At 40.4% G+C, this 72,089-nt stretch overlaps 1 protein-coding gene across 1 annotated transcript; it reads left to right on the top strand.

The window, feature by feature from the left end:
* Positions 1 to 45,090: 45,090 nt before the first annotated feature.
* On the top strand, positions 45,091 to 49,015 carry LOC103697428 (isoflavone reductase homolog). The gene is made up of 4 exons (XM_008779277.4): positions 45,091 to 45,451; positions 47,204 to 47,444; positions 48,055 to 48,258; positions 48,829 to 49,015. The coding sequence occupies exons 1-4, from the start codon at positions 45,122 to 45,124 to the stop codon at positions 48,990 to 48,992; spliced, it is 939 nt and encodes a 312-aa protein (XP_008777499.1). The 5' UTR covers positions 45,091 to 45,121; the 3' UTR covers positions 48,993 to 49,015.
* The last annotated feature ends 23,074 nt before the right edge of the window (positions 49,016 to 72,089 follow it).

The raw sequence follows: 72,089 nt of genomic DNA, 5'->3' as shown, positions 1-72,089 counted from the left end.
TGTACAACTCTTGTACAATGCTTCTCAAGCATGTTGCAGTGTAACTTGGTCTCTAAGCCATGAAGACCTCACCTAACAGTTATTGGTCCCATTTCTTAGTTAAGTCAGACCCACCATATAACCGTAGAAATAAAGTCGTCATTGGGTCCTCACCTAACAGTTATTGGTGCCCAACCCCATCTTTACCCTACAACATCTCATGTCTATAGAGAGGTCCAGCCCCCCGATGCAACTTGACCACTGTGTCCAGCCGAGACAAATCAACATCAGAAAGGCCTTAGCAGCTCTACTACAGTGGAAGACCTATTGACTTAATATTGGTTAATCAGGTCTTAGTGTTTGCAACTTGAGCCCTTCATAAGAGGTAATCGAACAATTGGCCAGGTAAGCAGGTGGGAGGCTCCCTTACTCAGAGAGTAAGGTCCTAATTAAGTAACCACCTTTCATGCTTTCCTAGACACCAATTAGATCAATTAATCTAATATGACTTGCTCATGTTGGTTCACTCTCGACTTGATTGAGGAGGTTTTGATTTAGGTCTCAATTGGGTTTGCTACATCACATGTAAACCTATCTACCCGACTCGCATTCACATCTCATGCAAACGGTACATCACAGGCAGTTATAATCGCAGCATCAAATAAAGTTAAACTTTAAATAGGTGATGATCATGGATTCTAATTAGGTCGTATTACAAGCACATGCACATCAATCGATCAAGTGGTCTTCAACTCTTGAATTGGTTCCAAGCCTCCTTGATTCGATCCTTGATCAACCCTTGATCCCATCGCCATCAACCGCTTGGATCACCTTTCATCTCATGCCTTTGCTTCAACTTGATCGTTGATGTACATCACATCACAGAAATACAACCAGATGTAAAATAAAAATAAAAATAAATTACATCTCCTTTTAGGAGGCACGCAGGCCTCTCAAAACATCAAATAAGATGCATGCAAGCATCTGAAAAATTACATGACATCGCAGATCACATCGCAGGTCATTACATTTGATACCAAAAGGGTTTGAATCCTATGATCATCACCGTATGCAACAATTATAATTTTCAGATCTGAAAACTAACTGATTGTATCATGACATAGGTCGCTGATCATGCTAATCATGATTCTAAACTTTGTAATCCCATTAACAATGCAATTAGAATCATCTTTTTATCACATAAAAATCAACATGCAAAAAATCAGCACCCCTGAAAAATCTGCATGCAGAATTTTTCAGCATGCATGATCATTCAATTTTCAGATCTAATAAGCCTTTAGATAATTAATTCTTACCTTAATCTACGAAGCCTAGGCTCTGATACCACTGTTGGGAACCCGCCCATGCCGCTGATATTTCAAAAATTAAATCAGATGGCAGCGGAATCGGCATGCACGGGTTCGACGTTCAGCGCATGAACGTTGTTTCGAGACCTTTCGTAATTAGGTAGGAATTAAAACTTTTAAAACTATTAGGAAGATCAAATCTTCACCTTGCGCGGGTAGATGATCACCGCAAATCTGAATTCGTGGTTTTGGAAGAGGGTTCGCTTGAAGCCGTTCAAACGTCCGGCCTCTACGGGTATCCACACGAAGCAGGATACGATCCAAGCTCTCTATCTCACCGGGGTGCTAGCTCCCTTGCAGAGATAGCTTTGATGGCTGATGTCCTCTCTTTCAATCAACTCTTGATTGCACTTGAGAGGAGGAAGAAGAAGGATGAAGAAGAGGAAGAAGATCAAATCCCTTCGCAGCCTTCTTCTCTTCACACGCGCTGAAGCCAAGGAAGAAGACCAAGAGGAGGGAGACGCCTCCTCTTCTTTTCCCTTTGCTGATGGCGGCTGAACCAAGGAGAGATGGAGAGGGGGTGGCCACGTGATGAAGAGGAGAAAGGTTCATCTAGGGCGCCGGCCCTAGTCCTCCTTTAATAAGGATGAAGGGCTCCTACAAGTTAGGAGCCCTTGACTACTTTCCAAGAGGGGGCGCCGGCCCCCTTCTCTCTTCATGTCGCACCAACTAAGTGAAGAGGGGCTGATGCCCCTCTTACTTGGTTAACCCAATCCTCTTCCAAAGAGGATTAGGTGCCTCTCTCATGGTTTAATCCTAATCTAATTAGGATTAGCCAAATTTGGGTTCAATCTACGCTAGTCCTAATCCAATTAGGACTTGAATGAATCATGACTTAATTGAACTCTTCAATCCTAATCCAATTAGGAGTCATGTTGATTCATTAGATTAATAATTAATTTAGACTTAAGGAATCCTAATCCAATTAGGATTTGTTTAATTTTAGTCCTAATCCAATTAGGACTTTATTTGAATTCGAAGTCCTAATCCAATTAGAATTTCTAGGAATCCTACTCCAAGTAGGAATCCAATTTTAATTCAAAGTTCCTAATCTCATTAGGATTGTAGGAATCCTATTCCAAGTAGGAATCCCAGTCCTACTCCAACTAGGATTCCCAGTCCTAATCTAATTAGGACTCTAGAAATCCTACCCGAAGTAGGATTTGTGTTTAAGTCCAATTAATTAATTTCCTTTGTTCCTTCTTCAACTTCTTATCAATCAAATTGATTTCTTGTGATTCCTAATCACAATTTCAACCATCGGATCGGTCAATACTTCTAGTGTGTGTGACCCCATAGGTTCTATTCTGACTGGTAGTGAGATATATTGTGATCTCTATCACTATATCATTGAAAACTCCTTTCAATGGGTTGGAACGATTCCAACTCTACTCATTAGGGTTTATCGATCATCGAGATAATCCCTGTGAGTCCCACCATCCACCAGTGACACCTAGCAGCATGTAGTGGCTACCCAGCAGAATGGAATGATGAACCTCTAGGTGCAGTTAACGTGTGATACAGTCCCACTATCGTGGATCCCTACAGGACGGAGGTCATGGACAACTCGTCAAACCCCATCGTCTGTCATATGTCAAGATTTATTTGACTCGAGTTCGATAATGGAAAACTCCTTTTCCACTTACTGCCCTGGCCAAGGTCTTAGAACTCAGTCTAACAAATCACATAGGATCACTCCTCTTCTATCAAGGTCGATAGATTCCTTATAGGTGCATACCCTACTCCTACAGTGAACCTACTGCAGCCAATCTACACTGCATGGACCCATATGGCTAGAGACCATGTATGTGTGCAGTCAAACTACAATAACCTCACTGTGAGTAGCCGAAGCACCGCAGGTCAAAGGACCAGTCACACTACTGCAACATCAAGCAAGTCACTGACGAGTGGATAGACATCCAAGTGACTTCTTGTCTTGGTCACGCTCAGTACCCTTGTTCTCTAACAAGCACCTGCACTATCACTTCAGTGTCCCTACACTGTGGACTCAAGTCTCGTCCATCCAGAAGGAAAGTGATCTGTGCACTGATCGGGTCAATCACCGTCCTCGTGATGATCCATTGATCAGGAGCATTTAGAAATTAATCACCAATGATACATGGCTCAAATTCTCAACTCTTGAGAATATGTATCATTATCTTATTAATTTCTTGGACGATTCATAGACACATAAACAATATGAATGAAAAGATGCCTTTTATTTATTTAATAATAAATAGTCAAGTACAAAATTATGTCCCTAGAATCAACAATGTGTCAGCCAAATTGGCTTCTAGGGCATACATCTAACAGTCCCTGCAGTCCCAGCAGCCATATGAGCACCAGCAGCACGAGTCAGGATCTCAGCGCGAGCCTCCTGCTGATTGTCCGGAGGATGAGCTCCGGATCCAGGATAATTCGATTTAAAGTTCATATTTTATGTTCATATTTGTCTTCAACTTTTTAAGACATTTTATTTAATTTGAATAGATGGACAAGGGACAGTGAGGATAAGACGGGGACCCACTCAAGCAAAGGATGTGTGGAAGCTTCCTCCGGGTGAGAAGATCATCATCCGATGTAACGAATTGGGGCAGCCCATTAATAGAGCTGGAAGTCTTCTATCAAGCTTTTTAGGATCGGTTGCATGCAAGGGTCAGCTGTGTCCGCTCAACTATACGAAGTGGAATGACATGCTTCCTTCGTATAAGGTTGAGCTTCTTAGACTCATACAGGTAATGAATTGAATTTGTTCTTTTTAATTTGACACCTCCTGCATGTTAATTTGCTTACTATCATGATTTTACTTTTGAGGTTTAATATTATTATAACATTCTGTATCTTGTTGTAGGGTAAGTTTGTACTCCCTCCAGAGAGCCATGATTGGGTGCTAAAGTCCCTCAACCGCAAATGGAAAGAATATAAAGCAAAATTGAAGACGGACTTCAAGCGTGAGGGTATGACAGAGGAGGAGGTTGCTCGTGTGACTCCTCCTGATGTATACCCTCAGCAGTGGAGGGAGCTTGTTCACTACTGGTTTTCTGAAAAAGGACAGGTCACGTATATTGTTTCAATATCTTATATTATCTTTATTATTAATATAGATTGCAAATATATACATTGAATAATATTATACTGTGTGCTTTTATTTTGGCAGACATATTCTAATATTGGTAGAGACAAAAAAAAGCGCCGGGAGTTCTTTCTTCTTTTGTAGTGTTTTGTGAGCTTCGTTGACCTAAATCAGGTTGGTGACCATCTCTGAATGGTGAGATTCATTCCTGTCATTTACTCATGCAGCAGGACCATGAGTGCTTCTACATCCTCTATAATTTCCTTTCTGGCCTCTACCTCGACCCTCTACTATGACCTTTTGAAGCACCAGTGTCTCCATCACTCTTCTCAGCTTTGATGGAAGCTTGGCTTCGGACAGCTTGCTCGATCGCTCTCCGCATCTTTTTCGTTCAGCCGTTGCTCATGAGTTTCTAGTGGGCCTACTAACTCATCCACTGTCATTGTGGTTCAAATCTTGCAGTTAGTGTTGGGAACCCGCCCATGCCGCTGATATTTCAAAAATTTTTCAGATGGCAGCGGAATCGGCATGCACGAGTTCGACGTTCATCTCATGAACGTTGTTTCGAGACCTTTCGTAATTAGGTAAGAATTAAATCCTTTTAAAACTAATAGAAAGATCAAATCTTCACCTTGCGCGGGTAGATGATCACCGCGAATCTGAATTCGTGGCTTTTAGGAAGAGGGTTCGCTTGAAGCCGTTCAAACGTCCGGCCTCTACGGGTATCCACACGAAGCAGAGGACCGATCAAAGCTTTCTCGTCTCCCCGGGGTGCTAGCTCCCTTGCAGAGACTTCCTTTGATGGCTGATCTCCTCTCTTTCTTTAACTCTTGAAAGTGCTTGAGAGGAGGAAGAAGAAGAAGGGACTCAAGGAAGAAGAACACAGCTTCTGCAGCCTTCTTTCTTTTCCCTGCGTTGGAAGAAGGATTGGAGGAAGAGGATGACGCCAACGCTTGGACTTTGCTCTCCCTTTGCTTGCGGCTGAACCAAGAGAGGAGGGGGCTGGTGGCGGCAGCAAGAGGAGGAAGAGAGCTCTTGGCTAGGGCGCCGGCCTCATGCCTCCTTATAAAGCCATCTAGGGCTCCTACAATCTAGGAGCCCTAGACATATTGCCTAAGAGGGAAGGGGGGCGCCGGCCCTTCTCTTCATGCCGCACACAAGGAGAGGAGGAGGGGCGTGAACCCTCCTTCTTGTGATGCCCTAATCCTCTTCCAAAGAGGATTGGGTGCCTCTCTTATGGTTTAATCCCAATCCAATTAGGATTAGCCAAATTGGGTTCAATCTATGCTAGTCCTAATCCAATTAGGATTTGAATGAACCATGACTCAATTGAACTCTTCAATCCTAATCCAATTAGGAGTCATGTTGATTCATTAGATTAATAATTAATTTAGACTTAAGGAATCCTAATCTAATTAGGATGTATTTAATTTTAGTCCTAATCCAATTAGGACTCTATTTGAATCCGAAGTCCTAATCCAATTAGGATTCCTAGGAATCCTACTCCAAGTAGGAATCCGATTTAGATTCAAAATTCCTAATCTCATTAGGATTGAGGAATCCTATTCCAAGTAGGAATCCCAGTCCTAATCCAATTAGAATTCTAGGTATCCTACCCGAAGTAGGATTCTTGTTTCAAGTCCAATTAATTAATTCCTTTTTCCTTCTTCAACCTTTTATCAATCAAATTGATTTCTGGTGATTCCTAATCACGATTTCAACCATCGGATCGGTCAATACTTCTAGTGTGTGTGACCCCATAGGTTCTATTCTGACTGGTAGTGAGATATATTGTGATCTCTATCACTATATCATTGAAAACTCCTTTCAATGGGTTGAAATGATTCCAACTCAACTCATTAGGGTTTATCGATCATCAAGATAATCCCTATGAGTCCCACCATCCACCAGTGACACCTAGCAGCATGTAGTGGCTACCCAGCAGAATGGAATGATGAACCTCTAGGTGCAGTTAACATGTGATACAGTCCTACTATCGTGGATCCCTACAGGACGGAGGTCATGGACAACTCGTCAAACCCCATCGTCTGTCATATGTCAAGATTTATTCGACTCGAGTTCGATAGTGAGAAACTCTTTCTCCACTGTGTATACTGCCCCGGCCGAGGTCTTACGAACTCAGTCTTATAAATCACATAGGATCTCTCCTTATCTATCAAGGTCGATAGATTCCATATAGGTGCATACCCTACTCCTACAGTGAACTTACTGCAGCCAATCTACACTGCATGGACCCATATGGCTAGGGACCATGTATGTGTGCAGTCAAACTACAATAACCCCACTGTGAGCAGCCGAAGCACCGCAGGTCAAAGGACCAGTCACACTACTGCAACATCAAGCAAGTCACTGACGAGTGGATAGACATCCAAGTGACTTCTTGTATTGGTCACGCTCAGTACCCTTGTTCTCTAACAAGCACCTGCACTATCACTTCAGTGTCCCTACAATGTGGACTCAAGTCTCGTCCATCCAGAAGGAGAGTGATCTGTGCACTGATCGGATCGATCACCGTCCTCGTGATGATCCTTTGATCAGGAGCATTTAGAAATTAATCACCAATGATACATGGCTCAAATTCTCAACTCTTGAGAATATGTATCATCATCTTATTAATTTCTTGGACGATTCATAGACACATAAACAATATGAATGAAAAGATGCCTTTTATTTATTCAATAATAAATAGTCAAGTACAAAATTATGTCCCTAGAATCAACAATGTGTCAGCCAAATTGGCTTCTAGGGCATACATCTAACAATCTCCCACTTGCACTAAAGCCAATTGGTCATATATCTTAGGCCCATCTTCTCAAGGTGGGCTTCAGTCTTTTGCTGACTCAGCTGCTTAGTGAAAGGGTCTGCCACGTTATCCGCGGAGTCTACTCTCTGCACCTCTACATATTTCTTCTCCACATAGTCGCGTATGAGGTGAAAGCGCCGCTCTATATGCTTAGACTTCTGATGAGACCTTGGCTCCTTAGCAAGGGCTATGGCGCCATTGTTATCGCAGTAGAGTGTTATGGCATCTGATGTCATCACATCCAGCTCTGCAATGAATTTCTTGAACCAGAAGCCTTCCTTAGCAGCTTCAGAGGCGGCGATGTATTCGGCTTCCATAGTCGAATCAGCAATGATCGGTTGTTTAGAACTCTTCCAATTCACCGTACCACCATTGCACAAGAACACGTATCCAGATGTTGACTTCCTGTCATCGACATCAGTCATGAAGTCTGAATCTGTGTACCCTTCTACCTTTAACTCTGATGATCCTCCAAAAACCAAGAATAAATCTTTTGTTCTTCTCAAGTACTTAAGAATATTCTTCACAGCTGTCCAGTGTTCTTCACCTGGATTCGACTGATATCTGCTTGTGACACTCACAGCAAGAGCTATATCAGGTCGTGTACATAGCATGGCATACATGAGGCTTCCTATTGCCGATGCATAAGGAATCTTGCTCATGCGTTGAATCTCCTCAGGTGTGTTGGGGCACATCTTCTTGGAGAGATGAATTCCATGCCTTAGGGGTAAGAGACCCCTCTTGGAGTTTTCCATGCTGAACCTCTTCAGCACCTCCTCTATGTACATTTTCTGTGACAGGCCAAGCATCCTTTTAGATCTATCTCTATAGACCTTTATTCCCAAGATATAGGATGCTTCCCCAAGGTCTTTCATGGAGAATTCTTTTGACAACCAGACCTTGACCGAGGTTAGCATGGGAATATCATTCCCAATCAGGAGAATGTCATCTACGTACAGTACGAGAAAAGCGACAGCACTCCCACTAACCTTTTTATAAACACATGGTTCCTCCTCGTTTTTGATGAAATCAAACGTTTTGATTGTATCATCGAAACGAGTGTTCCAACTCCGAGAGGCTTGCTTTAGTCCATAGATGGACCTTTGCAGCTTGCAGACCTTGTGATCTCTATCACTGGAAGTGAAACCCAAAGGCTGTTCCATATAGATATCTTCATCAAGATATCCATTCAGGAAAGCAGTTTTCACATCCATCTGCCAGATTTCATAATCATGAAATGCTGCAATGGCAAGCAATGTTCGGATGGATTTTAGCATGGCTACAGGTGAAAAGGTCTCCTGATAGTCAATGCCTTCGCGCTGACTATACCCTTTCGCCACAAGCCTTGCCTTATAGGTCTCTACCTCTCCATCCGAACCTATCTTCCTTTTGTAGATCCATTTGCATCCAATAGGTACAATACCTTCTGGTGGATCTACTAAGGTCCAGACTTGGTTGGAATGCATGGAGTCTATCTCTGACTTCATAGCTTCCAGCCATTTCTCGGAATCGATATCAGATATCGCCTCGTTGTAGGTTTTGGGATCCTGTATGTGATCCCTATCTCCCACTAGGAACATTTCCTCAGTATCCTCTTCAAGTATACCTAAGTATCTATCGGGAGGATGGGAGACCCTACTAGATCTACGAGGTGGTCGAGGGACATCGTGTACTGGCTCTGTATGAATGGGTTCTATAGGATCCATGACTCGTTGCTTTTCAGAGACTTTCTCTTCAAGCTCAATTTTTCTCCCACTGCCTCTATCAAGGATAAACTGATTTTCCAAGAAGATGGCATGACGGCTCACAAACACATTGTGATCCTCTGAGACGTAAAAATTGTATCCTAATGACTCTTTAGGATATCCTATAAAACGAGCACTTATGGTCCTAGCCTCTAACTTGTCCGCCTGTAGTCGCTTGACGTGGGCCGGACATCCCCAAATCTTGAGATGACCCAGACTTGGTTTCTTACCATGCCATATCTCATACGGTGTGGTAGGAACGGATTTAGAGGGAACTCTATTCAATAAATAAATCGCTGTGAGTAAGGCATCTCCCCAAAGGAACATAGGTAAATCAGTGAAGCTCATCATGGACCTGACCATATCCAATAGGGTCCGATTTCTCCTCTCTGACACCCCGTTGAGTTGAGGTGTACCCGGAGGTGTCCATTGTGAGACTATGCCGTTTTCTTTGAGATAGTCCCGGAATTCTCCACTAAGGTATTCTCCTCCTCGATCTGATCGAAGAGCCTTAAGAGGTTTTCCAGTTTGTTTTTCTACTTCATTCTTGAACTCTTTGAACTTTTCAAAGGATTCAGACTTGTGTCTCATAAGATACACATACCCATACCGTGAATAATCATCGGTAAAGGTAATGAAGTAAGAATAACGTCCCCTGGCTAGCACATCGAATGGGCCACATACATCTGTATGTACTAGGGTAAGTATTTCAGTGGTCCTCTCCCCATGTCCTACAAAGGGTAGTCTGGCCATCTTTCCTTGAAGACAGGACTCGCAAACTGGATATGACTCGGAAGTCAATGAGCCTAAGAGCCCATCTTTATCCATTTTGTTCATTCTATCTTCTCCAATATGGCCAAGTCTGAGGTGCCATAAATATCTTTGGTTTATCTCATCTCTGGATCTTTTGGATCCTTTGGCACTCACATCTTGCTCGGTAACATTCACAGATACATCCATATGTAAATGGTAGAGACTGTCAATCATAAAACCACGTGCGACTATTTTATTTCTCAAATAAATAGAACAGCAGTCTTTGTCAAATGTAAAAACATGACCTTCCTGTGCTAGACATGAAACAGAAATCAAATTTCTGCTAGCAACAGGTACATAATAGCAGTCTCTAAGTATTAAACTAAATCCAGACGGTAGTCGCAGATGGTAGGTGCCCACAGCCACAGCAGCAACTTTTGCTCCGTTGCCAACCCGAAGGGTTACCGCACCTTCCGCCAGCCTTCTACTTTCCTTTAGACCCTGCATGGTAGTGCACAAATGAGCACTAGAACCAGAATCTATAACCCAACTAGAAGTAGAAGAAACCGTTAGATTAGTTTCAATAATGAGCAAGTCTATACCTTCTGAAGGTGTGTCACCTTTCTTGTTCTTTAGGCTCTCGAGGTATGAAGGACAGTTTCTCTTCCAGTGGCCTTCGACATTGTAGTGGAAACATTTTCCTTTGTTGTTAGCCTTTTTCTTTTGAACTTCCTTCTTTGGCTTCTTGTCTTTCTTCTGCTTCTTTGCAGGCTTCTTTTTCTTCCAAGTAGACTTTCTCTTAGAACCAGAAGTCAACTCAACAGCGAGGATATTGCCCCTTGAACCTTTCAAGGCTCCCTCAGCAGTTACCAACATGTTGATTAGTTCAGTCTTAGTGCATTCAATCTTATTCATGTGGTAGTTTACTATAAACTGACCAAATGAATCAGGAAGTGACTGTAGGATCAAATCCACTTGCAATTCCTTGTGCATGTGCATACCGAGCTTCTCAAGCTCCTCTAAGTCCTTGATCATGGTCAGACCGTGATCATGGACAGACTGCCCTTCGCGCATCTTCGCTTTGAAAAGCCTCTTGGACACTTCAAAACGAGCTGTGCGACTCTGCTCACCATACAACTCTTGTAGGTGTCCCAGTATGTCCCTAGCAGTCTTTATATTTTCATGCTGGCATTGGAGTTCATTAGACATAGATGCCATCATATAGCATTTTACTCTAATGTCATCGTCCAACCACTTTTTATGCATCTCACGCTGAACATCAGTGGGACGTGCTGGTAATGTGGGGATATCTGAATCGAGTATATAGCCTATCTTCTCACAGTCCAAAACTATTTTGAGATTTCTAAGCCAGTCCTTGTAATTGGTTCCGGTCAGTCGGTTGGTCTCAAGAATACGGGTCAAAGGGTTTGAAGCCGACATTGTATCTGCAGAGAGTAAAGATTCTAGTTAGACTTTTGTACTTGATCCTAATCTGTCCTAAGGTCTTTTAGAACAAATGTGACTCCCACTATTTTCTCGAATCCCTCACACTCCCCTAGTAGGAAAACGGAAATCCCACACGACTAGGGTTTCTAGTGGGTACTGCGGTCCCACCAATTTACATGCCACCTCACCTAACAGTTATTGGTGACACATAGATGGATGAGTGTACAACTCTTGTACAATGCTTCTCAAGCATGTTGCAGTGCAACTTGGTCTCTAAGCCATGAAGACCTCACCTAACAGTTATTGGTCCCATTTCTTAGTTAAGTCAGACCCACTGTATAACCGTAGGAATAAAGTCGTCATTGGGTCCTCACCTAACAGTTATTGGTGCCCAACCCCACCTTTACCCTACAACATCTCATATCTATAGAGAGGTCCAGCCCCCCAATGCAACTTGACCACTGTATCCAGCCGAGACAAGTCAACATCAGAAAGGCCTTAGCAGCTCTACTACAGTGGAAGACCTATTGACTTAATATTGGTTAATCAGGTCTTAGTGTTTGCAACTTGAGCCTTTCATAAGAGGTAATCGAACAATTGGCCAGGTAAGCAGGTGGGAGGCTCCCCTTACTCAGAGAGTAAGGTCCTAATTAAGTAACCACCTTTCATGCTTTCCTAGACACCAATTAGATCAATTAATCTAATATGACTTGCTCATGTCGGTTCACTCTCGACTTGATTGAGGAGGTTTTGATTTAGGTCTCAATTGGGTTTGCTACATCACATGTAGACCTATCTACCCGACTCTCATTCACATCACATGCAAACGGCGCATTGCAGGCAGTTATAATCGCGGCATCAAATTAAAGCTAAACTTTAACTAGGTGATGATCATGGATTCTAATTAGGTCGTATTACAAGCACATGCACATCAATCGATCAAGTGGTCTTCAACTCTTGAATTGGATCCAAGCTTCCTTGATTCGATCCTTGATCAACTCTTGATCCCATCGCCATCAACTGCTTAGACCCCTGTTCATCTCATGCATCGTCTTCGACTTGATCGTTGATGTACATTACATCACAGAAATACAACCAGATGTAAAATAAAAATAAAAATAATTTACATCTCCTTTTAGGGGGCACGCAGGCCTCTCAAAACATCAAATAAGATGCATGCAAGCATCTGAAAAATTACATGACATCGCAGATCACATCGCAGGTCATTACATTTGATACCAAAAGGGGTTGAATCCTATGATCATCACCGTATGCTACAATTATAATTTTCAGATCTGAAACTTAACTGATTATATCATGACATAGGTCGCTGATCATGCTAATCATGATTCTAAACTTTGTAATCCCATTAACAATGCAATTAGAATCATCTTTTTATCACATAAAAATCAGCATGTAAAAATTCAGCACCCCTGAAAAGAATCTGCATGCAGAATTTTTCAGCATGCATGATCAATCAATTTTCAGATCTAATAAGCCTTTAAATATTTAATTCTTACCTTAATCTACGAAGCCTAGGCTCTGATACCACTGTTGGGAACCCGCCCATGCCGCTGATATTTCAAAAATTTTTCAGATGGCAGCGGAATCGGCATGCACGAGTTCGACGTTCATCTCATGAACGTTGTTTCGAGACCTTTCGTAATTAGGTAAGAATTAAATCCTTTTAAAACTAATAGGAAGATCAAATCATCACCTTGCGCGGGTAGATGATCACCGCGAATCTGAATTCGTGGTTTTTAGGAAGAGGGTTCGCTTGAAGCCGTTCAAACGTCCGGCCTCTACGGGTATCCACACGAAGCAGAGGACCGATCAAAGCTTTCTCGTCTCCCCGGGGTGCTAGCTCCCTTGCAGAGACTTCCTTTGATAGCTGATCTCCTCTCTTTCTTTCAACTCTTGAAAGTGCTTGAGAGGAGGAAGAAGAAGAAGGGACTCAAGGAAGAAGAACACAGCTTCTGCAGCCTTCTTTCTTTTCCCTGCGTTGGAAGAAGGATTGGAGGAAGAGGATGACGCCAACGCTTGGACTTTGCTCTCCCTTTGCTTGCGGCTGAACCAAGAGAGGAGGGGGCTGGTGGCGGCAGCAAGAGGAGGAAGAGAGCTCTTGGCTAGGGCGCCGGCCTCATGCCTCCTTATAAAGCCATCTAGGGCTCCTACAATCTAGGAGCCCTAGACATATTGCCTAAGAGGGAAGGGGGGCGCCGGCCCTTCTCTTCATGCCGCACACAAGGAGAGGAGGAGGGGCGTGAACCCTCCTTCTTGTGATGCCCTAATCCTCTTCCAAAGAGGATTGGGTGCCTCTCTTATGGTTTAATCCCAATCCAATTAGGATTAGCCAAATTGGGTTCAATCTATGCTAGTCCTAATCCAATTAGGATTTGAATGAACCATGACTCAATTGAACTCTTCAATCCTAATCCAATTAGGAGTCATGTTGATTCATTAGATTAATAATTAATTTAGACTTAAGGAATCCTAATCTAATTAGGATGTATTTAATTTTAGTCCTAATCCAATTAGGACTCTATTTGAATCCGAAGTCCTAATCCAATTAGGATTCCTAGGAATCCTACTCCAAGTAGGAATCCGATTTAGATTCAAAATTCCTAATCTCATTAGGATTGAGGAATCCTATTCCAAGTAGGAATTCCCAGTCCTAATCCAATTAGAATTCTAGGTATCCTACCCGAAGTAGGATTCTTGTTTCAAGTCCAATTAATTAATTCCTTTTTCCTTCTTCAACCTTTTATCAATCAAATTGATTTCTGGTGATTCCTAATCACGATTTCAACCATCGGATCGGTCAATACTTCTAGTGTGTGTGACCCCATAGGTTCTATTCTGACTGGTAGTGAGATATATTGTGATCTCTATCACTATATCATTGAAAACTCTTTTCAATGGGTTGAAACGATTCCAACTCAACTCATTAGGGTTTATCGATCATCAAGATAATCCCTATGAGTCCCACCATCCACCAGTGACACCTAGCAGCATGTAGTGGCTACCCAGCAGAATGGAATGATGAACCTCTAGGTGCAGTTAACATGTGATACAGTCCTACTATCGTGGATCCCTACAGGACGGAGGTCATGGACAACTCGTCAAACCCCATCGTCTGTCATATGTCAAGATTTATTCGACTCGAGTTCGATAGTGAGAAACTCTTTCTCCACTGTGTATACTGCCCCGGCCGAGGTCTTACGAACTCAGTCTTATAAATCACATAGGATCTCTCCTTATCTATCAAGGTCGATAGATTCCATATAGGTGCATACCCTACTCCTACAGTGAACTTACTGCAGCCAATCTACACTGCATGGACCCATATGGCTAGGGACCATGTATGTGTGCAGTCAAACTACAATAACCCCACTGTGAGCAGCCGAAGCACCGCAGGTCAAAGGACCAGTCACACTACTGCAACATCAAGCAAGTCACTGACGAGTGGATAGACATCCAAGTGACTTCTTGTATTGGTCACGCTCAGTACCCTTGTTCTCTAACAAGCACCTGCACTATCACTTCAGTGTCCCTACAATGTGGACTCAAGTCTCGTCCATCCAGAAGGAGAGTGATCTGTGCACTGATCGGATCGATCACCGTCCTCGTGATGATCCTTTGATCAGGAGCATTTAGAAATTAATCACCAATGATACATGGCTCAAATTCTCAACTCTTGAGAATATGTATCATCATCTTATTAATTTCTTGGACGATTCATAGACACATAAACAATATGAATGAAAAGATGCCTTTTATTTATTCAATAATAAATAGTCAAGTACAAAATTATGTCCCTAGAATCAACAATGTGTCAGCCAAATTGGCTTCTAGGGCATACATCTAACAGTTAGCGTTCGCAAGATTTTTTCCACCAGGACAAGTTCTTCGATCTTGTCTTCATTTGCTCTCATTTGATTTGTCAAGGCTAATACTCGAGATACATACGAAGAAATAGTTTCAGCATTTTCTATTTGCAAAAGCTCGTCTCAAAATTTGAAGTCTCACATATCTAGCCATCTCGACTCCTTTGTAGGATCGTTTTAAAATATCCCATACTTGCTTTATTGTAGTTGCCTTGAGATCTTCTCAAACACTATGCCATTGACACCTTGACGAATGAAACGTAATACCTTCCGGTCCTCCTTCTTGTTCCCATGGTAGGCTTGTCGTACGTTGTGCGTCGATTGGATTCTCCTCAAGTTCTGCAACTCCAACTTTCACAACATCAAGAATTTCTTGATAACCAAAGAGAAGCTTCATTTGGATGCACGAACGATCAAAATTTTTCCCATCTAACATGGGAAAGAGTGCTGGATTGAACCATTAAATACTGCCAATAGGTCGGATTAGCTGTCTGACTTCAAGAGAAGTAGGAACAGAAAAAGCCGAAGGAGAAGAAGAAGCCGATGGTGGAGAAGATGCAGGCTTTTGAAAAATCGACAGAGAAGGGAGCAGGTCTGACGATCATCGTTGTAACAACCCATGACCTCATCCAAAATGGCTAGCCGGAAGGTATTATTTGGGTTTCTTGATCCTGTATAAGTACCCAAAATCTACCCAGCGAATAACCGATGTGGGACTAAACACACGCCCGCATAAGTCCTCACATACTTCCCCCGTTCAAGCCCTGACGTCCTCGTCAGGCTAAGAATTCAAATATATTCAAATCTAATCACAAACACCACGATTGGCTCGTGGTCAGCCCCAATGGATCCGTGCTGCAATATCCCCTAGTCCACATAGGTTATGGGCCAGATCCGCTCTGATACCATTTGTAACAACCCAGGACCTCACCCAAAATGGCTAGTCAGAACTCAGAAGGTATTATTTGGGTTTCTTGATCCTGTATAAATACCCAAGATCTACCCAGCGAATAACCGATATGGGACTAAACACACGCCCATATGGGTCCTCACAATAATACTGCTTCTGAGGCTGAGGGTTAGGTAGGGAGATCCTAACAACCGAAGGGAGCACTGGAGGGTCCGTGGAGCAGAAGGGGAAATACCGCTGCTCGCTCTGGTAGCGAAAGTGAAAGCACACGTTCTAGTGGTGGTAGAAGGGGAGTTATTCACTCCGATAATAGTTTTATGGGGCAAACTCAAACACAAAGAGAGAGCAAACTACAAAAAGAGAAACTAAAAGAAAACTTCTATTAACTCTTGCTATACCATACAAATGAGAATCACCAAGTATTTACAATAGTAGCGTTACAAGTGATAAGAACAACTAAAAGATACAAGGCAGTGGCCTACCTTTGTCGATCCCTGTAAGCTGAAGGGATGTAGGGTTCATAATTTGTTTGCTCTAGAAGAGCGAGGATGGGATGTGGATCTCGTACGGTGGGTCTTTGGTGAACAGCTGGCAGAGCGAGTGCTGGCGGTACCAATTCCAACGGGTGAGGCAGGTGGTTAGCCTGGCATGGGGATGAACATCCCCATAGGATGTTGGGCTTACCAGGTGGCAGAGGAGTCTATCCACCATGCCCTATTCGGCTGCCGGCAGGCTATTTAGATCTAAAAGTGCGTGCCGACTTCTGTGGGTCTGCATCAGGGATGGTCATCGACGAAGGATTTTCTGATCTTCTTCGCAGAGTCCTTTTGAAGACCTGGACTCTTGGAGCAAGAGATTCAGGCAGCCTATCTAGCCTATTACTGCTGGCTAAATAAAAACGCCTGCGTATCTGAGGATAGAGATGCTCTTTCGAGAGTGGTGGCAGATAGGGCCCTACTTCATGCAATGAAGGTTCTTAATACTACTGTGTCATCATCCCTTAGATTGGCTAGAAAAATTTGGGATTCTCGCTATGCTCTAATAGCGCCTAGGCTTTTGCTCATCTCCTAGGAGCCCCCATCTCCTGGTTTCTCCAAGGTGAATTTCGACGATAGTGTCAAGGAGGATGGATGTTGCGATATCGGTTTCGTCATCAGGGATAAGTAGGCTAGACTAGTAGCTACTGGGGGTTGGTGTATCTTTAATCAGTCCGTCACTGGTGTTGAGGTCAAAGCTGCATGGGAGGGGGTCTCCTACGCCAGGTGGTTGCTGGGGGCAGATCGTATCCTACTTGAGGGAGACTTTGCTATAGTGATCGAGAAGATCTTAGGTCCCGAGAGTGCCGTCAGGAGGATGTGGCTGATCCATGACATTCGCCGACTCTTAGGCGAATGCGTAGCCTTCTGGGCTACCTATATATTCAGAGAGGCCAACAGCGCTGCAAATTTGGTGGCATCCTATGCAGCTCACTATTCTGGAGATTTTATCTGGGGACCCACAACTATGTTTTGTCTTGCTTGCTTTCCATTCTAGTGTCTGACTCTTTGGGCTGTGCTCACACTAGGTGTGTGTAAGCTGCCAATGTAACCAAAAAGAAAAAAAGAAAGATAAACATCTAAAAACAAGTCCTCATCAACTAGATAGACTTTATCAACTAGATAAAGATAAGAAATAATAATAAACTCAATCTACCGGATAAACTTAATCTCAAAAGATACAAATAAACTAGGAATTTGGATTAATTTCAGCATTTATAGATAAGATCTCCTACAGCCACAAGGCATCCCTAGTTCCCATAAAATACAAGTTTTCAAAAGAAAATAAAAAAAATATATTAAATAAATAACTAAATAAAGATACTAAGCTTTCCCCTAAGATATAAGTTTTCTAAAAAAAATAAATATTTTAAAAAATAAAAATAGACACTAGCTTCCGAGTTTTCTAAAGAAAATAAAGGGATAAATATTCAATAAATAACTAAAAATGGGCTCCTAACTCCTATTAGAAACCTAAATCATCTAACATGAGTTGTTAGAAGAAAGAAATATAAAAAGTTGAAAATATAAAACAAAAAGTCATCCTTTAAATTATGGGCCGTGGAATGGCATTTTCATAATTTTCTGAAAGTTTGTTGTCTTCGATAAATTATTAATAACCTCCTCATACGACCTCGGCTTTGGATGATTCAGGATTCGCTAGAAAACTAACTCGATGCAAAACATCATGGAAGCATTTATAAATACATATTTTAACTATTTTGATGCTGGTGAAGCTTTTCTTTGAACTGAAATATATTAGATTGCATTTTCTAGAGATGAACTTCAAAATGCAGAGTTTTAAACTTCAGCAATCTTTCTTCATTTTTTTATCTTTCCCATTCATCTTGAGAGTATATGTGTTCTCCTTTTCTTGACGGGTAACATTTATATCATAGAGCCAAAAATGACCAAGTAGAATACAGCTGAAACTCACGGGGAGAACATCGCACCGAACCTCATAAATGTAGTCTTTACCTATCCAAAAATGATAAAGACACTTTTCGCTCAGAGGGATTGCGGAATTATTAACCCAGGGAACTTCGTAGGGCTTTGGATGTGGCATTGCCTCCAAATTAAGTTTCTTTACAAAGCTCTTTAGAGGCTATATTCATGCCACTGCCATCATCAATGATAAGGGCGACTTTCCTGCCACATCATTCTACATTACAGTAGAATATATCAACTCGATGCTAGTCTTCCTTCAGATTGATGGCATCTATCTCGCAGGATGATGGCTTTCCTCTAATTATAGATATTGAAGGAAAGCCTCATTAAGAGTCTCCAGTTGACACAGTGCCAGCTTAGCCTTTATGGTTTTATGCCAGTTGGTAGGGCTTGATGGTATCTTGCCATGCAAGCAGTGTTCATCGTTATCGGCATCCCACGCCTTGTAGTTAATTCATTGAACTGCTTCGTGTATTTAGCAACAACCACAGTATCCTGCTTAAGTTGTAGAAGCTTTTTATAAATTGATTGCGATAATTACAGGGAATTCTCGGTTAAGAGAAATCTTTAATTACAACTATATAAACAAGAATTTTCATATTGAATTAATGTCTAAAGAGAGGGGTTTTATGCGAAACTTCCACTGTACCTTTCGATGGCTATTTCCACGGTCTCAGGCATGCCTGTGCTAAAAAGGATATCATCTTTTCCCTTTATGGACCACTAATTTTGTTGTTAAGGACCATAAATTGTTTGTATAATTGGGATATGCTAAATATTAGCCAAAAAAGCATTTGTTGATATTGATCAATTGACACGATTGATGATTTCCTGACTCATCTTTTCTTTGCTAATTTAATTTGACATTGCTCATATAGTTAAAGGAATTTATAATTTTATTTCTAGCACCTTTCCAACTCTGTGATTATATTAGTTGCATAGTTTTGGACCTTAACCAATGAAAAGGTACGCCCCCAAGCAAATTGTTGGTCAGGTGTTGATAGGCTCTAAGGAAATTTTAATGAGACTACATTTTACTTAAAACCAAGCATCCTGGTCCATTGATGATGTTAGCCCAAGTTACACAATTAGCAAATTTTGTTTTATATACTATTATGGGTATTTTTGCAGGGAATAATTATGGAAAAAGTTGACATAAATGTCAATCTCTTTTTTCTTTTCTTTTTTTTGCTAAGGCGGATGGATCATACTTGACGGGTATAGATACACCCAATAAAATTAAAAAATAAAATACCTTGGAGTGCCAGGAGCAACTCCCCATCTTCGGCCCAAAGGGTACTACCGAAGTGACTAGCTACATAACCGAACGTCAATCTCTTTCAGAATGTCAAAATCTCGGCTATTATATTAATTTACTATTTATAACATGGCTATGTGGTACATGCAGTGTAGGATATAATTTATCTTTGTTTGGGGTGGGGAGAGGGGTGGGTGCAGTGGTTGGTGGTGGGGTTTAGAATATTGAAAGTTGAGCACCATCTATTAAGGTTTCTAACTTATTTGTTGGAAAGTTATAATAAGGTACTTCTAACTTATTTGTTTCAAATCTAGGTTTATATTTATGTTTAAACTTTAATTTTGTTATCTCAATATGTACATACTAATAAAATCTGAAATAGCAGCCAATAAATATTTAAATAAATATTTTTATTTATTTATTTAATCTTAAATATATTTTTAATTAAAAAAATTTGCAATTAATATTTAAATACAATTCATAGTCTCTTATTAATTATAAAATATGATGTCCATTCTTTTCAAATTTTCTTAGTTATATGATGTTGGCTTAAGCACTGACACTGATATGTGTGTATATATACCTATAAAATGAAAAGGGGAGAGAAAACTCAACCACTCTCTAAAATTCAGAAAATATACAGAAATATTAAGAAAACCATAAATTATCAAAAAATGTTAAGGATATGTTATCTATGGTATATCTATGAAGCAAGAATAGTGGTATTTTGAAATTCAAATACCATGTAAATCTTATTATCCTTGATTTAAAGAAGTACACATTTGAATCCAGGATGCTGATCCGAAGATTGATTTTAATGATCACAAAATCTTGAAGTATAATTGCTAATGTTTGTGTTGCAAGAAGAAAAATAATTTATTTTACAAGGAACATAGCAAGTTGGAAAAATACAAGAAGGCCTCAAAAGCTCTCAAGAAAAGTTGGAAGAAAGCCACACTTCATTGGCCCAAGGTTCAAGTTCAAAGGATTCAAGTTGGAGGAGCAAATTCCAAGAAAAATTCAAAAGAATAGTCTTCGAGTCGACTCCTGAAAGTTCATAATCGACTCTGGCACTCCGAAGTTTCAAGGAACAGTGCTCGAGTCGACTCCTACAGTTCACGAGCCGACTTCTACAGAAAAAGACAGAGAACTGATTTTTAATGAGCAGTGCTCGAGTCGACTCCTACTATTCACGAGCCGACTCCCGCAGAAAAAGACAAAGAGCTGATTTTCAATGAACAGTGCTTGAGCCGACTCCTACTATTCACGAGCCGACTCCAGCTTCGGCCGAGTCGACTCCAAGCCTGCAAGAGTCGACTCCACTGCGACTGGGATGTATAACGGTTAGTTTTTCTTGACTCCAACGGCTCTATTTTTGTCTCTAACGGCTAGATCTTTGTTCCCACGCCATCCAAAGCTATAAAATCAAGAAGAGAGCAAAGGGAGAAGTAGAGAAGTGGGAGAGAACATATAGGAAAGAGATTTCAAAGAGATTTTAAGAGAAACCTCCAAAAGCACAAAAGGGCCATTGCAAGCAAAAGAGAGAGAAGAAAAGCATCTGAGTGAATTTCAAAGCTTCCTCTCCAACTGTGTGCTGCCTCAGTGATCCTCTACCTCATGCGAAATCAGAAGAGGGTCAAGTAAAAAGGAAGCCGAGTTCTTTCATCTGCAAAACTTGTTTGAGGGCTTCTTCTCTTTACTCTATTTGTTTATATTGTTATATCTGCTTGTTTGAGAAGTTTGTATTTGTTTTAAACTTCTATTCTGACATCTTGTAACTTGTTTCAATCAAGAGATTGAATCAAGGGGTTAAGGGTTGTTGGTGAGCCAGTGAAAACCAACGTTGTAGGTTGTAGTTGGTAATCCGGAAAAAACCAACTGGGTTAGATTGTGAGCCCGTAAAAACAATCGGATTGGTTCTAGTCGGTGAGCCCGTGAAAACCGACCGAGTTCGTTGTGATCTCGTAAAAACAACAAGTTAGATTGTGAGCTTATAAAATAACCGGCTATAATCTGAAGGATTATAGTGAAATTTCTAAGAGATCTTGGAGAGTGGATGTAGGTGCTGGGGTGCACCGAACCACTATACATCTTTGTGTTTGTGATGCTTTATCTCTTGTGCTTCATGTCTTACATTCATACTTGATTGTGTAATGTCTCTAGATTTGTTTCCAATTGATTTATATGTGATTGTTTAGAACTTGCTTAGCTTCTACTCCATTCATACCATTCACATAGGTTAAAATTGATCATACAACTATAAGTTAATTTTAGATCAATTGCACCTTAAAGCCATAATGTAGTTGCTCTAGCTTAATTTTTCACTGCTTTACTTATAATTGCCTAGAGCTTAAGTAAGATAACATCTTATCATTCCGCTGCATTCAATTCAAAGTTAATTAGGGAACATAATTTTTAGAAAACCTAATTCACCCTCCCTCTTGGATTGTTACCTTGGGCAACAAGTGGTATCAGAGCAGGTGCTCTTCTATTATTTATAGTCTTAACTGACTAGAGCCAAAGATTATGACAACCCCACATAACATATTATTGGCTGAGAGACTTTCCACAAACAGACCTCCACTGTTTGATGGAACTAACTATATTCAATGAAAAGCTAGAATGAAAATCTTTGTTCAATCACAAAACTATGAGTTATGGAATATCATAATAAATTGCCATTACACACTCTCTCAAGTTGTTAATAAAAAAGACTTAGCACAATTGAATGCTAATGCTATGAACATACTATATTGTGCTATCCATGAAACTTTATTTAATAAGATTTCTGAATGCTTATCTGCTAAGAAAATCTAGGATACTTTAAAAAATATTTATGATAAATTTTAGATTAGGTCACATGTGCTTCAATTACATACTAACAGTGAGACTGCAGGAAAAGCTTTTTCCAATCAGGAAGAAAGAGCAATAAATGAAGAATTCGATGATGAAAGCAAGGATCCATCCTCAAACACCGAAAAATTCAAAAGCTTCTTAAAGACAAAGAAGGAAAGAAAGAAAGAAATTTAAAGCAAGAAAGCCTTGATCAAGAGAGAGTCAAGCAAGAAATTGAAAGCTAGGAGCAACAATGATGACATCAGCTCCAAAGAACTACGAGAGGTAACTAACTTATGCTTTATGGCACAAGAAGATAAAGTAGAATCTAAATCTAATTTTACACCAAATGAATTTCATGAAGAATACTCTTATGATGAACTATTAAATGCTTTTCATGATTTGTATCGTAAATATAAAAAATTGCCTATGAAGAACAAGAATTTTAAAAAGCTAAATCTGAAAATTTTAGAAGAAGGAAATTCTATTGCTGAAATACAAGACAAATTAAATTCTAAAAATGAAAACTTAAGGTTAAATTCAGAAGAATTGATTCAGAAAAATCATAACTTAATTAAAGAAAACCAAAACTTAAGTGAAGAAGTTAACCAACCGAAATCTCTTATTAACAAATTTACTATAAGTTCAGAAAGATTAAAAATGATGTTTGAAAGCCAACATGTTATTTTTGATAAATCAAGACTTGGCTTGACTCCTTTGCTTAACAATAAATCTCTAGAGAAAAAGATTATCAATTCACCAAGCAAACCATTAAATAAGATAACTTATTTCAAACATGAAAAAAAAGGGCATAACAACTTTACCTATCGTTCTAACACAATTAAATCAAGTAGTAAAGTTATTATAATTAAACAGATTTGGATTTCAAAAGGAACCAGATGCCCTAACCCCCAAAGACCCAAGCAAGCTTGGGTATCTAAAATAAATAACTAAGACTATCTTGTTAAAGCAGCCCTTGAAACTCATGTGAAACTCTTAACTAGGTGCCATGACATGTGACTTATAAATAAATTTTATTTCATCATTTGTGAATATAATTTAAATTATCATTTCATATCTTGATATGCTTAAATTTGTAAATTCAATTATTCTATTGAATATTTAGTAAATGCCTTATATGTATGATAAATTTTATCTCAACAATCTTAGCATGAAATCCTCTAGTGCTTGCATGATGATGAATATGCATAACTTCCTTCTTTGAGTTTTTTCAAAATCAAAATTCTCTCTCGAGTATAAATGCTTGAGGTTGATTTCATGCTTTCATGCTAAAACTTTGTTGAGCATAATCCTTATAAAATCTTATTTCATCCTTTGTTGAGTTATGAATGCAATTTATCATGATATCATTGTATCATTCATTCCTTAAGTAATTATCTGAAATATGATTTGCCCTATAAGACTCGTGTGTGCAACATATGTTGAAGCATAATCATCTCAGATTGGTTCAATCATAAATGATTAATGTGTTACGATCATAATGAGAAACTCACTTAAAAATTTGCAATAACAAATTGATTTTCTCCCTTACAAGTAATTTTCAAGACTATTCTAAAATCTAAAAACAATAAATCTGATCTTTAAAGTATTTCATTGAGCATAATCATTGCATCCATGATTAATATCTGTCTCTAAAATTATCTCAAATTCTGCTGATTAATTTTAACTCATCATGTTTAATCTAAGCATAAAAATCTTTTAAAGCATGAATATTAATTCTCTTGAACTATCCCTCATAAGTTAAAAATAAAATTTTATTTGCTCTAAAAGAAGATTGCTTATCTTCCTGAAACATGATTATATGTGTTGAAAGCTAAATCATAATCAGAATTTTGATAGAGACAACTGTTTAAGATAATTCAATTAGAACTTAACTTGTATATCCAATTAATAATTATCTTAAGCAAATAGAATTTAAGCTAAATTGATTCTGAAAACAAGAAATTGATTTGATCTTTATGAATCTTCCTATTGTCTCACATGCTTGTCCTTGAACCATCTTGCTTAATGAAACTATCTCTTTAGTTTAAGTGACTTGTGCTTGCTTATATTTAGGCAAGCTCTTGAGTAGAGTAACTCAATATTCAATTATTATCGTGTCTTATGTTGAGTCATCTAGTTAAGAAATATATTGTATGAATATTTTGTATTTTGAAGAAACTAATGGCCTTCCTTCAAGAAAGAAAAAAGATTTTACTAATAATGCAGGATCTACGAGCAAAAAATGAGAGATTTCAACTTGAAGGATATCTCCACGTAAGGTACACTAAACATTCACATGCAAACAAGAGAGAGGACCTTCTTCAGCCAAAATTTTACACACAAAAAATCTAGTAGGTATTTGACTTGAAGAATGTAGAATGAATCGGTAATTTCAGATACCTCTCTTGCAAATTAGCTGAGCAAAGTCAACAACTTAAATCCTATTGTGATATGATTAAAGTTTTTGATTACTAATTTCTTGATATCATGTCTACATATGTATTGATTAACTTATGCTTTTGGAGATTGTTTCATGATTTGCCTAAATTGGAAAATACCTTTGCCTATGTGATGCATAACTATAAAATACATAAGTTTATGCTTCAAACTTTGATTCAAAATAACTTGTGATCTTTGAGCACAATAAAAATGCTGCTTACTTGTATGATATGCATTTAAATGATATGCAGTATATTAGATTATTTCTTTATTTTGCTCTTTTATGTAAATCACTTGAAAATAACAAAAAGAGAGAGACAAAGAAAAGATAATGAACATTGTTTAGGAAAAATAAAAGCTAAATAAAAATAAATACTCAAATCTTAAGTAAAAGCAAAACAAGCAAAGTATACTCAATACATTTGTGAGACTTGTGTGAGCAATCTTTTGAAAGGGATGAAATTTTGAAATCTTGTTGAAAAATCTAAAAACTTGACTATAATTAGAATAAAATTGAGTTTTTAATGAAGAAAAATTGGTGATTACTAAAAGATTCAATCAAAAAAATATGAAATGGATCTTGATGAAATCTTTGCATGATTAGAAGCCAAAAAGATCACTATTTTCAGTTGACTGCTTTACGAGCTTTGAATTTTGTCAAATGAATGTGTAGAATGTACTTCTATGTGGTTATATTATTAAAGAAGTTTTATGTAAAAATAACCACCTATATTTGAAAAACATTCATTACAAACATGATAAAGCACTATTTAATTTAGAACAAGCACCAAGAGCATGATATGAAAGTTTAAGTAACTTTTTGATAGAAAGAAATATTGATAAAACTATGTATCAAAAAATTCTGATATCGTAATTGCTCAAGCATATATTGATGACATTATTTGTGGTGCTACTAATGAAGCTTTATATGAAGTTTCTATTAAGCTCATGCAGGGTGAGCTTGAAATGAGTAAAATAGATGAACTAACATTTTCTCTCGAATTCCAAACTAAGACAAACAAGAAAAGGGATCTTTATTTGTCAAAGTAAGTTCACAAGAATATTCTTATAGAAGTTTGGCATGAAAAAAGGTATGTCTATGACCCCATCTTATAGAGTTTAAAAATGATGAGCAAGGTAATTCTATTGTTTGAAGTTGTATCATTATATCATACAACTTGTAGGACAAATTGTATGCTCATTTTGTGCTTATATGTAAAGATATCAAACTAATTCAAGTGAATCACATTTAATTGATATCAAAAGATTCAAAAAAAAATAAAAAAATCTGTTAAGAAAATAAAATCTAAGATTATGAATTAATGAAATACTTAAGAGCTTTGATATCAAACAAGATTCTCATAAGATGTAATGATTCTAATGTCAAAAAATTTAATGAAGAATCAAATTTTGCTCTTTATATTTAATTACATAAAAATAAGACAGTATTTCATAATACATCACGCTCAAACTAAAAAGATCATAATTGGATCAATTAACACTAAAATTATATATCCAACTGTTACCAAGATGATTCCTTAAGTGAAAATAAATTTAATGAAATTATATATTCACATCTACATAAACTGTGCTTAAATGCATATCATTGTATAAGCTTGTGAAAAATCAAATGAAGTTTCAATTACTTGAAAACACACCTTAAGGATAAAATCAGTGCAAGATTATATTTAAATAGGGAAAGTTTATTTGAAAAGAATTGATTTTGATCCTTAACATGCTTGTTCTTAATATTTTAATACATATTGTTATGACTTAATACATAATATGTTTTGCATGTGGCATGATGTTTTGAATTATAGGTTCTCAATATTTTGTAATGCTCCATACTTGGATAATTTGATTGAAACATGTTTTATCAACAACAATTTGGAATGTGTTTTAACTTTGCACACAAGTCTTTGCTTCACCATTGTTTTCAAAATAACTTGTGTTCCAAAGCATTAAAAAAAAAATTATTTTTACTTACATTCCATACTCATCAATGATATTTTTTTTGGATTCATATCAAAAATTGCTTATTAAATCAGTTCCAATAGTTGAATGTTTGAAATACTATATAAAAAATTTTCTAAGTATTATTAAAAAGAAATTTCAGATTTGTTGTTCACGATCATCTTTGAAATCTGAAAGTTGAATAAATTTACAAAAAGGAGAAGAGAAGGATACCTCTATTTAGGCAAAATGAATTGATTTTGATTTATCTTTCAACTTGCCTAACTTTGGTACATAATCTTCCAATACTTGTTAAAATATCCTCCAATTTGTACCAAAACTCAATATGAAATACAAAGATTCTGAATGTGCTCTAATGTGTTTGAAATATGTGTTTTCAATCGTAATGATTTAAGATGAGCTACAATGTGGAAGATATATATCTCAAATTATAACTTTGAAAGCCTTCTTGAAAATCTTTATGAAGTTCAAAATCTGATTTTGTATAAAAGCTTAAACTTAATTTAAAATTGCTTATATCGTTGCATCTTTGTAACTTTAGTTATATGCTTCAATGATCGCATCATTCAGGAGAATAACTCAATATGATTCCTAAATGAGAATTTTAACTTAAGAAAAACAGAGTTAATTTTGATGCTTTGGTTGATTACCATGATATGCATCTGAAACATATTATTTTGTATCTTATGAGTATACTAAAATTGGTCTAAATGATGTCTCTTTCAATGATCTTGATTGCGAATAAATATTTCTAAATATATGATTTTATTTTGATATTAAAAAGATTCATTGTGTTTCATGTATACATTGCTGTGACACTATGATTAAGAAATTGAGTTCTATAAATATACACTTCAATGATCATCTATATGTTTTCTCTCCTGCATAATTAAGGGCCTCTATCATTAAAAGAAAAAGCTTTTTTTAAAGAAGAGTGAATGATCTTAAAGCTAGAAATATTTCAACTCACTCAAATAATTCTTAAAGAAAAGAAAATATAATTGCTTTTGAAAAAAATTTAAGCTTCAAAAGAGTTATTTTTTGATTAATATTTCAGTGCATATTCTCAAAAATTAAGAGGAAGTATGACTTGTTCTTGCAAGATTAAAAGGAGTGATTGCTATAAATTTTAAAAAATTCTAGATCACTCTACATTCTTGATATCATAGAATTTTAATTTTATTCACACTTATCATTAAAATCTAAAATTCAACAAAAAGAAAAGAATGATTAAAGAAGAATGCATCTTTTGAGGGGGAGCTTTAGACATTCAATCTCTTTACATTTTGCATCTTATTCAAAAGTCACCATCATTTGATGCATACCTTGAATATTTTATGGATTGATTTTGATGAATTTCCTTATGTTGCCATTACTTGTCTTAGTTATATAATAGCCTATACCTTGAGTTTAATTCTATAGAGCATTTATTATCTCAAATGAATATGATTTGATACTTGAAAATATGCTCTCAATGGGTTAAGTTGTGCTGAAACTCATAGAAAATATATTTTTGAGATTGACAATTTGAATGTTTTATTGAAAAGTATCTTCAAATTCTAAACTCTTAAATGAAATGATCAATTAAGGAGGAGAAAGAAAATTTCAGAGGAAAAGATTATATGAAACTTAATCGCATGAATCCATAACTAAAGAGGAGAGAAAGAATACTAAATAAAAAGTGATCCTAATACTCTCCAATATGTATTATCTGAAATTCAAATTTGAAAACCTTTGTAATACACCTTGAGACTTGTTGTTTGGTTAATAAATCCTGTGTATCAATCATGAACCAAATTGTTGATCTTAAAGTACCTCTAATTTAATACAAAAGGGAAAGAAAAATAAAAGTGAAAAATCAGCTTGGAACGTAATATTTTATGATCATTGTTGTCGATATCTGAAAAGCATGAATAAATCTCAAGAGGCTTACATAAATGAAAGAAGAAATGAATGTTCTTAAAAGCTAAATCATTAAAGGTTACTCTATGTAAATTTGGCAAAAGATTTTTAGTATGCTTTTAATGTCTAATTGGTTTAAAATTGATACCAATTTAAGCAGCCAATTCATTTTAATTGATTTTGATGCTATTCTCTTTAAAGGAGTAAAAGAAAGTCTTTAAAAGAGCTCTAAAAGAACTTTCAAAGTTTTGAATTTTATATTTTTTGGGTATATAAGTTTTAAAAATTAATTAGATTGCTCTCATGTTGCTATATACTTAATATATTGGGCAAAAGATCTTAAATAAACAAGCTTTCATACTTATTTTTAAAGCTCTTTCAAAAAAAAAAAGGAAAAGAGGTTGGATTTTCATTCGTACTTTTTTTGAATATCAGTCTTGATACTCCTTGAATTAACTTGAAAAAGGTTCCACATGTACTTGATTTGAAAACTATTTTTAGAATCACATTCGATGCGCTCTCATTATAATTTATTCTGAAATCATATTAATTGGCTCTGATCTATGCTCATTAATCTTGTTTTGACATTATTGCTTTAAGTTATATGATTCATATTCTTGCAATAATTCGACATGCATTGACTAAAAATCAGAGTACAATAAGAGAGAGAAATGTCTAAGTTTAATTTATTACTTTGCGCTTAATGTTTCATTATTTTGCAACTTTTTTGATGTTGTCAAAAAGGAGGAGAAATATCTGAGTAAGAGTATATGCTCATAATGCTTTATGTATTTTCAATGGAATATAAATCAGCTTAGATTGAAATATATTAATTGGGTAAAGCTGATTAAATCTAAAGCATTATCATGAAGTATGTTTTAAATATGCATATTTTCTACTTCATGCAACTTAGCTATGCATTAGTTCTAGAACAAAATCTATTTTATATTGCATATACTCCAAGTTTTGTCATCATCAAAAAGGGAAAGATTGCCGACCCAAAGATTGATTTTGATGATCACAAAATCTTGAAGTATAATTATTAATGTTTGTGTTACAAGAAGAAAGATAATTTGTTTTGCAAGGAACATAGCAAGTTGGAAAAATACAAGAAAGCCTCAAAAACTCTCAAGAAAAATTGGAAGAAAGCCACGCTTCATTGGCCCAAGGTTCAAGTTCAAAGGATTCAAGTTGGAGGAGCAAATTTCATGAAAAATTCAAAAGAATAGTCCTCGAGTTGATTCTTGTAAGTTCAGAGTCGATTCTGGCACTCTGGAGTTTCAAGACAGTGCTCGAGTCGACTCCTACTGTTCACGAGCCGACTCCCGCAGGAAAAGACAAAGAACTGATTTTTAATGAACAGTGCTCAAGTCGACTCCTACTATTCACGAGCCGACTCCCGCAGAAAAAGACAAAGAGCTGATTTTTAATGAACAGTGCTCGAGCCGACTTCTACTATCATGAGCTGACTCCAACTTCAGCCGAGTCGAGTCCAAGCCTGCAAGAGCCGACTCTATTGCGAGTGGGATGCATAACGGCTAGTTTTTCTCGACTCCAACGGCTCTATTTTTGTCTTTAACGGCTAGATCTTTATTCCCACACCATCTAAAGCTATAAAATTAAGGGGAGAGCAAGGGGAGAAGTAGAGAAGTAGAACAGAACACATAGGGCAGAGATTTCAAAGAGATTTTAAGAGAAACCTCCCAAAAGCACAAAAAGGCCATTCAAAGCAAAAGAGAGAGAAGAAATCATCTGAGTGATCCCAAAGCTTCTTCTCCAACTGTGTGCTGCCTCAGTGATCCTCTACCTCGTACGAAATCAGAAGAGGGTCAAGTAAAGAGGAAGCCGAGTTCTTTCATCTGCAAAACTTGTTTGGAAGCTTCTTCTCTTTACTCTATTTGTTTATATTGTTATATATGCTTGTTTGAGAAGTTTGTATTTATTTTAAACTCCTATTCTGACATCTTGTAACTTGATTCAATCAAGGGATTGAATCAAGGGTTAAGGGTTGTTGGTGAGCCAGTGAAAACCAACGTTGTAGGTTATAGTTGGTAATCCGGGGAAAACCAACTGGGTTGGATTGTGAGCCCGTGAAAACAGTCGGATTGGTTCTAGTCGGTGAGCCCGTGAAAATCGACCGAGTTCGTTGTAATCTCGTAAAAACAACAAGTTAGGTTGTGAGCTTGTAAAACAACCAGCTGTAATCTGAGGGATTATAGTGAAATTCCAAAGAGGTCTTTGGGAGTGGATGTAGGTGCTGGGGTGCACCGAACTACTATACATCTTTGTGCTTGTGATGCCTTATCTCTTGTGCTTCATGCCTTACATTCATACTTGATTGTGTAATGTCTCTAGCTTTATTTCCTATTGATTTATATGTGATTGTTTAGAGCTTGCTTAGCTTCTACTCCATTCATACCATTCACATAGATTAAAATTAATCATACAACTATAAGTTAATTTAGATCAATTGTACCTTAAAGCCATAGTGTAGTTGCTCTAGCTTAATTTTTCACTGCTTTACTTATAATTGCCTAGAGCTTAAGTAAGATAACATCTTATTATTTCGCTGCATTCAATTCAAAATTAATTAGGGAACATAATTTTTAGAAAACCCAATTCACCGCCTCTTGGGTTGTCCCCTTGGGCAACACAGGATAAAGTCTTAAAAATTCAAGAAAATCATGTAATAAGTTTCAAACTAAGTGGACTTTTTTTGACATATTGTTTTCTTATTTATTTTTTAAAAAAATTCAAACTAACTGGAGTGTTCCTAAAAAAATCATAGAAAATTGAATATAAAATATCAAAAATTTTGAAAAATCATAAAAAACTGAACGACACAAATCTTATTATTTTCATTTTAGAGCTTTTAGAAAAGTACTGAAATATCAAGTAAATCACATCCTTTTAGAGAAGTAAATCTCATTATTCTGATGGAAGGCAAAATGGATCGTCCTATTTTTGGCAAAAAGTCACCTAATTCAGGTCGAGCCGACCTCCAAAGGTCGACCCCAGAAGCCAGGCCGATCCCATAAAGCTAGGCCAACCCCAGAAAGCTAGGCCGACCTCAGAAGACCGATCTCGTCGTCCACATGCTGCGGCCATGCCCTGCAGCAGTCTCACCGCACCATGCTTTGCTTGCTGGCCACGCGACGATATATCAATCAGGGACTATACCCTATCACACCTATCAACGCCTATGTCGTGCGCCTCAAGCAAGCTCTAGCTGCGTGCCATCTGTCTAAAACCCATCTCCTTCCATAATGAGGATGGGTCATACCTCCGCCACCTGGGCACCTCTACAGGGACTATAAATAGCCCGATCAGATAACACCTGGGGAGCTTTTTTGGACCAACTAAGATCCACTCTAACTTGAGCATCGGAGGGTCCTCCCCGGAACCACCGATGAGGCTTTGCGCAGGAACGTCGTCACACAGGAGATGGCTCTCCTTTCTCCGCTCTAGCCGACAGCTCTCTCGACTGTCCCGACGTGGTCACCCTCAAGCCAAATTTGAACCACAACATCTGGCGCTAGAGGAAGGACCTAAATCGTGATCATGAGGTTAAGAAGTCACGTAGCTTCAAATGCATCGAGGAGCCGGGCACCAGCTCCCGGCAACTCTCTCCAAAGTCCACCCCCTGCAGAACCGGCGGACCAAATTTCTCAGGTCCAGCTGGAAGAGTTCCACCTGCTTGTCCAACAAGTCCAAGCGCTCACTGCAGCCGTTCAAGGCCTGCAGCAAGTAGGAACTAGCTTGTACTCCCTCCTGACGAGCATGAGTCCTCAAGATGCCACTCGCGACGTCATTCTCCTATAGAGCGTCGCCACCACCGAAGCTCCCACCGAGTTTGGTCCCCAAGCTAGGAGAGCCCATCACGCAGCCATTGTCCTGAGAGCTTACGCCGAAGTTTGATGCCCCGAGCACGGAAACAACCCTCAGAGGCGAGGTCTGCCCCAAACCGGGCACCTTGCGATGTCAACCAAGAGCCAAAGAGGCCCCGTCGAACACAGGCGATGACACCCACGCCCGAGCTCGGCAGAAAAGTTGAAGAGTTGAAGCGACAAATCCAGACGCTCTGAGACCAAGCTCTGAAGCACGACGTCGACCTCGACTTCACAACCGAGTCTCCATTTTCTCGGCGGATCGTAGATGAGCCGATCCCCATGAGGTTTAAGATGTCATAAATCGAGCCGTATGATGGCTCGTCCGACCCCCTGGATCATTTGGAGAGCTATAAGGTCCTCATGACACTCCAAGGGGCTACGGACACCTCTCTGTAGGGCCTTCCCGGCGACTCTCCGCAAGGCAGCTCGTCTTTGGTTCTCCGAGCTGAGGCTCAGCTCAGTTTTGTCCTTTGAGCAGCTGGGAAGACACCTTACAACCTACTTCGCTACCAGCCGACGTCAGCATCGGATATCAGACTTCCTTCTTGGCATCAAGCAGAAGGAGAGAATCTCTAAAAGACTACATCAATCGCTTTACCATGGCTACATGGAAGGTTCGCGATCTTGACCAGTCTATCGCCATGTCGATGTTGAAGACTGAGCTCGGTCCTACAAGTTCTTCTCCATCAAGAAGAACTTTCCCGCCGACTTTGCAAAGATGCTAGCCTGGGCTCAGAAGTACGCCAAGGCTGAACAAGCCATGGCCTTCCGGAGGGAGGCGGCCGAGCAACCTTCTAAGATGCAGAAGGAGCGCTCCCGACCAAGGAGCTAATCCCCCCGACGCGAGAAAGATCCTCCTTGGACCAAGAGCCCAGCTCGCCCGAGGTCTCCCCTCCAGAAGTTTCAGACATTCACTCCCCTTATGGAGATTGAGGGTCAGGGCTACCTCTGACCTCCATTGAGGATGCGACCGACAGAGTCGCGGCAGCGCTCGAAGAAGTACTTCCACTTCCACTGAGATCACAGCTATGATACGAAGGATTGCTACGAGCTCCATGATGAGATCGAGGCACTTATCCGCCGAGGTCAGTTGAGTTGTTTTGTCCGTGATTAAGCCCACAGGAGAGAGCCCGAGGATAAAATCCAGTGTCGTGTGAGGAGCGGAATGACAATCGACCTCACGCGGGCATCATCAACACCATCAGAGAGCGGGCAAGCAGAGACACCTGAAGCATCGAGCTCGAGAGAAGGATCTTTCTCAAAGCATCCGTAAACTACGAAAGTCATCTCTTTTTTCGATGAAGACCAAAAGAGTGTTGAGCCCCTTTATGATGATGTTGTAGCAATTTCTCTTATCATTGCAAGGTTTGATGTAAAAAAGGTTTTAGTACATAATGAAAGCTTGGCTGACGCCTTATTTTGTAATGCCTTCCAAAGGATGAACACTCCTCTGGTCGGATTCACAGAAGATTCCGCTCCAAAAAAGTACTATAAAGTTAAACCTTCTCATGGTCAGGGTCGGCTTGGCCTACAACGCCATTCTTGGCCAACCAGGGCTAAATGCCCTTGGAGCTATGGCCTCTACCTACCACTTGCTCATGCAGTCCCCCACAAGTCGAGGGGTCGACGAACTCCAAGGAGATCAGACAAGCAGCCAACCGAGGTTCCGGCGCAAGCACTGCTCATTAAAGGGCTGGATGTACGGAATGAACCAAGGCAACAACGAGGTGAGCCTGGTGAGCGACCTCTCTGCAACCCCTTGAGGGATGACCGACCCGAGCAGACTGTGCAGATTGGGTCCGACCTGGCAAAAGAAAATGCTCTTGGGAAACCATAGATCTTGCATGATCATGGCTCCTCGACCTCAGAGGGCAGGGGCACAGGCCTTATACTCATCAGTCCGCATGAAATAGTAGCAGAGCAGATCTGCTGCACAAACGACGACGCGCCCCAACCCAAACTCGAAGTACTGCTGACTGTGAGCTGAAGGGGCTTCCTCGACCGCATGACCATTCGACGCCCTTCGACGACATTCAACGCAAATTTGACGCCCTTCGACGACATTCGACGCCAATTCGATGCTATTTCGACGCCACTTTGACGACATTGGATGCCAATTCGACACCATTTCGACGACATTCGACGCCACTTCGACGCTACTTCGACGATATTCGACGCCACTTCGACGACATTCGACGCTAATTCGACGCCACTTCGACGACATTCGACGATATTTCCACGACATTCGACGCCAATTCGACGCCACTTCAACGACATTCGACGTCAATTCGACGTTACTTTGACGACATTTGACGCCACTTTGACGACATTTAACGCCACTTTGACGACATTTGATGCCAATTCGACGCTACTTCGAGGACATTCAACGCCACTTCAACGTCATTCGACGCCAATTCGACGTCATTTCAACGACATTCGATGCCACTTCGACGACATTCGACGCCAATTCGACAACACTCAACTTCATTCGACGCCCTTCGACGACATTCGACGCCTTCTACGACGACGCGCCCCAATCTGAGTAAGGCCTCACCATACCATGCTTTGCTTGCTGGCCACGCCACGACATATCAATCAGGACCATACCCTATCATACCTATCAACGCCTTACCGTTCATAGGAACGGCCTATGCCGTGCGCTTCAAGCAAGCTCTAGCTGCGCGCCATCTATCTAAAATTTATCCCCTCCTATGATGAGGACGGGCTATACCTCCGCCACCTGGGCATCTCTATGGAGACTATAAATAGCTCAATCAGGTAACACTTGAAGAACTTTTTTGAACCAACTAAGATCCACTCTAACTTGAGCGTCGTAGGGCCCTCACCGGAACTACCCGTGAGGCTTTGTGTAGGAACGCCGTCGCACGGAAGGTGGCTCTTCTTTCTTCGCTCCAGCCGGCAGCTCCCTCGACTCCTCCGGCGTGGTCACCCTCGGGCCAAATTTGAACCACAACAATTACCATAATGAGGAATATCGATATTTTAAAATTTTAAATAGCCAAAATGGAAAGAAAAAAGAGAAATTGAGAACGTGGGGATCAGAAGACAAAGAAGGGACGAGGAGGAAAAGAATTCCAAATCCAAACGCCCTCTATTCACTCGATCTTGTTGGCGAGGGGGAAGCCGGATCGGTTGGCCATCATGAGAAGGAGATGACGCCGTCGTCACCGTCGCGGTCGCCGTCAATCATCCGTTTGCAGTGGGTGACGGAGGCGCCCTCCCCGATGCTGCGGAGGACGCGGGCGAGCTCGTCGGCGGAGATCGCGCCGCTGGTGGGGCCTCCTCCTCCTCTAGACCCCACCACGGATGGCGGGAACAGGCGCATGGCGGCCAAAGTGGGGCACACGGGCCCTGGAGCAAGGTTTGACCTTGAAGGTGTACATCCGAAACTCGTCCGAGCCGTAGATCCCGTTATTGATATCGGGGAGGGTAATGTCCAGAGGGTATTTCTTCTCGCCGGACTTCGTCTCCTCTTCTTTTGCTCCTCCAGGGGATGAAACCCCAGGGCAAGAGGCTTTGAGGACGACTTCGAGGGATCGGGTTGTCCAGGCGGAGAAGTGGCGGGCGATGATGTCGCCGGGGCGGTTCCCGGCAGCGTCGCGTGTCGACGTCGGCGGCATGCTTCCGTAGAGGTCGGCGATCATGAGCGGGGTGTGCTTCTCGAAGCCCATTGTCACGCCAACAGGCCTAGCGTGCGGGGGCACGCGCGCATAGGCGCTCGGCCCAAGTTCTGGCCGTGTGCAGGTGGCACGGTAGGGTCGGGCACAACGGAGACTGTGCGCAGGTGGCACAGTAGGCACAGAAGCTTGGCCCATGCTTCGGCCGTGCGTAGGTGGCACGGCAGGGCTGGGCGCGACGGAAGCTGTGCGCAGGCGGCACAGCAGGCATGGATGCCTGGCCCACGTTATGGCCGTGCGCAGGTGGCACGGCAGGGCCGGGCGCGGCAAGGGCTGTGCGGAGGGCGCGCACAGTCGGCTTGGGCGCTGCCCTGTGCGCAGGACAAACGCCCGCCAAGGGCTGGCCATGAGCAAACCAAGTCGGATTCGGGTGTATCGGCGCGAGGGCTGGCGCGTCAAAGTCTGGCCGTGCCAAGGCCAGGCGCGCGCGGGGCGCGCACACTGAGTTGGCATGGGGCTGGCCTGGCGCGCAAGACTCGCGCACACAGGTCATGCCGTGCGCCCGCGCGCGTACGGCTGGACGGCTTGGACGGATGGCGCGCGAGCAACGCGTGCGGACGGGCCGGATGCGGCAAACCTCACCGGATGCCGTGCGGTGCCTTGGTGCGGCAGCCGACCTGGCTGGGCGACAGCGGCCTGGACTGCAGCCAGACCGAAAGACACCCAGCCAGACCATGCGACATGGGGCTGCCGGCTGGTCTGGACACGCGGGCGGACAAGGGACCTAGGTGCTGGGCGGCTGGGTGGACAAGGCTATGGCTGGTTGGCTGACTTGGCTTTTGACACATGGGCTGAGCCAAGAATCAAGAATCGGTTGCAACAGCTAACCGAAGTCAGTTGGGGGAGTTGCAACCAACCCAACTGAAACAGTTAGGTGGTTAGCCTTGTAACTGCCTTTGTAACCAACCCAAGGGATGCCTATAAAAGGGCTTGGGTTCTAGCCGGTTGAGGGCTGAAAAGAAGAGGGCTCTTGGGCTAGCTTATGAAGGGCTTGGTTGAGAGCTGGAGTTGGGGTTCCTATGGAGTCCGAGAGAGCTTAGACTGAGGGAGCTCGGGCACTTGGAGAAATTCTGGGTGCAGGCCGAGTGTGGGACTCTAGGAAAAAGGGTGTGCCTTTGTGGGAATTCCATCGGCTATCACTTAGGCCGAGTGTGGCTAAGTGCTGGCCACGGCCAAGGGTGTTTGGCCGAGCCATTTGTGGGCTGGAAGGGTTTTTCGGAGCGTCGGAAGCTAAGCTATTCCCTCGGTTTGTGAGGGAGGTTTTTGCAATGATATTTGGAAATGAAAGGCTCCTTTCCCTTCATCCTCGTGCATCTCTGAGACAGGGTGTGTGAGTGATTGGCTAAGTGTCCAAGGGTTGGGCCAAAGGCGTGCGGGGCTGATCCTAAGCTGTGAGCAAGTTTGGTAGGCTGACTGAGGCTTTGGCAGGGGCATTGCCTTAGTGCCGCACACAGAAAAGAGGGAGAACTCAAGAAAAATTTTGGTTACTCCATTCCGACCTTTTCAAGGGTGTGACAGGTGGTATCAGAGCCTTGTGCACTGATTCGGTGAATTCTTGGAAGTTCTTGAGCCATGACACTGACCGAGAGAGTCGTGCGGCTGGAAGAACTAGTGGGCAACCCGGGGGAAGAAGAAATCCCAGATTTGGTTTCTATCTACACCGAGCACCATGAACGGTTAGTTTCCTTGGAAACTTCTCTTGATGATTTGGTCCAAGATGTGAGCGCGCGGGCTGAGCACCAAAGGGCTGAGCATGCCAATTTGGTGGCTTCGCTGATGGATCGGATGCGCGCCTTGGAGGAGGAAATCTTGCTGTTGAAGAGGGCTGTGGTGAATACCCCTTCAACATCCTCCAATCCGGACCAAGGGGGAAGAGTTCGGGTCCCGGAGCCCAAGAGCTTTGGCGGATCAAGAAATGCCAAAGAGCTGGAAAATTTCATATGGGATTTGGAGAATTACTTTAAGGCAATGAAAGTGCCCGAGAGAGACTAAGTGGATATGGCCACTATGTACCTAAACTCGGATGCCAAGCTGTGGTGGCGAACCCGAGTGGCTGACGACATGGGCGCAGGGCGTCCGTATGTGGATTCTTGGGCGGCCTTGAAGAAAGAGTTGAGGGATCAATTCTTGCCTTGCAACACCTCGTGGATTGCAAGGGAGAACCTCAAAAAGCTTCGAATGACAGGGTCTACGAGGAAATATGTCAAGGATTTCAGCTCCCTCATGTTGGATATCACCAACATGTCCGAAGAAGATAAGTTGTTTAACTTTCTGAGCGGCTTACAGCCGTGGGCACAGACCGAACTCCGACGCCAAGGAGTCCGGAACATTCCTTCGGCCATGGCAGCTGCTGAGGGGCTGGTGGACTACCGTGCCTCCAACTCGAACAGTGGGCCAAAGAAGGCAAAAGACACGGGTGCCAAACCGGCCAAGACCTGGCCAAAACAGAAGAGACCTTTTGCTGCCAAAAAGAACAAGGCACCTGCTGCTGGGCCGAACCAAAAGAAGCAGCAGGAAAAGGGCAAGGCTCCATGGGGTTGTTTTATTTGTGGCGAGCCCCATCTTGCTAGGAATTGCCTAAAGAAAAAGACTGTCAATGCCTTGCCGGTGCAGGATTCTGCAGTGCCAGAGGAGGGAACGCCGAGGGTGAACCCACTGCAGATGGTCAGTGCGCTCACTACTGAAAAGGTACCTCCTCTTTACTCAGGCTTGATGTATACTCAGGTGAAGGTTAATGGGGTGAAGGTCCGAGCCATGCTGGACACCGGTGCGACGAATAATTTCATGTTGCAGCGGCAAGCGAAGTTGATGCGGCTGAAAGTGGCCGACAGTCCCAGCAAGATCAAAGTAATGAATTCGGGGGCTATGCCGGTCAAGGGTGTGGACGAATGCACCCTCGAGCTTGGGTCTTGGAAGGGGGCATGTTCTTTGATGGTTGTCCTCCTTGATGACTTCGACTTGATACTTGGGATGGAATTTTTCCTGTCGGCTAAGGCATGCTTGATGCCTCACTTGAGGGGTGTCATGTTGGGCGACGAGAGGGCGCCATGCTTTGTCTCGACAGAGGCATGGGCGCGGGCTGAGAAAGGCAAAGGCACTATGATCTCAACCAAGCAAGCCAAGAAAGGATTGAAGCAAGGCGAGAGCACCTTCCTTGCTGCCTTGTGGGAGGTGCGGACTGAGGAACCGCAAGAAATTCCTGTAGCAGTCCAGAAAATGCTGGGTGACTTCGTTGACATCATGCCAATGGAGCTGCAAAAGGAACTTCCACCGAGACGACCGGTGGATCATCAGATTGAGCTCATGCCAGGGGCTGTGCCACCAGCTAAGGCCCCTTACCGTATGGCTCCAATGGAGCTGGCGGAGCTGAGGAAGCAGCTTGATGAGTTGCTGGAAGCCGGACTGATTCAGCCGTCCAAAGCACCATTTGGGGCGCCGGTGCTTTTCCAAAGAAAGAAGGACGGGTCCTTGAGGATGTGCATCGACTATCGAGCACTTAACAAGGTGACGGTAAAGAACCATTATCCCATCCCTAACGCGGCGGATCTTTTTGATAGGTTGGCAAAGGCATCCTATTTCACAAAGCTCGACCTACGATCCGGCTATTGGCAAGTGAGGATTGCTGAAGGGGATGAGGCCAAGACCACATGTGTCACGAGGTATGGAGCTTTTGAATTTTTGGTGATGCTCTTTGGGCTAACCAATGCACCGGCCACATTTTGCAATCTAATGAACGATGTGCTTTATCCCTTCTTAGATAAGTTTGTTGTAGTGTATCTAGATGACATTGTTATTTTTAGCAATTCTTTGGAAGAACATCTAGAACACTTACATCATGTATTCAAAGCTTTGAGGGACAACAAGTTGTATCTCAAGAAGGAGAAGTGCCAATTCGGCCAAGAGGGGATTTCCTTCTTGGGACACCGAATTAGCAAGGGCCGGATTTATATGGAGGAAGACAAGATTAGGGCCATTCAACAGTGGCCGGCTCCTACCAAAATTGGTGACTTGCGGGCCTTCTTGGGGCTTGCAAACTACTATCAGAAGTTTATCAAAGGATATTCCAAGATCGTGAGTCCCCTCACGGATCTCCTAAAGAAGGATGTGGCTTGGGCGTGGTCTACCCAATGCAATGAGGCCTTTGAGGAGCTAAACGCCCCAATCTCACATGAACCGGTGCTTGCACTCCCAGATTTTGAGAGGCCATTCGAGGTAAGCACTGATGCTTCTAATGTTGCAATTGGGGGTGTTTTGACACAGGACGGTCATCCGGTGGCATTTGAGAGCCGGAAGCTCAATGACACAGAACAAAGGTATTCGGTGCATGAAAAAGAGATGACAGCCGTGATCCATTGCTTGGAGAAATGGCATCACTACTTGTTGGGGACATGCTTCAAGATCATCACTGATAATGTGGCCAATACTTATTTTGCCACACAAAAGAAGCTTACACCCAAGCAAGCCCAATGGCAAGAGTACCTTGCTGAGTTTTGCTTTGATTGGGTGCACCGTCCGGGCAAGCAAAACCTTGTCGCTGATGCCTTAAGCAGAAAGCATGCAGAAGGGTATGTTGCTGCTCTCACTGCATTTCACAGCAATTTCAGGGCTCAGCTGAAGGAGGCAGCGGCCAAGGATGCAGAGTATGCTAAGTTGCTGCAGGAAGTGCAGGCGGGCACAGTCCAAAAGTTTTGGATTGAGGATGGGCTGCTGTTGGCTCGTGGGAAGAGATTGTTTGTGCCAAAGGGTGGTGGCTATCGGAGGGCTTTGCTGAAGGAAAGCCATGACCCACAGTGGGCGGGTCATCCAGGAGCTGAGCGCATGATGGCGCTCTTGTCTCGGTCCTATTATTGGCCAAAGATGGAGGCCGATGTGGAGCACTTCGTGAAGACTTGCCATGTGTGCCAAATGGACAAGGTAGAGAGAAAAAGAAGTGACGGATTGTTGCAACCACTGCTAATTCCAGTGAAGCCGTGGGTGTCATTGTCCATGGATTTCATCACTGGGTTCCCAGAAGTGAGAGGTATGAGATCGGTCTTTGTGGTGATCGATTGTTTCTCTAAATATGCAGTCTTTATGGCTGCGCCCTTCCCATGCCCAGCAGACATTGCAGCAAACTTGTTCTTCAATGGCGTGGTGAAGTACTTCGGAGTGCCGGGTGATGTGGTATGCGACCGCGACCCTAGGTTCACAGGAAAATTCTGGGTGCAGCTCTTCAAAACCATGGGCACTGAGCTGCACTTTTCCACCGCATACCATCCCCAAACAGATGGCCAAACGGAGAGAATCAATGGGCTGTTAGAAGAATATTTGAGGCATTATGTGACAGCCAGCCAGAGGAATTGGGTGGATTTGTTAGAACCGGCACAATTCAGCTACAACATCAACCGGACCTCCTCCATGGGGATGAGCCCAGCCGAGTTGAGCATGGGTTTTCAGCCCATGTCCCCTTTGGACGTGGTGCTGCAAGATGAGATAAGTGAATGCCCAGCGGCTCATAGGATGGCACAAGACAAGGAGGAGTTGATTGAGAATGCCAAGGAAAGTCTTTCCAAGGCAATCCGGAGGATGAAAAAGTTCGCTGACCGGAAGAGGAGACCATTGGAATTTCAAGTTGGTGATCTTGTGTTGTTGAAGATCACACCACCGATTTGGAAGAAAATGGGTAAGGTCAAGCTCCACCGAGGGCTTATGCCAAAGTATGATGGACCTTTCAGGGTGACGGCAAGAGTTGGGGCAGTGGCCTATAAGCTCAAATTGCCGGAAAGATTGAAGATTTACCTCACTTTTCATGTAAGTTTCTTGCGGCCTTACCATGTGAGTCATGATGAAGACCGGGTGGTCCCAAGGAATGAGCCACTGACTATTGGCAAGGAGTATCCTAAGGCCATCAACAGGATACTAGAGCGCCGCAAGGTGGGGAAAGACACTGAATTTTGGGTGCAATGGCAAGGCGAAGGCGTGGCGGATGCTACATGGGAGCAAGCGGCTAACTTGTGGCAATTTGAGCAGCAGATTTTCTCTTTCTTGCAGGAGGAGTCGACGAGGGCGTCGACCTCTTCGGCCGGGGGAGGATTGTCACGCCAACAGGCCTAGGGCGCGGGGGCACGCGCGCATAGGCGCTCGGCCCAAGTTCTGGCCGTGTGCAGGTGGCACGGTAGGGTCGGGCGCGACGGAGACTGTACGCAGGTGGCACACTAGGCACAGAAGCTTGGCCCATGCTTCGGCCGTGCGCAGGTGGCACGGCAGGGCTGGGCGCGACGGAAGCTGTGCGCAGGCGGCACAGCAGGCATGGATGCCTGGCCCACGTTATGGCCGTGCGCAGGTGGCACGGCAGGGCCGGGCGCTGCAAGGGCTGTGCGGAGGGCGCGCACAGTCGGCTTGGGCGCTGCCCTGTGCGCAGGACAGACGCCCGCCAAGGGTTGGCCATGAGCAAACCAAGTCGGATTCGGGTGTATCGGCGTGAGGGCTGGCGCGTCGAAGTCTGGCAGTGCCAAGGCCAGGCGCGCGCGGGGCGCGCACACTGAGTTGGCATGGGGCTGGCCTGGCGCGCAAGACGCGCGCACACAGGTCAGGCCGTGCGCCCGCGCGCGTACGGCTGGACGGCTTGGACGGATGGCGCGCGAGCAACGCGTGCGGACGGGCCGGATGCGGCAAACCTCACCGGGACCAAATGGTGCTGCGCGCAGGCGCGCGCGCAGCCGAACGCCGTGGCAATGATGAGCGCGCGTGAGGCGAGCGGGACTGAGCACGGGCGCGCGCAGGCCGGATGCCGTGCGGTGCCTTGGTGCGGCAGCCGACCTGGCTGGGCGACAGCGGCCTGGACTGCAGCCAGACCGCAAGACACCCAGCCAGACCATGCGACATGGGGCTGCCAGCTGGTCTGGACACGCGGGCGGACAAGGGACCTAGCGGCTGGGCGGACAAGGCTATGGCTGGTTGGCTGACTTGGCTTTTGACACATGGGCTGAGCTAAGAATCAAGAATCGGTTGCAACAGCTAACCGAAGTCAGTTGGGGGAGTTGCAACCAACCCAACTGAAACAGTTAGGTGGTTAGCCTTGTAACTGCCTTTGTAACCAACCCAAGGGATGCCTATAAAAGGACTTGGGTTCTGGCCGGTTGAGGGCTGAAAAGAAGAGGGTTCTTAGGCTAGCTTGTGAAGGGCTTGGTTGAGAGCTGGAGTTGGTGTTCCTGTGGAGTCCGAGAGAGCTTAGGCTAAGGGAGCTCGGGCACTTGGAGAAATTCTGGGTGCAGGCCGAGCGTGGGACTCTAAGAAAAAGGGTGTGCCTTTGTGGGAATTCCATCGGCTATCACTTAGGCCAAGTGTGGCTAAGTGCTGGCCACGGCCAAGGCTGTTTGGCCGAGCCATTTGTGGGCTGGAAGGGTTTTTCGGAGCGTCGGAAGCTAAGCTATTCCCTCGGCTTGTGAGGGAAGATTTTGCAATGATATTTGGAAATGAAAGGCTTCTTTCCCTTCATCTTCGTGCATCTCTGAGATAGGGTGTGTGAGTGATTAGCTAAGTGTCCAAGGGTTGGGCCGAGGCGTGCGGGGCTGATCCTAAGCTGTGAGCAAGTTTGGTAGGCTGACTGAGGCTTTGGCAAGGGCATTGTCTTAGTGCCGTACACAGAAAAAAGGGAGAACTCAAGAAAAATTTTGGTTACTTCATTCCGACCTTTTCAAGGGTGTGACACCCATGGTCCGCCGGCCGGAGAAGTGGCAGTACCAAGGGGCTGGGCTGATCGCGGTCTCGGCAGCTTCTTGGGGTCGCCGCCGGCGCCCATGGCGGCTGGGCGACTGGGAGGAGACAGAGGCGGCGATGGCTTCCTCGGGCCGCTACACAAATCCTTTTTAGGACTTACGAGAACCGCGATCAGGGTCTGGAAGGAATAGGGATGGCACGGGCACAGTTTTTGTCTTTTTTTTTTGTTTTTTTTTTTTCTCGCGTTGTTCTCGGCTTGGGAACAACCCCCGAGCCCCTTCCCACGTGAACCAAACCTAACCTCCCCCCTTCACGTGAAGCCAACCTCAGGGGAGAGTTAGCATCAAGTGGGCCGGGGTCACTTTCCTATCTTCAGACAAAAAATAATAAAAAATAATTTAAGAGATAAAAATGACTAAAGTTTTATAAAGATTCCAATAAAAACGAAAAAAACTTTAAAAGCCGTCGAGATCGGAGCTTTGGCTACCCTTTCAAATGAGGCAGGAGAAATAAAAAATTTATGAGCGAAGACGACTGCAGCAAAGATAGTAGTTAAAAATAAAAAAATTAAAAAAAATTATATTTCTATCTATCACTTACAAAATACGAGAGTAGCACTAAAAGACCGACGAAATTTGGTAAAATCGATTAAGTTTGGCACAATTAATCTTGATGAAGACCGACTATATTTAGCATAATCAATTATAAATCAATTAATGGTTCTATAATAATTTTAACAACATAATATTTTTTTTATCTATTTATCTATGTAGATATTTTTTCTAGTATTTTTGTCCGTGATAACGGAAGAATTATCCATCAGGTAATTGATTAGAAGACCGTAAATACGTACAGAGAGATGAGAAGATAAGGACGAAGAAGGGTCCCACCCCTTCACCAAATCAGAATGACAAGACAAATAGCTTTCTACTATGCGCGTGTGAGAGAGGGAGGGATATGGAGAAGAGCAGGATTCTTGTGGTGGGGGGAACTGGATACTTGGGGAGGAGGATTGTGAGGGCAAGCTTGGATGATGGACATCCTACCTATGTACTCTACCGGCGGGAGATTGGTGTGGACATCGACAAGGTCCAAATTCTCATGTCGTTCAAGAAGCAAGGTGCTCACCTCGTCGAGGGCTCCTTCTCTGATCACCGAAGCCTTGTGGATGCCATAAAACAAGTAGATGTTGTCATATGTGCCATCTCCGGCGTGCACTTCAGAAGCAACCAAATTCTCCTTCAGCTCAAGCTTGTCGACGCAATAAAAGAGGCCGGAAACATCAAGGTATGATCCCTGAAAGTGTTTTAGGGATAAAAGGTATCACCATGCTTGTGGATGCACATCTGTTGTCATCACTTTTTTCTATATATTTCCAGAAAAAACAATTTGTTTATTCAGCCCAAGTGATCTTTTTATTATAATGGTGGTGGCGATGGGAATAACGGCTCCTCATGATGGTCATAAGTTCTCATTCTCTGCATTTTCTTATGTTTGTTAAAGAAAAGGAAAAAAAAAAGGCTAACAAATCAGCTGGTTAATTTCTTTCTTGGTGAGTGATGTGAATGCAACCAAACCTAATTGCAAATTGTCTATTTAATATAAAAATTGCAAAGGCCTTGGGTTCTCTCTCTCTCTCTCTCTCTCTCTCTCTCTCTAGATCTCTCTCTCTCTCTCTCTCTCTATATATATATATATATATATATATATAGATATAATTGTAAAACAAGAAGGAAAAACATTTTACTTTATCTTGTGTTACCTGGATGCTCTCAGCTGGTTCTGAAAATCTGTGTTGAATAAATGTTTAAGCTAGATATGTATCGGGTATTTGGATACATACGATGTTTTGCAGATGCGCTTTTTAAAGACTAATGGAGAGTTGGCTCTTCCGATGATAAGTTTGACCCTTCATTTTGATGGTAGAAGTAACATTCCTTTTTATGACTACCAAAAATGTAGGTATTAAAATTGGAAATTTTAAAAATATAGGTATTAAGAAGATACTTAAGTTATTTTAAAATTTTGAATGAGAAATATTTATATGGAAATATCTTAATATATAATATCTTCTTAATATTTCTTTTCTAAATTTAAATAAATAATACATAAATATATAAATTAAGTAAATGATAATTATCCTAAGTATCTCCATGTCTTTTTTTTTTTATTTTTTTTTTTAGTCGAACCAGATACTTGGATCCATATCTGAATCTAATTTTCGTATCCATATCTATGCAAGACTGCTTAAATTAGTGATGTATGCATGACTTATCAAGATCGATGTGTATGTGTATGTATATGTATATAGCAATTATATAGATTCATATATATGTTACCTAGGCATTTTCTGGTAAGCAAAAGCTAAGCTTTGCCTGTCAACATTGCTATATGTTTTTCTGATGAGAAGGAAGGCTTACCTACCCAAATTTATTAATAGGAAAACTATATACATAAGTAAAAGGCTCCAGTGGGGACTGGCTAGGCCCTTGCTGAGGGAGCCTGCTGAGTCTTGCCCAGCCCTGAAGGAAAGATAGCATTAAGAGAGAGAGAGGGAGAGGGAGCCATTCGATAGAAGATGAGTCTCATACATGTCTTTGACTTGAAGACTACGTGACGTTAGGTTTTGTGGTTTTGGTTTGCTGGGAGCATTTCTATTTGAAGATGCTGAAACTCTGCTTCTTCTACGTTGTTGAGCACTCTGTTGTGTTCCACTTTCAACTTGAGGGCCCTCACCAGCTTTGAAATCAAAATTGCTTAAATTGGGTTCTAAAACATGACATGACACCTATATTATCTTGAGAAATCATACAATTACTCAAATATAACCTTAATCTTGCTTCTATATATGAATTTATATAATGGCGTGGTGGAGGAATTTGGAAGAGTAAATTCCAAGTTACAGTTGCATCACTGGCTTCTTTAAATATTTCTCAAAGAGAGCACCATGCCACACAAACTTATACTCCAAATTATGAATCCATTCTGAGCTCAATTTAATTTTAGACACATATATTTGTAAGACAACATATTTTGCAGCGCTTCTTGCCTTCAGAGTTTGGGATGGATCCTGCAAGGATGGGTCATGCACTAGCCCCTGGAAGAGTGCCGTTTGATGACAAAATGGTGGTGAGAAAGGCCATAGAGGATGCTGGAATCCCCTTCACCTACGTCTCTGCTAATTGTTTTGCAGGTTACTTTGTTGGAGGCCTGTGCCAACTAGGGAAGATTGTTCCATCAAGGGACAGTGTCTGCTTACTTGGAGACGCAAATGTGAAAGGTACGGTGGTTGGTCCCCCACCTTTATTTTTATTTTCTAAGGTGTGTCCTCTTATAGGAAGGCAAATGGCCGCAGATTGAGTGGCTTTACACATGGCTGATCATGATGGAGGCTTTATGGGTTGAAAAAAAAAAAGCTATTTAGAGCACTCCGAAATTTGTTATTTTTTAATCTTTTTGAGCGTATCCATATTAGATATGTATGAGTCATCTGCTCTAGCAAAGAGAGAGAGAGATAGGTGTGTCCTCTTAGGCATAAATATCTAGAATCCTTTGTGGTGCGAGTCCAATGCAGTACTTGATGGCTGCCATCAAAAAATGGACGACCATCAAACAAGGCACACCGTATACGACATGTAAGGGCATCTTGTTTAATGGCCGTTTATTTCTTAATGGCGACCATCGAGCGCTGCACTAAACTCTATAGTACAAACTGCATACCGCAGAGGATCCATGCTCCATGCATAACGAGGGGTATACCGCTTCTTTTAATGTCCTTATTTCAATATAGAAGTTGCATGTTTTCACTGAGATAAAAGGCCTATAAAACAGACCTCAAAATGTAGATTTCTAGTTGAGGATTCTTTAATATCCATTTGATTTTGTGGCAGCAATTTTTGTCGACGAGGATGACATAGCGATGTACACCATCAAGACGATCGACGACCCTCGCATGCTCAACAAAACGCTATACATCCGGCCACCGGAAAACATCCTCTCACAAAGGGAGGTAGTCGAGGCATGGGAGGAGCTCATTGGCAAAGAACTAAGCAAGAGCAGTATTTCAGTGGAAGACTTTCTCGCTAACCTCAAAGGTAGGATTAGGATTAATTAACAGAAATCAGGAGTTGCTATAATGCTATGATTTTACTGATGACAATATAGTAATGGAAAAAAAACGACTTTAGTGATTTAAGCCATCAAATCATCAGCACAATAAGCGACTGGACTCTAAGATATACTGAAACTCATAGCCAATAGGATTCAATAGACAATCAGACCGGGGTTGGAATAAAATTCTGTATCATGCACTTTTACGTGGTAAAAATTCCTTCAATACCAATATTCTCATTTTGATTTATATCTTCATCATTAAGGAGGGGGAGGACCATAAGAAATTGACCATATAGAAACAGTTCATGAAAAATACTTAGAAATTGAAGGAATGCCGGAAGAAGTGGGCATCGCAATTAGGCATCAGTAATAGTAATTATTCGACATGGACCTCATATGATTACCCATCTGCAGTGCGATAACAATTCCTAAATTAGAGCAACGGAGTTTGTACTACTTTGTTGCAGGCTTGCACCTGTGGTATTTGATTACTAGCATCATTCTTGTGCCTTGTATAAATTATAGCTTGCCTTCTCTGCCCACCTTTTCAGGTCAAGACCTTGCTACACAGGAAGGACTTGCGCATTTCTACCATATTTTCTATGAAGGTTGCTTGACAAATTTTGAGATAGGAGATGGAGGGGAAGAGGCTTCTCAGTTGTACCCAGAGGTCACCTACACTCGAGTGAAAGATTACCTTAAACAATATGTGTAATATAAGTACCATAGAAAAAGATATATATATGTATATATATATATATATATGTATATATATATATATATATATGTATATATATATGTATATGCATATATGCATATATGTATATGCATATATGCATATATGTATATGCATATATGCATATATGTATATGCATATATGCATATATGTATATGCATATATGCATATGCATATATGTATACGTATGTATATGTATATGTATATGTGTGTGTGTGTGTTTTTTTTGCTTAAAACCGGTGCTTTATACAAGACGTGTACGAATACACCTAATAAAGTCAAAATACAACAACTCGCAGAGTTCCAATGGCAACTCCCCCTCCCCAGACCAAAGGATAAATCCTGAGTGGTGGGCTGTGTAGGCAGCCATCCAGTCAGCCGTCCCGTTGGCTTCTCTAAATATATGCTTAGCCTAAAGGGCCCCCCATCTCTCATCATCATCCCATGTCTTGGATCAAGGGGTGGTCTATGCTCTCACCCCTCGACCCCCTCCGAATCCATCCGATGACTGTGGCAAAGTCGCCCTCCAAAATGATCGATCGGGCCTACAGCACCACCCGCACGTGTCGAAGGCCCGCCCAGGCTGCTCGCAACTCTGTCCCTAGAACCGACGTGTCAAACAACTGGCAGCCGCCTGCCGCCACCATCCTGGAATGCGAGTCCCGTATCACAAAGCCTGCACCGCCCTGCATGCCGCAATCCAGCACCGACCCATCGAAGTTGACCTTGGGGAAGCTCGGGGGTGGGGGCTTTCAGATAAAAATACCGTCTGAGGAGCTACTGAAGTAGAGGAGGAACTCTAGGTGTCCCAAGCTAACAAAGGTCTAGCTGAAGGGTTGGTGGGCCTGATCTCCGTGGCCTGTGCCCGAGCAAACTCTGCAACAAACCTCGGTGACACCCTGCGCTCACCGAAGATGCGAGCATTCCTTGCTAGCCAGATCTGATGTGCCGTGTAAGTCGCTCTAATAGCCTCCTGACAAGTCCGCGAACTGGCTAGCCACTGTCTCATCACCTGTAGAAACTGTGTCCTCGCACTCCAAGCCTCCTGCGGGATCTCTGATCACTGCCATGTCGACCTCGCCCATGTGCACTGAAAGAGCACATGGTCCACTGACTCCTCAGCTCCCCATGTCCCACACTCTGCGGGGAGCCCCAAGTCACGCCTGCTCAGCACTGCTCTCATCGGAAGGGATCTCAAATCACCTTCCATAAGAAGAGGGCTACCCTCGGGTGGAGCCTGGACCTCCAGATCTAAGTACAATCCGTCCCCGGCTCATACTCCAGCTGGATAATACGGGAAAGATCACCCAATCTCACACTGGCCCGACACGAAGTACCCCACACCCTGACATCGGCCCTGCACATCCTGGTACCGGAATGGAATAGATCCTCTCAACTAGGTGTGCCCCAAACAGCTGTCGAAGTCTGGTCCCGTCCCACTTTGCCCCTCCTGGTGCTAGGAGGTCGCACACCCGCAGCCCCTCCGCTGCCTCTGTATCAACCATGGTCAGCCAGCACCTCAAAGGAAGGGCGTCCACCCACGGATCACTGATTACATCAATGCTCTGTCCATCGCCTATCAACCACCTGGTGTTCGCCGACACTGTCGGCAGGTACCTCCTGATCTCGCGCCACATGAAGGAGACTCGACGACTCCTCCGTGTCACCTCTGAACTCCCTCGACCGTATCTGACTGCCATCACCTAACTCCAGAATCCGTGTGGCTCTAACATGAACCGAACCACATGACGGGCAAAGAGCGCCTCACACCTCTCCAAGAGGAACTGCACCCCCAGACCGCCCTTACTGGCGGGCAGACAGACCTGCTCCCATGCCACCAAATGCACCCTATGGCCTCCACAGTGTGACCCCCATAAGAAGCTCCGAAGAAGACGCTCAATCCTCAACAGAACCATCTTTGGTACCACAGTGTTGGCCATGAGATACACTAGCATGGACCCCAACATCGATCTGACCAGCGTCAATCTCCCTGATGAGAGCACAAAAGTGCAATCGTCATACCATTTTAATTAGTATTATAGTTAATCTTTAATGATAAAATTAATTAATTAACGTTGTATTTGTGTTTGAGTGCAAGGAATCCAAGAGGCCCAATAACATTGGGTTTGAGCCCAATGCCCGGTAGCCCGAGCTCAACAAATTCCCCAGCTGCCATGCATGCATGAAATTCCGGCCGTCCACGCCATCAACGCAATCAAACCAAGCATCCCACTTCCCAAACCTGTTTCATCAGGTTCATCTCCATACGTTGAGAACACATCCAACCATCAACAGCCACCGTGCCAGGCCGTCCATCTTCCAGAACAAATCCCAGCCCGTGCGGAAACAGGGGAGAAGAGAGGATCACGCGTCCGTTTCTCCTCCAACCGCATCCAAACCATGATCTTCAGCCAATCCTTCCCGTGATCCCAGTCTCCACCGCGGCCGTGGTTGGCTCCTCCCAGCAATCCCGCGTCCGTGAAAGAAGCCCCAGCATCCTTCCTTTTCCGCGTGCAATCCCGGACGATTCGCCTCCCAGCAAGGAAGATCTCAGCAGCCCACCTTCCTTCACAGCCGTGGCATCTGTCCCAGCTTCCTCCCATCGATCCCACTGCGGTCTTCATCCGGATCCAGCCGTTTCCCCCACGGATCATGCGCGATCCCAGCAGCACCTGAAGAAGGAAGCCGTGTCCCTCCCTTCCGCTTCAGCTCCCAGTGACCCTGTGATCCAGCAGTGATCCAAGCTCATCCCGTTATCCGTGAATCACCACCCCCAGCCACGGATCACCATCCAGATCAGCTCCCTCCGCCTCATCCGCGTGCGATCGCCTCCTCCCAGCATCCGGAGCCGCGTCCGAGCTCCGTGATCAACGTTCCCAGCTGTCTCCCGGAATCCCAGCGACCGCATTCTTCACACGGCTAAAATCCCAGCGCTCCGCAATCACCGTCGCTGCCAGCTCGCCCCCAACGCGTCTCCAAGAGCTATAAGAAGGAGGGAAGAAGGGAGAGAGGGGGGTGTGCTCGGTGGAGGCCAAGAGAGGAGAGGGCTCGGCTGGTCCAAGGGAGAAGAAGAAACAGAGTATTACTCTGTTCTTGGGAAGAAGAAGAAGATAAAAAAAATATATATTTTATAAGTCCACCGTGGGAGAGAGAGGGAGGAAAGAGAAGTGATTTTTTTCTTTGTTTCCTTTTCTTTATTTTATTTGCAAAATAAGAGGAGTATTAGGCCTCTAATCTCCACTTTTATTTGTAATCAATTTTCTTTTTATGAAATCAAGCAAAATTTCTTTCATGCAATCCCTGTTCTAGGTTCAAGTTAATTTCTTTTTTTTTTATGCAATCTTTTAATTCTTCTTTGATGCAATACAATAAATTTTCTTTGATGCAATTTATGTTCTAGGCTTTTGATCTTCTTAGCACTTGTCTTCATCCATTTTAATTTATGCAAAAAAAAATTTCCTTTGAATAGTTAAACATTTCATGCATTCATAAATACTCTTTGATTTCAAGTACTTGTCTTTTTATTATTTTTAAATAAAAAATTATTCTCTGGTAGACTAAAAAATCCATCAACATCCTCAAAAAAAAATTGTTTTTCTTTAATTAGTCAAAAATCGATTTCAAATCCGAGTGAACGTTCTAATTTTTATGCAACTCCAATCGCCTCCCTGTGGATCGACCTCTTACAACTGCTATTCTTCGAGTAGGAAAGGTAAGAGTAGAATTAAATTTAACTTTTGTTCGTCGGTTCTAACAAGGATCTGTCTAGCATATTTTTAGATAGACAGGAATCGGACGAACAAAATTTCGGCGCCGTTGCCGGGGAGGCAAATCGAGAAGCAAGAACGATCACGAAGATCAAATCAGATTTTGGATGCCCGGAGTGAACGCACTCCGGTAGTAAGTTTTTATTTTTATTAATTTTTCTTATTTTGATTATTTTCAGTTAGTAATTTCGTAGTTATTAAATTCTGAAATTTGAAATTCGAAATTAAAGTTTTCTTAAAAAAAGTAAAAAAAAATTTAAAAAAAAATTCAAAAAAATTCAAAAATTCAAAAATTTAAATTCAAAATTTGAATTCTGTGATTCAAAATTTGAAATGCAAAAAAAAAGGTTAAAAAAAATAATTAAATTAAAAAATTCAAAAAAAATATTATTTTTGCTAGTAATTGATAAGGTGCAATCCCTCGAGGTTATCATACCTTTATTGGGGCTCCTCACGGAGTAATCTCCAGAGCTTATTCAACGGGCATTCGGAGATTGACTGACGCATAAAGATTTTGTTTAGTTTACATTCAAGTTATTGCTAAAAAAAATTAAAAAAAATTAAAAAAAAAAAGTAAAAGTAAAAAAAAAAATGCTTGCTCATTCAATCAATACAACCTAATGACATTGCATAAACTTTAAAAAATCATTGATTATTTGCTGCATTTAGTATTAAACATTTGCATAAAAGAATTTAAGGGCAAAACCCATTAAAAAGATAAGGTCAGGAAGTCATTACTTGTCCTTAGCCCAAAAATCACCACCTTGCATACTTATCCTAAGCCAAATTAAATTAAAATCAAATTAGACGTTGGCCTTAGGGTTTTCGAGCTCAATTAGGCTCTTGGAAAGAAGCGGCTGAAAGCCACTCCAGTGAGAATTTAGTAATTGGTGATGTCTAGGAAAGTTTTACAACAGTAAGAACTGTTACGGGTATTGTGGTATCGGTGTATCCCTTCTGGCACCACCACACACCCCGGGACTTTCCTGGTCCCTGGTTACTGGATTGCTTAACTGGTAAGCTCAAGCTTAATCTGAAAGGGAGATTAGGAGCTGTCTAATCTAGGAGAGAATTTCAGAAATTTTTTTAACCTGATAAATCTCTGTGCAACTAGATTTAAGAAGCTACTAAACCTCACTTAATTCTAAGACTAATAGGGTCAAATTGTTGTGTGGTGTTGATTGTGGTCATCTGTGTCTAGCCCTTCTCTTCTCTTTTAGTATTTCGTTTAGGAGTCGAGTCTAATTAAGTTATTGATAATGTATGCATGGTAGAAGGTCATTAAGGGATAAATTAATCCCATTTGATCCTGAGATTGACAGAACTTTTCATCACAACTTGCGAACTGTAAACCAACCGTCGATCTCTACAATGGGTGAACATATTAGAACCCTAAATGAATTGTTTGCACCCGCATCCGCTAGTCCCCCTACTTGCATAGTATTACCAATCAATAATGCAGCCTAATTTGAAATTCGGGCTGCAACAATAAACATGTTACCTAAGTTTCATGGGTTCGAGAGTGAACAACCCTATATTCATCTAAACAAATTTTTGACAATCTGTCAAACGTTTAGAAATCAAAACATAGATGAAGAGGGTATTAAATTAAGGTTGTTTCCCATGACTTTAGAGGATCGTGCTGCTGCATGGCTGTATTCCCTTGCTTCAAATTCCATCACATCATGGGAACAACTATCTAAGAAGTTCATGGCTAAGTTCTATCCTATGGTAAAGACTGAAAAAATTAAGGATGCCATAAGAACTTTTAGAGAAAAATCTGAGGAGGAATTTTTCCAACTTTAGAAAAGATTCCATGACTTGTTGGTCAAATGCCCACACCATGGGCTTGATAAGGCTGATCTGGTCCACTTCTTTTATAAAGGACTACCTCCAGCACATAGAAACATGATTGAGTCCATGCACAAGGGTAGGTTCATGAACCAAACTCCGGATCAAGCCTATGAATTTCTTGTTGACTTAGCTGAAAATGCCCAAAATTGGAGTAGCTATGGTGAGGAAGTAATTAGAGATGAGTTTGGGTCTAGAAAACCAGGTAATTATGAAATGAAAGCAGACCCAGAACTCAAAAATATCATGTCCAATCTGGTGGCTGGAATGAACAACTTGAGTAAAAAGTTTGATGCTTTCACTGTTTCCACTAGTTCGAGTTCATACAAAGAGTCAAATCCCGTCATGAAAGTGGATCACGAGTCATATAGTTTGTGTGTTTTGTGTAACAGTCCTGAGCATCTAGTGGAGTGCTGCCCTAGTCTGCCTAACATAAAGGCCGAGCAAGCAAATGCTCTAAATTCATATAGTGCCTTTAAGAAGCCCACTCCCAACTCGTTCAGCCCAGTTTACCACCCTGATAATAGGTTCCACCCAAATTTCTCATACAAGCAAAATGAACCTATTCAGCATCAAGGTGGTCCACCAGGTTTTCAGAACAACTTCCCCAGGATAGGTCCACCACAAATGAACCAACCTTTGGTTCCATCTGTACCGCCTTATAATGCCCCTATCCCACAGCAACCTTCACAATTAGAAACCATGATGGTTAATATGATGAAACAACAACAAGATTTTATCAAGCAACAACAACAGACCAATACAGCCCAAGCCCAGACTAACCAATTCCATGCGCAAGCAATTGCAAAACTTGAGGTTAGTCTGAGCCAAATAGCTAACTCTCTAGGGGATAGGAAGAAAGGTGAACTACCTAGTCAACCAGTGCCTAACCCTAGTAGACAACAAAATCAAGGTCAGATAGGTCAGTATCAAATCAATTCTAATGGAAATCCGACCTATGAAGTTCAGGCAATTACCACTTTAAGGTCTGGCAAGCAAGTGGACAATAAAGTCCAACTTCCTAAAAATGAAAAAGAAAATAAATCTGAATCCGATAAGAACCCTATTCAGAAGAGGGGTCAAGAACAGGACAAACCGGAAAAAAGGGAAGAACCTATAGAAACATACAAACCCAAGGTTCCCTTTCCCAGTAGACTTCAGGACTCCAAGAAACAATCTAACTTTGATAAAATCATGGAAGTCTTTAAAACTGTTCAAATAAATATACCTTTTCTCGATGCCATAAGACAAATTCCCTCCTATACAAAATTCTTGAAAGACCTCACCACGGTCAAAAGAAAAACAAGTATTCCTAGGCAAGCTGTTATGGCTGCACAAGCCTCATCTCTCATTCAACAACAGATTGCCCCGAAATTCAAAGACCCTGGTTGCCCAACTGTTGAAATAAAAATAGGAGAGACGATCATCCAAAGAGCTCTATTAGATTTAGGAGCCAGTGTAAACCTACTTCCCTACTATGTGTACCAAAAATTAGGTTTGGGGGAATTAAAGCCTACAAATATTACCCTTTCCTTAGCAGATAGGACAGTGAAGTACCCCAAGGGGATTGTAGAGGATGTAATAGTAAAAGTAAATGAGTTTTACTATCCTGTGGACTTCGTTATCCTTGAGACTGAACCTGCAATACATCCAGACAGTCACACACCTATAATTTTAGGTAGACCTTTCTTAGCCACAGCAAATGCTGTGATCAACTGTCGAAATGGGATGCTGAAGTTATCTTTTGGCAACATGAAAGTCGAGCTTAATGTCTTCAACATAAGTAAACAACCACCAGACGACAAAGAAATCAATGAAGTTGACATGATTGAAAGTCTGGTTCAGGAGACTTTCTTACAAACTTATAATAAGGACCCTTTAGAAGCTTACCTTGCCCATTCCGAGGAAGGGATCAAGCATGCGCCTCTTAGTTCTGTTCCCCTTATGAGCATAGATCGTCATCAGCCGACTGTTCTTCATCGGACTTTTCCAAAACCATTCTTAGATAATGGTTGAAAAAAAAGGAGATTTACATTTTGTCTGGCTGAAGACATAAAACTTAGCGCTCTTTGGGAGGCAACCCAACATGTAAGTTTCTTTTATTAAAAAAAAAAATCATCAATAAATTACTAACATGCAGGTTTGGGGGATTTTGCCCCAACTTTCAATTAACCCACCCATATCAGGTACTTCTCCTCTGTCCTCTTACTGCTTTAAATTTTCTTTAACATTGAGGACAATGTTAGATTTAGGTTTGGGGGTATTTTTACGCATTTGAAATTTTATATATACATATAAAAAAAAGTTTTTAGTTAAAATTTTTGAAAAAAAAAAACAACACACAAGGTATATAAAATCTAAGAGCCCAATGACTAGTTGGAAGTAGTGCAAAGTGAGTTCTTTTTATTAAGTTCCTTTTAGTGAGTTGTAAGCTAATTAGTGCTTTGAATTTCACAACACATCTGGCCTGCATTTTCTAAGGTATAGGTTCGACATTGTGTTGAGAATATGGTAGCAACCTCGAATCCTGATGAACCATCTCTTTCTGATCCAAAAAAAAAAACAAAAAAACAAAAAATAGTGGATTTAGTCAGGTACATCGAAAAGGGCTACCTATTGTCAAAGGTCAGCAGGCTTGTGATGAGGAACCCGAGCATAGGTCCGTAGGGGAGTCTTGATGCCCGACACCTCATGCCAACTGGTGTGAGAATTGTCGACTAATTGCTCGCTACATGGAGGAATCATCACAGGAGTAAAAGTGCACAATATATACATTATCACTTCTCTTTAATGCAAAAAAAAAATGATGAAAAAAAAAGTATATTGACCTTAAGAAAGACAATAGTGTAAAAGCCGTCGTTGTAAAAATTCGAGTAGACTGGAATATTACAGATAAAGCCCGTGAGGTATTAAAGTAAACATCCACAGCTCTCGAAATCCTGCAGAAAAGATGATTTTGAATCAGCAAATAGGTCTTGTCCGACCAATTCTTGGAAACTACTAATATTAGCGATATTTTGGAGATCCAAAATCTTAGCTTGTGCATGGTCCAAACTTCACTGAGCACTCAAGTATAAATAAGTCTTACAACTTCCTAACGGAAAACTTAATAACTTCAACTTAAATTGCATACTAACCTAGAAATTGGGCTACTTAGTAATTAAAAACCTTGTGTGCTTTTGAAATTCTTATCAGTTATGTACTTGAAATTAGACTTTCATTTCACAAACCAAATTTTATTTTGGGATTGAAGTTTGTGGGTAACTTCACTGCAAACCCTCACGAGACAACACTCGTCCACTAGGGTAACCTAGGGGTTTAAAGGCTTGTTGCACGTGCTAAGTGCAATCGTAATGCTCTACGAAAGTGAGTATTTATCTTAGTATATTTATATAATAAATAACACTTTTGCACTCTTATTTTATTTTATCATTTTCGCACTAAATTGCTAAAGACTAGCAATAAGCTAGTTGGGGGGTGTGATGAGAGCACAAAAGTGCAATCGTCATACCATTTTAATTAGTATTATAGTTAATATTTAATGATAAAATTAATTAATTAATGTTGTATTTGTGTTTGAGTGCAAGGAATCCAAGAGGCCCAATAACATTGGGTTTGAGCCCAATGCCCGGTAGCCCGAGCTCAACAAATTCCCCAGCTGCCATGCATGCATGAAATCCCGGCCGTCCACGCCATCAACGCAATCAAACCAAGCATCCCACTTCCCAAACCTGTTTCATCAGGTTCATCTCCATACGTTGAGAACACATCCAACCATCAACAGCCACCGTGCCAGGCCGTCCATCTTCCAGAACAAATCCCAGCCCGTGCGGAAACAGGGGAGAAGAGAGGATCACGCGTCCGTTTCTCCTCCAGCCGCATCCAAACCATGATCTTCAGCCAATCCTTCCCGTGATCCCAGTCTCCACTGCGGCCGTGGTTGGCTCCTCCCAGCAATCCCGCGTCCGTGAAAGAAGCCCCAGCATCCTTCCTTTTCCGCGTGCAATCCCGGACGATTCGCCTCCCAACAAGGAAGATCTCAGCAGCCCAGCTTCCTTCACAGCCGTGGCATCTGTCCCAGCTTCCTCCCATCGATCCCACTGCGGTCTTCATCCGGATCCAGCCGTTTCCCCCACGGATCATGCGCGATCCCAGCAGCACCCGAAGAAGGAAGCCGTGTCCCTCCCTTCCGCTTCAGCTCCCAGCGACCCTGTGATCCAGCCGTGATCCAAGCTCATCCCGTTATCCGTGAATCACCACCCCCAGCCACGGATCACCATGCAGATCAGCTCCCTCCGCCTCATCCGCGTGTGATCGCCTCCTCCCAGCATCCGGAGCCGCGTCCGAGCTCCGTGATCAACGTTCCCAGCTGTCTCCCGGAATCCCAGCGACCGCATTCTTCACACGGCTAAAATCCCAGCGCTCCGCAATCACCGTCGCTGCCAGCTCGCCCCCAACGCGTCTCCAAGAGCTATAAGAAGGAGGGAAGAAGGGAGAGAGGGGGGTGTGCTCGGTGGAGGCCAAGAGAGGAGAGGGCTCGGCTGGTCCAAGGGAGAAGAAGAAACAGAGTATTACTCTGTTCTTGGGAAGAAGAAGAAGATAAAAAAAATATATATTTTATAAGTCCACCGTGGGGGAGAGAGAGGGAGGAAAGAGCAGTGATTTTTTTCTTTGTTTCCTTTTCTTTATTTTATTTGCAAAATAAGAGGAGTATTAGGCCTCTAATCTCCACTTTTATTTGTAATCAATTTTCTTTTTATGAAATCAAGCAAAATTTCTTTCATGCAATCCCTGTTCTAGGTTCAAGTTAATTTCTTTTTTTTTTTATGCAATCTTTTAATTCTTCTTTGATGCAATACAATAAATTTTCTTTGATGCAATTTATGTTCTAGGCTTTTGATCTTCTTAGCATTTGTCTTCATCCATTTTAATTTATGCAAAAAAAAAATTTCCTTTGAATAGTTAAACATTTCATGGATTCATAAATACTTTTTGATTTCAAGTACTTGTCTTTTTATTATTTTTAAATAAAAAAATTATTCTCCGGTAGACTAGAGAATCCATCAACATCCTCAAAAAAAAATTGTTTTTCTTTAATTAGTCAAAAATCGATTTCAAATCCGAGTGAACGTTCTAATTTTTATGCAACTCCAATCGCCTCCCTGTGGATCGACCTCTTACAACCGCTATTCTTCGAGTAGGAAAGGTAAGAGTAGAATTAAATTTAACTTTTGTTCGTCGGTTCTAACAACGATCTGTCTAGCATATTTTTAGGTAGATAGGAATCGGACGAACACTCCCCATCATGGATAGGGAGGATGCCCTCCATCCCTCCAGCCTACTCTGGACCCGCTGCACCAGGCCCGAGCACTCTGCCATCCGTAGCCTCCGACCAGTGATAGAGACTCTTAGGTAAGTCAACGTCCCCTCCTGCTCCGGTATCTGCAATATCTCTCGAATCTCCTGTCTGACTCCGATCTCCGTGCTGGGGCTGAAAGATATAGTTGACTTTGATCTTCGTGTTGGGGTTGAAAGATATTGCTGACTCTGATCTCGGTGTTTGATTGACAGGAAAAAAAAGAAACAAATTTGAACCAGAAAAAGACAACAAAGAGGGGCAATAATTGGGAGTTGAGGTGTTCGGTGTCGGGGAAGAAAGCCACAAAACAAAGCAAAAGACGTGTTTGGTGTGACTTAACACCTATCATGAATTCACTAGCTAGACTAACGATGTTACATGTCTGGGGTTGAAAATTCGGATCCTATATTTGATTTTTGTCCACATGTTCTGATTATAAATCCTTTCTCCATCCGAACGAGGGCGCAAACAAATATTGAATTCGATCGTAGAGGGAAAAAGAAAAATATGTGTCCTTTGAGCAATAATACCTAGCAACCATCCAAATTTAAGATGTCTAGCAGCTTTGATTATTGAATATATGATAAACTAGAAATAGCTCAAGATCGAAATCGTTCACATCGAGATTTTTTCTATAATACTTCTTTATAATTTTTTATAAAAAAATAGAGATATTTGAGCCATCCAATACATTAGAATGGAGTTTTTTTTGGCATGAATACCCTTCTAAATATCGAATTTTTCGTGAGTACCTTCTCAATATTGATATTTGCATGTATACCTTCGTAAAATACTAGTTTTACTATTCTACCCTTTTTTATCTATATTTTTGCATATATACCCACGTCATCTAATACTGTTAAAAAATTAACGGTTTCAAATTAAAATAACTAGAATATCCTTAATGGGTAGGTGTACAAAAGAAAATATTTATAAAGTTATCGCGATGAAGAACAAAAAAATAACTTCAAATTTTTTTTTATTTTAATTACAATAAATATGGTTTTTATTAATGGTGTTAGAAGAACCGTTACATTAGAGATATTTGTGTAAAAAATAGTATTTTATAAGGATACAGAAATAAATATAAATTTTAAGAGAATATTCACGCAAATTTAAATTTTTAGAAGCATATTCATACAAAAAAAAATATTAGAATATTAATGGTATTTTCTTCTTAATAGGCTTGAAACAGGTTGCCGGCTTCCCTAAATTTTATTTTTTTTGAAAAAAATAATATTTATTTATTTTCTGTTCTGACTTGGCTGAACCAAGTCAAAGGAAAGCTGACTCAACGTTCCCAGCCTGCCTTTTTATTTTTTTTCTTTAGAAAAAAAATTGATATTTTTTCTGAAACCCTATTCTTCCCGGATGTATAGGCGGCGGGCGGCGGCGGCGGCGGCGGCAGGCCTGAGAGGGATTGGCACTGGCAAGGGAGAAGGCGGCAGAGGATGAGGCAGGCAAGAGGAGGGTCTTTTCGGAGAAGAAGATGGAGTGGAGGTGGGTGAGGCCGTGAGGGTGCGGGTGGAGCGGGGAGAGGATGGTGCTGAAAATCCTAATGTCGTCCTTCATTCACCAGCTCCTCGAGAGCTCACCGATGAGTGGAATCACCAAACGAAAAGCTAAGGTCAAGCCTAGCAAGGCCTTGAAGCGCTCCACCATCGGCAAGAAGAAGCCTGCTGATGGCGGCCCCTCTGCTTCCAGCGTCCGTGGGCATGCCTGTAACAAGGCCATTGAGCGCCTCAACCGCATGGTCCACTCTTGCCTCAATGCCCCAACCCTGCTCTGCCACCTCACCTCCAGGGAGCGCGCCCTTGAGGTTGAGCACTGATGAGAGCACAAAAGTGCCAATTTTAAATACTATTCGATCATTTCGAATTTTTTATTTCATTAATAAATTAATTTTTTTCAAAATATCATATTCATCTTGACATTCATGAATTGTGACCATATCAAAGTGCCACCACATAACCCCCAATAGCTGAATATCAAAGTGTCAATATATAACCCCCACTGGAAAAAACATATATAACAATAAAATACTATGCATCAAGTTTATAAATTAAAAATAATTTAATTCAGAAAATATTTATAATATACTGATAAATCTAGAAAAAGAGTTGCATTACTTATCTTACGAATGCAATTCTACTAATAGGTCCAATTTATTTTGGAAATTCTTCTTAGAACGTAAGACTCTAGCGAGCGCTCAACTAAAATCTTTGGTGAGCACCGTGAGCCAAGACCATTGAAAGTCAAGAGGAGAAGGAGAAGGAGAAGAAACCAGCGGTGATGATCGGCAAAATCTATCAGAGATGAGGTGAAACGGGCGTGGGGGTGTTAAATAGCCGATGGAGGCTAAGTTTTCTAGCTCTCATCGAAAATCAGAATAAAAGAGGAGTTCATCTCTTGCTCTAAGTCGAATAGGGCTTTGCCCTTTTTTTTCATCTCCTATAACTCTTACATCTTGGGTGGTTAAGTGAACCTGTTGCCCAAGGTGACAACCCAAAAGGGGGGGTGAATTGGGTTTTCTAAAAATTATGTTCCCTAATTTTTACTTTGAATTGAATGCAGCGGAATGATAAGATATTATTTTCTTAAGCTCTAGGCAATTATAAGTAAAGCAGTGGAAAATTAAGCTAGAGCAATTATACTATGGCTTTAGGGTGCAATTGATCTAAAATTAACTTATAGTTGTATGATCAATTTTAATCTATGTGTATGGTAAGAATGGAGTGAAAGCTAAGCAAATTCTAAACAATCACTTATAACTCTATAGAAAACAAAGCTAGAGATATTACACAATCAAGTATGAATGTAAGGCATGAAATACAAGAGATAAGGCATCACAAACACAAAGATGTATAGTGATTTGGTACACCCCAGCACCTACATCCACTCCCCAAGACCTCTTGGAAATTTCACTATAATCCCTTAGATTACAGCCAGTTGTTTTACAAGCTCACAACCCAACTTGTTGTTTTGCGAGATCACAACGAACTCGGTCGGTTTTCACAGGCTCACCGACTAGAACCAACTGATTGTTTTTCCGGGTTCACAATCAAATCCAGTTGGTTTTTCCAAAGGCTCACTAACCACAACCTTACAACGATTGTTTTCTGGATTCACAATCAACCCAGTTGGTTTTTCCAAAGGCTCACCAACCACAACCTTACTACGTTGGTTTTTCCTTTGGCTCACCAACAAACCTTAACCCCTTGATTCAATCCCTTGATTGAATCAAGTTACAAGATATTAGAACAAGAGTTTAAATCAAATACAAGCTTCTCAAATAAGCAAATATAGCAAATATAAACAAGTAAAGTAAAGAGAAGAAGCCCTCAAACAAATTTGTAGATGAAGGAACTCGGCTTCTTCTTTACTTGACCCTCTTCTGATTTTGCACGAAGTAGAGGATCACCGAGGCAGCACACAGTTGGAGAGGAAGCTTTGGGATTCACTTGGATGCTCTTCTTCTCTCTCTTTTACTTTGAATGGCCCTTTTGTGCTTTTGGGAGATTTCTCTTGTAATCTCTTTGAAATCTCTTCCCTAAATGTTCTCTCCTACTTCCATAACTTGTTCCCTAGCTCTCCTCTTGATTTTATAGCTTTAGAGGGAGTGGAAACAAAAATCTAGCCGTTAGAGACAAAAATAGAGCCGTTGGAGTTGAGAAAAAACTAGCCGTTATGCCTCCCAGCGTGTTAGAGTCGACTCGGTTAAAGTAGGAGTCGACTCGAGCACTGTAGCACTGAAAATCAACTTTCTGTTTTTTGTCTGTTTGTAGTCCTGGAGTCGACCTGCAGTCTCGGAGTCGATCTCGGAGTCGACTCGAGCACTGTAGCACTGAAAATCAACTCTCTGTTTTTTTGTCTGTTCTCAGTCGGAGTCGATTCGTAAAGTTCCGGAGTCGACTCGAGCACTGTTCCTTGAAACTCCAGAGTGCCAGAGTCGACTCTGAACTTCCAGGAGTCGACTCGAGGACTATTCTTTTGAATCTTTCTTTGAATTTGCTCCTCCAACTTGAATCCTTTGAACTTGAAACTTGAGCCAATGAAGTGTAGCTTTCTTCCAACTCTTCTTGAGAGCTTTTGAGGCCTTCTTGTGTTTATCCAACTTGCAGTGTTCCTTGCAAAACAAATTATCTTTCTTCTTGCAACACACACATTAGTATTTATACTTCAAGGTTTTGTGATCATCAAAATCAATCTTTGGGTCATCAGTCTCCCCCTTTTTGATGATGACAAAACTTGGAGTATATGCAATATAAAATATATTGTGTTCTAGAAGTAATGCATAGCTAAGTTGCATGAAGTAGAAAATATATATCTTTAAAATATACTTCATGATAATGCTTTAGATTTAATCAACTTAACATAATCAACACATAAAGTATTATGAGCATATACTCGGATATTTCTCCTCCTTCTTGACAACATCAAAAAGGTTGCAAGATAGTGTAACATAAAGCACAAAGATAATAATACTCAATTATGTCTTTTCCTTATTGTACTCTGATTTTCAGTTAATACATGTCAAATTATTGCAAGAATATGAATCATATAACTCAAGGCAATAATGTTAGAATAAGACTAATGAGCATAGATCAGAGCCAATTAAGATAATTTCAGAGCAGAACACATCGAATGTGATTCCAAAGATAGTTTTCAAATCAAGTGTAGGTGGAATCTTTCTTAAGTTAATTTAAGAAGTACCACGAATGATATTCAAAGAAAGCACGAATGAAAATCTAACCTCTCTTCAATAATAAGTATGAAAGCTTGTTCATTCAAGATCTTTTGTCCAATATATTAAGTATCTTAGCAACATGAGAGCAATTTAACTAATTTTCAGAGTATAAGAGCAATATATTAAGTATGATTGCAAAGTTCTTTTATGATGTAAAAATATTGTGGCATAAATACCAAAACATGAATTCATGTAATTTATGATATATCTTAGAGCATACATAAAATTCAAAGCTTTGAAGGTTCTTTTAAAGCTCTTTTAAAGACTTTATTCCTTTAAAAAAAATATTTTGGTACATATAATAATGAATTGGCACAAAATTGAAGTTCTAAAGAACAAGCCAATAAGAATTCATTAGTGAATTCCAAAAATAGGTTTTCTAAGAGATACTCAAGAAAATTCAACACATTATTCTCCCCCTTTTTCATTAAATTAGAGGCTCTTAAGATCAACTATTTGAATTGCAATTTGGTTCATGATTGATGCATAAGATATACTAACCAAATAACAAGCCTCAAGGTGTATCGTAAAGATTTTCAGATTAAATTTCAGATGATACATATTGGAGAGTATTAGGATCACTTTTCATTTAGTATTCTTTCTCTCTCCTTTAGTTATGGATTTATGCGAGTAAGTTCCATATGATCTTTCCTTCTGAAATTTTCTTTCTCCCCCTTAATTGATCGTTCCATTTAAGAGTTTAGAATTTGAAGATAACGTTCAATAAAATTGTCAATCTCGAAAATATATTTTTCTATAAGTTTTAGCATATTTTCATAAGACTCAAGGTTTGAGATAAGACAACCTTTATAGAACTCAACTCAAGGCAAGCAATGGCAACACAAAGAGGTTTATCAAAATCAATTCATAAAACATTCAAGAAATGCATCAAGTGAAGGTGGCTTTTGAATAAGATGTAAAATCTTGATATGTCTAAGCTCCCCCTCAAAAGATGCATTCTTCTTTAATCATTCTTTTTTTTTGTTGAATTTCAGATTTGAATGATAAGCGTAAATAAAAACAGAAATTCTATGATATCAAGAATGTAGAGTGATCTAGATTTATTCAAAATTTATAGCAATCACTCTTTTTAATCCTTCAAGAACAAGTTATGCTTTCTCTTAATCTTTGAGAAGATGTATAGAAATATTAATCAGAAAATGATTCATTTGAAGCTCAATTTCTTTCAAAAGCATTTACATTTTCTTTCTTTTAAGAATCATTTGAGTGAGCTGAAATATTTCTAGCTTTAAGATCATTCACTCCTTTTTTTTTAATATATATATATATTTTGATGGAAGTCTTTAATAATGTAGGGAGAGAAAAAAACATATACATGATCATTGAGGTATATATTTATAGAACTCAATTTCTTTATCATAGTTTTTCAGCAATGTATACATGAATCACAATAAATCTTTTTAATATCAAAATAAAATCATATATTTAAGAATATTTGTTTGCAATCAAGATCATTGAAAAATACATCACTTAAACCAATTTTAGTACACTTTAAAGATAAGAAATGATATGTTTCGGATGCGTATCGGAGCAATCAACTAAGGCATCAAAATTAATTCTGTTTTTCTTAAGTTAAGATTTTTATTTAGGAATCATATTGAGTTATTCTTCTGAATATTGCGATCATTAAAACATATAACTAAAGTTACAAAAATGTAACGATATAAGCATTTTTAAATTAAGTTTAAGCTTTTATACAAAATCGGATTCTGAACTTCATAAAGATTCTCAAGGAAGCTTTCAAGGTTGTAATTTGAGATATGTATCTTCCACATTGTAGCTTATCTTAAATCATTACGATTGAAAATACATATTTCAAACATATTAGAGCATATTCAGAATCTTTGTATTTAATGTTGAGTTTTGGTACGAATTAGAACATTATATACCAAAGTTAGGCAAGTTGAAGGATAAAACAAAATCAATTCATTTTGCCTAAATAGAGATATCCTTCTCTTTTCCTTTTTACAAATATATTCAACTTTCAGATTTTAAAGATGATTGTGAACGACAAATCTGAAATTTCTTTTCAATAATACCCAAAAAAAAAAATTTATGTAGTATTTCAAACATTCAATCAAATTATCCAAGCATGAAGCATTACAAAATATTGAGAACCCATAATTCAAAACATCATGCCACATGCAAAATATATTATGTGTTAAGTCATGCATTAAAATATTAAGAGTAAGCATGTCAAGGATCAAAATCAATTCTTTTCAAATAAACTCCCCCTATTTAAATATAATCTTGCACTGATTTCATCCTTAAGGTGTGTTTCCAAGTGACTAAAACTTGACTTGATTCTTCTTATATACTTTCATTTACTTTGTCATTCATTTCCTCTTTTTTTGAATTTCTTTTCTTAACCGATTAACGAACATTTTGATATTGTTTTTCGTTTTTACTTTTTTATCCTCTATACTCTATTTGCTCTCTATCCGGTGGAGTTGGAAGGGGCACGAGGTACTACCACTAGCCTCCCTCTTGTGTCGTCCCTAATATACCCTACACCGAATAGTTGGGTCAAATAGTACCGGGTACTACCACTAGCCTCTCCATTGGCACCATCCCTATGATGAGCAATATAGAAAGGTTAAAAAAATTTACTTCAAACTCCTCCTGTTTAAATGTAATTGATTACGTATTTTATCTCTTCCCAAAAAAATGCTCACACAAGTCTCACAAATGTACCGAATATATTATGCTTGTTTTGCTTTTTCTTAAGATTGGAGTATTTGCCTTTACTTAAATTTTTTACTTTCCTTGAATAATGTTCATTTTCTTTTCTTTATCTCTCTTTTTTTTTGTTATTCTCAAGTAATTTACATGAAAGAGCAGAATAAAGAAATAATCAAATGTATCAGATAGAGGTATATCATGCAAACAACATTTTCATTATGCTCAAGAATTCATAGCTTCTCACAAACTCATTTTAAATTAAAATTTTAAGCATATACTTGTGTATTTCATGGTTATGATATAGGCAAAGAAATATTTTAGTTTGAGCAACCCATGAAATAATTTCTAAAATCATAAGTCAATTAATACATATATAGACATGATAACAAGAAGTTAGTAATCAATGACTTTAATCATGCCGCAATAAGATCTAAGTCATTGACTTTGCTTAGCTAATTTACAAGTGAGGTATTTAGAATTACCAATTCATTTTATATTCTTCAAGTCAAATACCTACTAGATTTCTTATGTGTAAACTTTTGGCTGAAGAAAGTCCCCCTTTATTGTTTGCATATGAATGTTTATTGTATCTTATGTGGAGGTGTCCTTCAAGTTGAAATCTCTCATTTTCTTGCTTAAGGATTGTGCATCATTAACAAAATCTTTTTCTTTCTTGAAGGAAAGTCAATAGTTTCTTCAAGATACAAAACATATTTCTTAACTAGGTAACTCAACATAAGATATGACAATAATTGAATGTTGAGTCACTTTACTCAAGTGATTGCCTAAATATAAGCAAACACATGTCACTTGAACTAAAGAGATAGTTTCATTAACCAAGATGGTTTAAGGACAAGCATGTGAAGCAATAGGAAGATTCATCAAGGTCAAATCAATTTTTTATTTTCAGAATCAATTTAGCTTAGATTCTAGTTGCTTAAGATAATTATCAATAAGATATGCTAGCTAAGTTTTAATCAATTTATCTTAAACAGTTGTTTCTATCAAAATTCAGATTATGATTCATTTGTTATCAATAAAATATGATTCATTAGAGTTAGATTGAAGTCTTGCCCAAGTGCACATAATGAGCATACAATCTGGTCTGCTTCAATACAGTTTTAAAATAATAGATCTACTTTGCTCATCCTTTTCAAATTCTACAAGATGGGGTCATAGACATACCTTCTTTATGCCAAACTTCTATAAGAGTTTTCTTGTGGACTAACTTTGGTCAATGAAGATCCCCTTTCTTGTTTGTCTTAATTTAGAGTTCGAAAGAAAATGTTAATTCATTCATTATACATATTTCAAACTCACTTTGCATGAGCTTAATAAAATCTCCATATAAATCTTCATTAGTAGAACCAAAAATGATGCCATCAATGTATGCTTTAACCAAGCAAGATATCACAAATTTTTCTTTTTAATGTATAGATTTATCATTATTACTTTTTATCAAAAAGTTACTCAAGCTTTTATATCATGTTTTTGATGCTTGTTCCAAATCATACATTGCTTTATCATATTTGTAATGGGTGTTTTCAAATAAGGTGGTTATTTTACATAGATCCTTTTTAATGAAATAACCACATAGGAATGCATTCTACACATTCATTTGACAGAATATAAAGCTCATAAAGCAAGCAAATGATAATGATGATCTTTACTTCTAATCATGCAAAAATTTCATCAAGATCTATTTCATCTTTTCTTGATTTAGTCTTTTAGTAGTCATCAATTTTTCTTCATTAAGTGCATTTCTGAAGAACTCAATTTGGTTCTAATTATTAACACGTTTTCAGATTGTTATATATAAAAGATTAACCATATACATATATAATTTGATTTTAGTATCTTGATAATAAATCATTAGTCTCATAAAGAATAAAATGAATTGATATTTCTACAACTAGAATCTTTTCATTGAATGTTCTATATGCATTGCTTGATGAATGATATCCAAAGATAGAAATATCTTTATCAGATTTGCAGACCATATCAAGCATAACATATACTACTAAAAAATATGAAAGATATGCAATAGATCATTTTCTATTTTTCAGAAGATCAAATGGAGTTTTCATCAAAAATAAATCTAATAGAAACCATATATATGACAAGCAATGATGATAGTTTTTAATAAAAAATCATTTAAGTAGATGACTATCATACAACATTGCCTTTTTCATTTCTTCAAGGATTTTATTAATCCTATTTTACTTATGGTGTTCTTGGTGCAGAAATAATTATATTCAATATTATTTTCTGTGCACAACTTAATACAAAATTGGTTTTCAAAACTATGCTATGATACTTCTCTATTTTCATAGTTTGCAAACCTTTTTCATTTGAACCCTTTTTGTGAGTTTGTGCCAATGTAGAAAATATTTCAATTTGAGTGCCAAGAATAAAACTAATGTAAGCTTTTGAAAACTTAGTGATGGAAACAACATCTTTAGATTTAGAAATTGATTTTTGTTTATTTCCTTAGTTAACATGCATAGCAAACTTTGACCTTTCAGAAGATAATCTAAGTAAGCCAATGGCAAGGTCTTTTGAGATTAAGTACATACTAGCATGAGTTGATTTTATATGCCAAAGATGGTTTCTTTAATCTTGGTATTCATAGTGCATATATTCAAAGGCATACCAAGTACACATTTTCATATCTATGATCAATAAACAATAATGCCATGGATAAAAACTCTCAATCAAGCATATAGAGAATTCATAGAGTTATTCTTAATAAATTGATTAATCATTTAGCAACTTATCCAATAGTGAGTAAAGTATACTATAAAATGAAGTGATTTGATTATATTTCCAAAAGTATTTTCTATATCACAAAATTGATCAATACTTGCAATTCATATTTTAATCAAATACTAAAGCAAAAATAATGATGAGAAGTAAGGGTTATTGATTTTATTATTATTATTTTTTTAATTACTTTTCATAAGTATATTTTAAGTTTCATTTTTTGACGTGTGTCTAGAACACCCATTTGTATGAAAGTTCTATTTGTTCCATGGGTATCTTGGCACACCTACATCTACATCCTCATATTTTCATTTTGGGTACCCAAGCTTGCTTGGGTCCTTGAGAGTTAGGACATATAGTTCCTTTTGGAACCCAAATTTATTTAATTATAATAACTTTACCACTTGATTTAATTATGTTAAAACGATAGGTAAAGGTGTTATACCCATTCTTTTCATGTTTGAAATAAATTATCTTATTTAATGGTTTGCTTGGTGAATTGATAACCTTTTTCTCTAGAGATTTATTGTAAAGTAAAGGAGTCAAGCCAAGTTTTGATTTATCATAAGCAACATATTGGCTTTCAAACATCATTTTTAATCTTTCTGAACTTACAGTGAATTTGTTAATAAAAGATTTTAATTGGTTAATTTCTTTACTTAAGTTTTGATTTTCTTTAATTAAACTCTGATTTTTTTGAATCAATTGTTCTAAATTTAATCTTAAGCTTTCATTTTCAGAATTTAGTTTATCTTGTATTTCATCACTAGAATTTCTTTCTTTTGAAATTTTCAGATTTAGTTTCTTAAGATCTTTATTCTTCATAGCTAATTTTCTACATTCACCATACAAATCATGAAAAACATTTAATAATTCATCATAAGAAAATTCTTCTTGAAAATCATTTGATGTAAAAGTAGATTCAGATTTTACCTTATCTTCTTGTGCCATAAAGCACAAGTTAGTTACCTCTTGTAGTTCTTTGGAGCTAATATCATCATTGTTGCTCCTAGCTTTCATTTTCTTGCTTGACTCTTTCTTGGTCAAGGCTTTCTTCCTTTTTATCTCTTTATTTCTTTCTTCTTGCTTCCTCTTCTTCTTTGTCTTTAGGAAGCTTTTGAAATTTTTTGTTGTTCTTTCTTCCTCGAGTCGACTCGGGTTTACTTGGAGTCGACTCGACTGACTTGAGAGTCGACTCGAGATCTTCGGAAGACGTCTCGTTCTCAGAGGCCTAAAAGATGATTCTCTGTCTTTTGAACTTTTCTGCCTCGGAGTCGACTCGGGCCTTGTTGGAGTCGACTCGGCTAACTTGGGGGTCGACTCTGAAATACTTGGAGTCGACTCGTTCACAGGATCTCCAAGACTGAGTCTCTGCCTTTCAGACTGTTTTTCTCTAGGAGTCGACTCGGACAAACTGGGAGTCGACTCGGCTAATGTGGAAAATTCTGCAGTCTTATTGTTAGTATGCAATTGAAGCACATGTGAGCTAATCTGAGATTTATCATAAATATTTCTTAAAGTATCCCAGATTTCTTTAGCAGATAAGCATGCAGAAATCTTATGAAATATAGTTGTATGGATAGCACAATATAGAATGTTCATAGCATTAGCATTTCAATTGTGCTAAGTCTTTTTCATTGACAGCTTGAGAGTGTGTGTGAAGATCATTTATTGTGATATTCCATAAATCATAGTTTTGTGATTGAATAAAAATGCACATGCGTGCTTTCCAATGTGTGTAGTTTATGCCATTAAATAGTGGAGGTCTATCAATTAATTATTCCTCTCCTAGAAAACTATCTATTTGAGTTGTCATGATCTTTGGCTCTTGATCGTAAGATCAACAATTAATTTTAGAGCACCTGCTTTGATACCACTTGTTGCCC

Source organism: Phoenix dactylifera, unplaced genomic scaffold, assembly GCF_009389715.1.
Source record: "Phoenix dactylifera cultivar Barhee BC4 unplaced genomic scaffold, palm_55x_up_171113_PBpolish2nd_filt_p 000125F, whole genome shotgun sequence".
Classification (NCBI taxonomy): Eukaryota; Viridiplantae; Streptophyta; class Magnoliopsida; order Arecales; family Arecaceae; genus Phoenix; species Phoenix dactylifera.
The sequence above is the reverse complement of the archived record's forward strand: the minus strand, read 5'-3'. Positions and strand labels throughout refer to the sequence as shown.

Bases quoted from the DNA above. Each gene is read 5' to 3' on its own strand.
- LOC103697428 (XM_008779277.4), top strand. From the start codon at position 45,122: ATGGAGAAGAGCAGGATTCTTGTGGTGGGGGGAACTGGATACTTGGGG. The intron at 45,452-47,203 runs GTATGATCCCTG...CATATTTTGCAG, and splicing joins AAGAGGCCGGAAACATCAAG to CGCTTCTTGCCTTCAGAGTT. The intron at 47,445-48,054 runs GTACGGTGGTTG...ATTTTGTGGCAG, and splicing joins TGGAGACGCAAATGTGAAAG to CAATTTTTGTCGACGAGGAT.